General features: G+C 44.8%; 1 protein-coding gene across 1 annotated transcript; it reads left to right on the forward strand.

The window, feature by feature from the left end:
• Window positions 1-13,404: 13,404 nt before the first annotated feature.
• On the forward strand, window positions 13,405-58,218 carry arhgap22b (Rho GTPase activating protein 22b; the record flags this gene model as incomplete). The annotated part of the gene is made up of 10 exons (XM_079475936.1): window positions 13,405-13,447; window positions 17,163-17,362; window positions 19,632-19,719; window positions 50,184-50,306; window positions 50,870-51,077; window positions 51,162-51,294; window positions 55,968-56,041; window positions 56,127-56,248; window positions 56,346-57,261; window positions 57,996-58,218. The coding sequence occupies 10 exons, from the start codon at window positions 13,405-13,407 to the stop codon at window positions 58,216-58,218; spliced, it is 2,130 nt and encodes a 709-aa protein (XP_079332062.1).
• Between the last annotated feature and the right edge of the window lie 13,871 nt (window positions 58,219-72,089).

Genomic DNA, 72,089 nt, shown 5'->3' on the forward strand with positions numbered 1-72,089 from the left:
TTTTAAAAAAAGTTTTTCGTTTACCTTTAAATGTTGAAGTTTTCTTTATTTTGAAGTTCTTGGCATATCTGGTTGAGTCCCATCGGAATTCAAAAGTGTCTTATACTGTCATTTTGGTGCCAAGATGATTTCAGGGTTTTAACTACTGGATTCTAAAGCTTTTATTTGGAGAAAATCGGTGCCAAGATACAGCGGGGAAAATAAGTATTTGACACATCAGCATTTTTATCAGTAAGGGGATTTCTAAGTGGCCTATTGAAACAAAATTTCCACCAGATGTAGCCATCAAGCCAAATATTGAATTCATACAAAGAAATCTGACCATTTAAGTATACAAGTTGAGTAATAATAAATAAAGTGAAATGACACAGGTAATAAATATTGAATACACTTTACTGCAGAGCAATCAGAGGTAAGGTGCCTTGCTCAAGGGCCCTTCAGTCATGACCTGCTGGCACTGAGATTATAACTGGCAACCTTCTGATCACGAGCCCAACACTCTAACCACTTCCCTGGATGATCCCATGCTACGCGACATCTTTTGCAGCAGGATACATTACTAAGACACAATCCCGTTCCAATTTGCAGTTTATTACATATATGATAAGGCATTAAAGTGGGGAGTACATCGATCCTTTTAGCTAATATAGACCAACTTAGTCAAGTTACGATGGAGACGACAATTGGCTAGAAATAAAGTGGCCTACACATAAAGAATCAGAGAAGAATGTGCGTGCAAAGTCATGCTGTTTGGTCTTTTTTTATTTCTTGTATACACTTTAAAGTGTTTTATTGTGCTATTGTGTTGCTTTTTTTTTTGGTAATGTTAGCAGGTGTAGCCTAAACTTTATTTGCACCTATCACATTCGTTTAAAGACCTCGTCGAGAAGAAAAATTTGATGAATGCAGTTTGTTCGTGTCACAAGTGCTGTAATGATAGAGCTGGACAAAGGACGTGGCGACTCTACAAAATTATTAATGATAATCTTAAATCAAATTCTTTTTTGCCTTGTTGTGCAAGCACTGTCGAGTTTGTGCAGAGACTGTAGCTTTTGCCAGAGGGGAACTGCAACACCCTGGTTAGGCCTGGTTTCCCTCTGAGTTTTTTTTATCCTCCAATGGAGTTTTGGGAGTGTGCCTGGCCGGGGGGGCTGCTAGAATTTTATAGTTTTATTTAATTAACACTGCATATAGGAATTTATAGTTTATCTGATTTTGACCTGTGTTTTGACTTGCATAACCTTATATATTTTGCTTATAGTAAATTTTTTCTTGTACAGCTGCTTTGTAACAATGAAAATTGTCAAGAGCGCTATATAAAGCTGGCTTGACTTGGTGGTGGGCAGGGTGGCCTTCTGAACGGCCTTGTAAAAAAAGCTGAAATGCCAAAACAAAAAAGACAAATGTTTGTCTCCACCCATTTCCGTTTGCCAAATTGGAAAAAAGAAATGAGGTAATCGCATAAAAGGAGAGCTAATTTTGTAGCGGGGGCTTCGAGGTGGTGCTGGAGTGCGGGAGAGGTGAAAACTGTAAAGCCTCAATCCATGTGCTCTGAAAAGCCAACAACTCTGCGTTAAATGGGAGACCTGGGGCCTCATTTATAAACATTGCGTACGCACAAAAGAAGGCGTACGCCGCTCAATTACGCAATAATTGGTATTTATAAAAAGCAAACTTGTCGGGAAAATGTGCGGTCGGTTACGCAAGCTCTGACCCAGGCGTACGCACAAAATCGGGTGAAATGAGAAATGGCGACACCGTCGGCAGATGGAAGAAACACGTGAAAGTGTGTGAAACTGTAGACCGTTGTGTTAAAGAAATGGCAATACTGCCTCTCATAAATAACACGAAGACTTCACAAAGCAAGTCTTACAATTAACAGCCTACACGAACACCCGTTTCATCGATCTGCGGTGTAAAACAAACAAAATCAAACGAAAATGACAACAGAAATGCAAATTAACATATATTTGCAAAAAGAAAAGGGAAATATGTTCTGCAATAATCTTGGCATGTTATGCAATTCATCCTCATAAATAATATGATAAACATAACGAAATAATGTACAAAACTGATATTCTCGTCAATGTGTCCCGTCAGATATAGATGCAATTAGGGAGATTTATAGATCGATAGATCAATAAATAGATAGATGTATTAATTGTCCACTGGGGAAAGTTGTTTTCATAGTAAAAATTTCTTCATCTGCTCCAGTGCCCCCCCCACCTGTAGCAGACACACTCTGGCGATGGAGCGCTAGACGCTGGACTATTTATGGGCAACTATGGGCGTGACATGAAGCCGCAAAAGCTGCGCTACATTTAGAATTGATTGTGATTTATTAAGGGAAAACTGCGTAAGATGCACGTGCGCACGGTTTTATACATCCAAATATTTCTGTGCGTACGCACGTCCTATGTTTCATCCGTACACCACTTCTGACGCCAATCCTACGCAAAGTTTTATAAATGAGGACCCTGTTGCTGTGGTGTTAACAACATCGTAAAATAAATCTTAAGGTGGACGTTTTTCCACTTACCTGGCCGGCGGTGACTTTATCCCTCAGCTGATTGAATTCTGGGCCATTGCTGGAGTGGACGCGGGAGTGTAGTTAAAACACGAACACTCCCAAAGTCAAGATGTTTCCAGCGTATAGCGTTTTCAACAAGCTGGGTCATAAGCAGATTGTTCAGCGCACCAATCACGTGGATTTAAACACACCTAGTAAACCTAATAATAATAATATTATTTTGAAAAGTACATTAGTTTTGTCATGTTTTTTAGCCTACTCAGTCACATGTCTTCACCCCTGCGCAGCTGCATGCTGCAGTTGTTGCAAGGAAACACACAGACATGGATTTCATTTGTATTTTATTTAAATGCGATCATTTTCAAAGAGTTGCACTTTGAGACCCATTTTCAAAAGTTTCCCTTTTTTCTTCCCTCAAAAAACACTCTGTCTCTGGCAATATTTTTTATTACTCTGACAGAAGTGACAATGCCAGCAACAGCTCCTGCATCTGTCACCGTAGCTTTAGGTCCTCCAGTCTCCTACCCTGCCAGTACTGTAATGAATTCCTGATCGCCCTCGAGATGCGGCCGCAGTATTTTCCAACCGAAAGGGAGGGCGAAAGGGACCTCATTCATGTTGTCTTTGTTGACAGGTCGAACACTCCAGTGGGCTGAATCATTGTGCTGTCCAACAGGGATATATCTGCCCATCTGTGTCCCCTGCTGCATCCAGATTCTTATTTTTGGCCAAAAGGACGGAGGTTTGCGGCCCTGTATTGATTACTGCTCTCTCAACAAGATCACTATAAAAAAACGGTACTCCCTTCCTCTCGTCCTTGCGGCCCTGGAACAGCTTCGCAGAGCCCAGATATTCACAAAGTTGGACCTCAGGAGTGCATATAACCTCATTCTAATATGTGAGGGGAACATATGGAAGACGGCTTGTGTAACTCCAACAGGACTCTCTACAGAGTAGCCAACACCCCCTTTGTATTCCAAGGCTATATGAATGATGTTTTCCGGAATTTCCACCGATTTGTGCTAGTTTACATCAACCACATCTTGGTGTAGTCCCAGACGAGGCCGAACATCGCCAGCAAATCTCTGAGGTCCTCAGATTGCTCCACAAAAATCAACTATACCTGAAAGTAGAGAAATACATCTTCCATCAGTTCACCATACAGATACAATATCAGTCCCAAAGGTATCCAGATGGACGAGAGGAAGGTGGAAGCAATTCACTCCTGGCTCACTCCTACAATCATCAAAGATCTCCAAAGATTCCTTGGCATCTCAAATTTCTACAGACATTTCATTAAAGGTTATAGTTAAATTACAGCACCCCTCTCAGAACTCCTTAAGAAGAAACCCAAGACTCTGTCCTGGACCCCAGCAGCCTCCAACGATATGCGTTCACCTCGGCTCCACTCCTAGTTCATCCTGATCAACAAAAACCCTTCACTGTTGAAGTTGATGCGTCCATCACGGGAGTCGGGCCGTCCTATCCCAGCAGCAGGGGACACTACCCAGACAGCATCCATGTGCTCCCGGAAACTCTCCTCGGCAGAGTAGAACTATGACATCGGCAACAGGGAACTTTTAGCTATCAGGCTTGGCTTAGAGGAATGGAGACACTGGCTGGAGGGGCCCACCGTCCCTTCATCGTGCTGTGGCGAGTCGGGCTGTTCCCAATCAGCGTCGCCATGGAGACAGAGGCAATCAACGCCTCTGCCTGCCGATCGTCAGCACCGGCGACTAATCCCCAGCAGACATAAAAGCTGGACAGAGCAGAGAGATGGTGAGTTTCCGCTCCACAAATTGGATGATATTGACCCTGTCGCTCTCTGCTTTCTTTTTAAAGAGTCCAGCACCTGACGATCGAGGGCTCTACCAAAGACTGGAAGAAACGCCACCCACATCACCACCACAGAGCACGACTACGCACCTTCACGGAACCGGACTTCCCACCTGGCACCATTGTGGAGGAGCTTGTCACCGGTTAACGTTTTTTTGCACGTGTGTTTTGAATAAATCCACCCCTGGGGCTGTCTTCAACCACAAAGTTGACTGTCTGTGAAACCCCCTGTGAAACTGGTGATATGTTTTTTTTTTTTTTTCTGTGTTTTGGTTTACAGGGCTCCGTCATCTCTCTCTCCCGAACACTCTCTATATCCCTTTCGGGTCGGACAATATGGAAGAGATCATTCACCGCCTGACAGATCTGAACATCCGCCAGCAGTCCTTCAACGAGCAGCTTGCGGTCCGCCAGGAGAGACTGGAGCAAGCCTTCACTCACATGGCGGAATCTGCTGCCGCCGCTGCCAGGGTATCTCGCCCAGACCATAGCGCCACGGCCCACCGCCACCTTACCAAGCTCGGAGACCTAGACGACATCCAGGCTTTCTTACACACGTTCGAGGTAACAGCTCTCCGGGAAGCCTGGGATAAGTCAGAGTGGGTGAAAATTCTGACGCCATTCCTGTCCGGGGAAGCCCAACGGGCTTACTTCTCCATGCCGGCTCACATGACCGAGGACTATGACGCCTTCAAGAGGGAGATCTTGGCCCAAATAGGCATTTCCCCGACCACGGCAGCCCACGGCAGCCTTGCCCATCTCTGGTTGATCCAGGGAGGTTCCTCCGCCGCTGAGGTTGCCGAGAAGGTGATCATCCACCGTCTACTGCGGGCCCTTCCTAGATGGTTTAGTGGTTTGGTGAGCATGAGGGATCCAACTAGCTATCTGGAGGTGGTAGAAGCAGTGGAGCTAGCAGAGGAGGCGGCTGCCCGTGATGCGGGAGCGAGAGTGGCGGACCCACCCCGGAGGGTGACGACCCCGTGGCGGCGCCCGGAGGGTACCTCGCGACCAGTAGACAGACCAGCGGCCCCCTCCCCTCGCGATGAGCCCAAGCCAACAGAGACCGCCACCCCAGGACCCAGGGCATGGTTAGCTGGCTGCGTCGGACATCTGGACCTCCCCTGGAGTGCTCCGAAGAGGACTGTGCATCTAGATGGGAGAAGAGTAACTGCAACTCTAGATTCTGGGAGTCTGTGACCCTGGTCCAGCCCTCTGTGGTTCGTCCTCGGGGGAAAATGGCCATCCCGATTACGTGCGTTCATGGAGACACCCGCAGCGTCCCAGTGCGAAGAGTAACTATTGCCGCCAGACCCGGACCGTGGCCTCTGGAGGTCGGAATAGTGGCCGACCTACCTGTCCCCGTTCTCCTTGGGAGGGACTGGCCGGGCTTCGAGCAACTAATGGCTCAAGCGATGCAGCCGGCGAGGGAGGAGGGCCGCCGTCGACTTCAGATGGGCAAGTCCCAATCTGCAGCGACCGTGATGTTGGCCACAGACAGCGAGCGAGAAGGTGAGTCTGGGCCTCTGATTAACAACCTTTTCTCGGACCTATATCAACAGGTTTCTACCGGGGGATCGTTTGGACGGGAGCAAAGGGAAGATGATCGGCTGAGAAACTGCTGGTCCCAAGTTCGAGTGGTGGACGAGGAGATCCACCACCCTTCACCCCACCTGCTCCCTTACTTTGTGGTACGAAATGGTCTGCTCTACTGCGTTGCTCAGAGAAGGGGGGAGGAAAAACATCTGTTGGTGGTTCCGAAGTCTAAGGTGAACACCATTCTAGAGTTGGCCCACACCCACCCTTTAGCTGGACACCTGGGGGCAGCCAACACCGCCCAGCGTATACGGGACCGGTTCCACTGGCCTGGTTTGGACGGAGAAGTGAAAAGGTTCTGCCAGAGTTGTCCCACCTGTCAGGTGACTTCACCGAACCGACCTCCCCCCAGCCCTCTCATCCCTCTGCCCATCATAGAGGTACCCTTCGAAAGGATTGGGATGGACCTGGTGGGTCCACTGCCAAAATCAGCTCGGGGGCACGAACACATCCTCGTCATTGTGGACTACGCCACCCGGTGTCCCGAAGCCATACCCCTGTGGAAAGCCACTGCCAAGGCCATTTCCAAGGAGCTCTTTCTTTTCTTCAGCAGGGTGGGGATTCCACGAGAAGTCCTGACGGACCAGGGAACTCCGTTTATGTCCCGGCTGATGGCGGATCTCTGCCGTCTCCTCAAGGTGAAGCAGCTCCGGACGTCAATATACCACCCCCAAACAGATGGTCTGGTAGAACGTTTTAACCAGACACTGAACAGGATGCTCCGCCGGGTGGTGGCAGAGGACGGACGTGACTGGGATCTGATGCTATCCTACGTGCTCTTTGGCATCCGAGAGGTACCCCAGGCCTCCACGGGTTTTACTCCATTTGAGCTCCTTTTCGGGAGACAACCTCGGGGCCTTCTGGATGTTGCCCGTCAATCCTGGGAGCAAGAACCCACCCCCCACCGTAGTGTCATAGAGCACGTTCAGCAAATAAGGAGCCGTATCGAACGGGTAATGCCACTGGTAAGGGAGCACCTGGCTGAGGCCCAGCGCGCCCAAAGCCGTCTATATGACCGACCCGCTCAACCCAGGGACTTCGTACCAGGAGATAGAGTATTGGTACTCTTACCGTCAGCAGCCTCCAAGTTTCTGGCAGTCTGGAAGGGACCCTACACGGTGGTCGAAAGAGTTGGGACGGTCAACTATCGGATCCGTCAGCCGGGGCGACGGAACGAAGAACAGATGTATCATGTGAATCTTCTGAAGAAGTGGGTGGCACCCCCGGGACACAGATGGCCGCCTTCGCTGAAAAGGAGTCCCCTGTGGTGCAGATGGGAGAACAGCTGTCCCCAGTTCAGAAAGCCGATCTCGCCTCCCTGGTCCGTCAGTTTCAGGATGTGTTCTGTGAGAAGCCAGGACACACAAAAGTCGTGCAACATGAGATACGCACGCCCCCCGGAGTCGTGGTTCGGCAGCGACCCTACCGGGTCCCAGAGGCTCATCGGTTGGCTATTGAGGAAGAGATCAGCCGTATGAAGGAGCTCCGAGTCATCGAAAGAATCCCGCAGCCCCTGGTCCAGCCCCATCGTCATGGTCCCAAATCCTGACGGCAATCTCCACTTCTGTAATGACTTCAGGAGGCAGAACGAAGTGTCGATGTTCGACGGGTACCCTATGCCTAGGGTCGACGAACTCCTAGACCGCCTCGGAAAGGCCCGGTTCATCTCCACCCTAGACCTCACTTAGGGATATTGGCAGGTCCCGTTGTCTCGAGAAGCCAGAGAGAAGACTGCGTTTAGTACCCCCTCGGGACACTGGCAATACCGGGTCCTTCTGTTTGGTCTGCACGGAGCGCCAGCAACCTTTCAGAGGATGATGGACATCATCCTCCGACCCCACCACGAGTATGCTACGGCCTACATAGATGACGTGGTCGTCCATTCTGAGAGCTGGGAGGATCACCTTGACCAATTGCGGAGAGTGCTGCTCGAACTACGACGAGCGGGGTCGGCCGCGAATCCAAAGAAGTGCCATCTGGGACTTGCGGAGGCACAGTACCTGGGCTTCCGGCTCGGTCGGGGCCTGATTCAACCCCAGATCAAGAAGGTTGAAGCCGTCCGGAATGCCCCGAGGCCGGCCAACAAGACCCAGGTACGTGGTTTCCTGGGGTTAGCAGGTTACTATAGGTGTTTCATTCCTAATTTCTCTTCCCTAGCCAGCCCCCTGACCGACCTGACCAAAAAGGGGCAGCCGGAGAAGACAAAATGGAACATTGAGGCAGAGAAGGCTTTCCAGACACTGAAGGAGCAACTATCATCCTCTCCAGTGCTGCATGCCCCAGATTTCGGCTGCCCCTTCGTCCTCCAGACCGACGCTTCTGACACCAGCCTGGGGGCAGTCCTTTCCCAAACAAAGGACGGGGAAGAGCACCCGGTGGTGTTTATAAGTCTGAAGCTGACTCCAGCCGAGGCCCGCTATGCCACAGTAGAAAAAGAGGCCCTGGCCATTAAGTGGGCAGTCCTGGAGCTGAGGTACTACCTCCTAGGACGGAGTTTCTCCCTGGTCACTGACCACGCCCCGCTGCAGTGGATGGCCAAGGCCAAGGAGACTAATGCCAGGGTGACCAGGTGGTTCCTAGCGCTCCAGGACTTCCACTTCAGGGTGGAACATCGGGCCGGGGCCTTTCATGGCAATGCGGATGGTCTGTCGAGGATGTGGTCAGGATGGAGCACTTGGTCAGGGACATCACCCCCCTCTTCCCCACAGACATCCAGGACCCCAAGTAGAAGGATTCCCCTGACTAGGTCAACGCTAAGGGGGGGGGGGGGGTGACGAGTCGGGCTGTTCCCAATCAGCAACACCTCCACCTGCCGATCGTCAGCACCGGCGACTAATCCCCAGCAGACATATAAGCTGGACAGAGCAGAGAGAGGGTGAGTTTCCACTCCACAAATTGGATTGATATGGACCCTGTCGCTCTCTGCTTTCTTTTTAAAGAGTCCAGCACCTGACGATCGAGGGCTCTACCAAAGACTGGAAGAAACGCCACCCACATCACCACCACAGAGCACGACTACGCACCTTCACGGAACCGGACTTCCCACCATTGTGGAGGAGCTTGTCACCGGTTAAAGTTTTTTTGCACGTGTGTTTTGAATAAATCCCCCTCTGGGACTGTCTTCAACAACAAAGTTGACTGTCTCGTGTCTTGCCCACTACAGTGCTGATTGATTATCGCACCATCGAGTATCTCCACGAGACAAATAGACTCAACCGTTGTCAAGCCAGGTGGGCCTTCTTCTTCACCCGATTCAACTTCACCTTCGCTTATCGGTCCAAGGGCCATGCTGCTGAGGAATCCACAGAACAGAATGAGCCCATCATACCCACCAATCTGATTGTCAGCCCCATTCAATGGTCTCTGGACGAGATCGCGACCGCCAGTGTCTTCAAACCGCTCCGCCGGGGATGCCCACCTACTTAGGCCCCTTGTCAAGAAACCTCTGGATTGTCTGTAAGAAATTTGTAAATGTTAGGTTATTATAATATATTTCAAATATATTGATTAACTAGGCCCAGAGTTATGTTTAAACTTAAACTTAGATTAAAAATCCAATAGTCTGAAACCCTATATTTCAGAAAGTGCCCAACATTCTAAAGCAACTTTTAAGTTTGATAGTGTTGGGTGGGACAGCAAACTAAACTTGATCTTATTCGACATGGTGAATATATTTAATCTGCTTAAATCTTTCAATCCAACACTGTACCAAAGTTTAATTTTGCTTTTAAGTTAGACATGTGCCTAAAGCTTAAAACTACATTTTGGATGTAACTACCTTCATGAAATAAAAATATTGAGTATTGGTAGACCTGACAAAACCAAACTGAAAAAGAAAGGGACTTATTCAAAGAGATGAAGCGATGTATCTCAAAACATCAGATGTTCCTGTTGAAGGGAGAGAACAACAGTCAGTAACTAAGGCTGGACAGAACCTTAGTGTTCCACTCAGACGCTCTTATAGGCAGAGAGACTAAATTACTTTCAGCTTGGGAACCCCCTGTCTTATTTGATTTAGTCTTTGTTGCAGGGGTTATAAGCACTGTTACTAGCTCTCCCAACGGTGTTGATGATTCTGTCGCCTTGCCCATTCTGATTTTGATGGCCATTCCATTATACCTGATGTGTCACCACATGGAGTGACCAAACAGCCATTCAGAACATGCAAAGGGACTTGCATGAAGTCAAGGGGGGAAAGTGTTACCCTGAGTAAATAATTTGTTTGTGAACATAATTATTGCTGCTTATAAGATCGTTTCATAAAAAAGGTTATGACCAAATCTTGCATAAAGCTAAAATATGCATATATTTATATGTGCATAAACAATCCATGTCTGAAATGTAAGAAATGAGTAATAGCCAATCAGAGCCTTGTATTGTTTAGCTCCACTCTCCTTGCTCGCGTGTGAAAGGGAGAGTGCGGATGAAGAGCAACGGAGAAGTCTGATCTGATGATGAGTGTTAAAATGGATCTGATCTCTAAACTATTTAAAGTGCTTGCTAACTGGACTAAATTATATTGTATCCAATGATTTAGGGTGATTGTGTTGACATGGGCACAGCAGAACTTATTTTTTGACTATATTTTGTATATACTTTTATATTTTGAGTTTACAACTAATGTAATTTGTCTTAAATACGAATGATAACACATCAAATGTGATATAATTGTATTTTTTTTGTCCATTTGAGACCAAATGATATTATATTATCATGTTGTATCGGTTGGATTGTTCAGCACAGCGTGATATGGTGTGCTGAATGTTCACTGCAGTCGCTGTCGCCATTTTGGTTAAGTGTGCCTGAAAAAAAGGGAAATAGAGGAAAAGGATGGACAGGTAAATTAATATATGTTACTTGTTATAATAGGACATGCATGTTTATGTATTTTATTTGATTCTTGTGATGTCTATTTTCTTGTAAATGATTTATTGGTATACCAATCTGAATCTATTCTGATCTGTGATCAGGCCAGGTTTTTTGTCTGGATATTCTTCTCAAATGGACTTCCCTAACTGATGGCTAGCCTCTCATTTTGATGCTGGAAACACGGACCTGAAAAAAAGTCATTGAGATTTAAGGTGGACCAATCCTTTCATTGATGCAAACTTTGAATTTGAAGCTGAGCTCAGTATGTATTACATTTCATATTTTTGGGAGATTGTAACTCATTTGTGTCAATTGAATACATTGACTCTGATTGGGATTTTCTAAGTAATTTAGAGTGTGCACCCAGGGTATATTTTTGTGTTATTTGTTTCCTTATTCTGTTCTTATTGTAAATGTTTATATTTTCTTCAATCATAAGACACAAAAAAAAAGACATTTAACAACCACAGAAAAATACACAATTGTGGTTAAACCTACCTTATGCTCCTGTGTGTAGTTCAGCATCACCACTGCCTCCATTTGCTTACTGTGTAATCTTCCGATTTTGGTCCAATTTTTGATTTTTTTTCTCAGTATTATTTCACATGTACAGCACTTTGGTCGGCATGCTGGCCATCTTTAAATATGTTCTATAAATAAATGAACTTGAACAATGGACAAACTCTTAAGTGAGCTAACCTGCTACAATAGCAACCATAGCCATGACTTCAACTAAAACCATTTTCTTTTATCTGTAAATTTTCTGTCAAATGCATTACAAACCCTATCATTAAAATTACGAATAATTTCAATAAAAAAATCAGGTTGTGTGCAAGTGACGGTAATTTTAGGAATCCGAGCGTTCTGATGCTTTAAGGGAGAGGAGCTGAACGTTTCTAAGATTACAAGCACAAATTAATAAAAACAAAACATGTGGTGCACGGATAAATCATTTATATAATCACTGCAACACTGTGTAAAAAACATAGAATGTTCCTGTTTGATTGCATAGTGACTTTAAGGAGTGTAAAGAAGAGAAGAGAAGTTTGTTAAAAAAAGAGGACTGTAATCTGACTGCTCCCAAAAGAAGAACAAGTAAAAAGATATCAGCATGTTTATTTTGACTCAAGTAGATCAAAGACAATTCTAAAATTGATATGGAAAATAAAGCCTGTTTCTGGAAATGGTTTCTTATTTTGGTGGTCTGAGCAAGAGGTCTGCCTTATCATTGTTATCATTTTGAAAATATTACATATACAGTATATCCTGTTGGTATCACTGTATGATTCTCTCCTGGATGTGTCCCCTTGAATTATTAATTCACTGCAAAATCAATAAGTCATGTGATATTGCATCTCAGTTGGCCGAGCAACAGCAGCTGATCAGCATTCACCTCAACCCTTTAATCTTTATTATACACTCAGTGGAGTTTTCTTTGAACAGTACAAGATATGCATAAAACATACAGTATATAATGTATATGTATATCACCAATCATTAAATTGTTTAAAGAAATGTTTTATTTGAAACTAACATATTTATAAAAAGGGTAAAAACATGAAAGATATATAACAGAAACTGTCCATATAACAGAAACTGTCCATTTCAAAACATCACAAGATCAAATACTCCAGCCAAAGAGAAAAATAAAATCCTCAATTATCAAAATTGGTTGTCTGAGTATAAAATTACCTTTAATTACATTAAATCACCTCATGTAACAAAACTTTAACATAAGTTTAAAATGCATTTAAGCAATTTCAGCTAAATTGTCTTTATAATCTGTGATATATGTTGATATTTTGTATGTATATGTACATATAGTGATGGAGCCTCAAAGGGAATAAAAACGTGACATGCATAAACCATCCATTTGAGAATATATAATATATTTGGGAATTGGCCGGTCAGAGGTGGTTACACACTGCCTCGAGCAACAGCTCCCAGTCCTGAAAGCAGTACAAGTGAATTAGTTTTTTTGCCGTCTCACTTTGGCATTCATCCAGGAGCTGCGGGCTCCCTCCTGCCCCACCCTTCTGAGAAAAGACCAGCTGTGGTCTACAGGGCTGAGCTTTCAATTGCATTGCTGGAGCTATTATCTGCCATTCTGGGGTAGTGTTTTCAGGGCATGTTGTTGGGGGAAAATGGAGAGAAAGGAAAAGCAAACACAAAAGGGTTCATATGTGTGAAAGAGTGAGGCAAGCAGGGTGAGACGTCCCTAGAGATCAAGGGCCAGAGGCAAACATGCCTATGGCCAATTAGGAGGCGCACGGTTCTCTTCTGGACTGGCTGCTGTGATCACACGCACAAGGGCTGGTCATCATAGATGAGCAGATCATGAATTATGCAAAGCACAGTGGGTGTAAACTAGCGCGTAAGCTCTCATGTGTGCTTGTAAGAACCGGCATGTGCACACGTCAGTGTGTGTGAGGAATCCCTCCCCCAACCAGCCGGTGCCTGCAACATGAGGTCAGCGAGCTAGCGGGTAGGAGGAGAGACAGAAGAGGAGAGGAGAATGCGCTGAGAGAAGATCTCAGGAGGAGGAATATGCCGAGCAGAGGAAGTGCAGCCCATCGATGGCAGCCATGCTGAGCCCAAAGATCAGACAGACCAGAAGAGGTACAGTACACTTAATTTGTATTACATCTGTCACTGATTCCTCTCAGTCGCAGCGTCACACGCCATACATGTTCCATCTCTCAGCATCTCTGCTACAACTGGTTCATTCATCACTTTGGATCATCTCTGCTCCTGATGTTCGGATTTTAAAGCTGGAATTATGCCGTTTGATTGGGTCAATCAGTATAATATTACTGATCGCATAATTCCAGCTTTAAAAAATCACCAAAATGATTTTTTTTATGAAAAAAAACAAAATCATTTTGCTGATCTGAGTTAAACTAAAGATGATAAAGATTGGTATACACGTATGAATATTTTTCCACAATATCTTTCATTTCAGGTTCATAAAACAAATTAATTTTTATGATCAATTTATAATAAGAGAAAATTGTCCTAAATTATTCTGCTAAAGAAATGATAAATTAACAAATAAAAGTGCACTTACTGCTTTAGATTTTTTCCGTAAATGTCATCATAGATGACATCACCTCCTCTAAATCAATACACTGCATATTGCAAAACCTATGTCACACATCTTTATAAAAAATTATACAGCTTATAACAGCTGCGCAGCTGATCATTCCCAAAGCATGTGAACCCTCTTGCTCTGCTTTCATTGTACTGTGTGGCTTACCCTATGACAAACCACGACCAGCCAGCGACGCCTGTTACACATCACAACAGTTGAGCATCAAGGCACACATTCCACTATCATCCGCAGCACGCTGTACGCATCACCGGCACACGCCCACGATTGGCTCATGGTCATTAATCAACATCCTACACCACCGTGTTGTGTGAGATGTGAAACCTCAGGAAGGAGAAGATCTCAAGCACAGGGCTTCATTCATCATACATCAATTTGATGGCTGACACTAAAGTAATAACCAAAGCTCAATTTGTATAAAGGAGCTGTATACATTTTCTTCTTACTGTTATCTCAACAATGGTTGTAGCTCTTTTCATTCCCCATCCCCCCACAGGCTTCATGCTACCTGCAGAACATTAAGGCATCTACTGAAAGAAGGCATGAACCATAAACCAAATTGTTACTATTTAAACAGTGGTTACAATTTAGGTTTAACTTATTACACAGCTCTTTTGAATAATTTATTCAGATTGGTCGATTGTAGTATTCGGCAGTTAGATTTACTGTTGTTCTTACATGGCTCACAGTCTGTCTTATCATATTTTTTTTATATATTTCATATTTACTCAGATTAATATTATTTAACATTATTTTAATATTTTATACTATCCAATTGTTAAATTATTTCGTAGTACTCTAATGAGGGTGATGACGGTCACTATCGTAAGCACTATCTGCTTTACCTTACGGCCTTAATCACCCTGTGTAGGTTTATATAACCATACTAAACGGAACAAAAACCCCATACATTTTGCCTTACTATTAACCTAAAATTCACATATTTTGTGTTTTAGCCTCTAGCTAGTAGGTGAACACAAAGTCTCATTTTAATCTGTCAGCAAGAGGGAAAATTATGTTACAACAAGTGGAGCTGGTGATTTTTCATTTAACAAAAATCATCATCATGCACAACTTGAAAACATTCTTTCCACCATATTTTAGTTAATTTAGGGCAACTATTCTCAGAGTTGATCCCCTCCATGCCAAAACAGTTTTGATGACCACATCCTAGAAACGCCCATGGCAAAGGGGGAAGGTATGAATCATAGAGTAGAGAGATTTGAAAACTGCTGTCTCTGCACTTGGCTCCATTTGATTTAAAATTTAGTTAAACAATAGCTAAATCCTTTAACTAGTCCAATAAAACACTTGCAACCCAAGTCTAAGAGGTGATTTGTTAGAAATGCATTTTCATAGAAAATTACCATGCAGGTGTAATATCTAGATAACCATTGGGTGAACTGACTTTCATTAAAAGTGGACATTTATATCCAGTCCACTATTTTCCTCTGTTCTCTATTAGGCAGCTACTACATCCAACACACCCCAGGACATGGGTAATGTAATCAAAGTCTGCAGCTCTGATGAGGAGCTTTTTTAGGAAAAGGCCGAGGGGACTGAGCAGGCAGCCATCACATGTCTCTAATAGCCAGGCTGGCTCAATACCTCCACTTCTGAAGTGCCATTTTCATTGCAGTGGATACAGTGAAAAGTCATTTTTTTATTTGGTTAGAATGGTCAGAAATGTACCATTTCATGGTAAAGACCTTTTTACTTATGAAAAGGCTGTGGAAATGTTTAAAAAATATTAGAGGGAAAATGAATTTGGATGAGAAACTTTTGTGATAATGACTGGTCAACATCATCCTTCTCATTGACTATTCATCAAATAAAGAAATGTGTACATTTAAGTGTTTACAGTCCAATTATTTATTTAAATTACTTAATTTTACATGACAAAACTCTTATTTACGGGATTTTTCCAGCGCCCCAGCTATTTTACAGGATTTTTTACAGTATGTAAGCAATAGGACAATTGTCAGTTTTACGATTTAGCAATCAAATCATACAAAAAAATATTTCCCCTCAGTATAATGCGGTTGACCAACCATAATAATACATTACAAAGTACTGTTATAAAATCATTTAGACTTAAAGCCCCACTGCAATGCCTTGGAACACGCAGCATTATTTGATGTGTTGACGTAATTTCAACAGAAAAATGCAGAGAGAAGATTTATCGAGTGACCCCTCCCCCTTTTAAAATAACCAATAGCGCGTCATTAATGGCACACAATCAGCCTGGTAAAGCTGCATTTAACAGCATAATAGCCACAATGGTGTAAAAGCCTATAGAAAAGAATGGGAAAATCAGTAGCCAGGTTTACATTACCCTTCAACATTCCTAAATTGAAAAAGAAACGCGATTCGAATTTCGCAAAAACTCAACTACATGGTGTTCATGTGTGTGTCAGCTATAATGCACACCTTTTAGATTATTGATATGTATTGAAATAAACCGTCAAATCACATGCAACCATTATATTACAAATCACATGCAACCATACGTATGGAATATGTGCATATGATTTAAGTTGTGCATAATAGCTGACACACACATGAACATTGTACATTTCGTTTTGTGGCTCTAAGTCATTCCCTTTAAATGCTCTTGAAGTTGGAAAAGGTATTTTAATGTAGAAAGAGATGGCCCCTAAATTCACGAATATCGAAAGTTAAATGTCAAACCAACTTTATGCCAGTGAAACGCGGCAATGAACTCATGCATTATATGCACCATGTAAGTATGTGTTTAAACGCATTAAGACAATTTATAATATAATCTAAAATAGAACAGTATACAATATGAAAAAACAACATTTATCTTGTTTTTCTAAAAAGCACACAAGCATTGGTTTCGAATCTACAGCCCAAAGGCATTAAATGACTGTGTGTGTGGTGGACTAATTCCTATAAATAATGGCATAGATTTGGTCATACACCATCCTTGAGCCTGGAGGCACCACAGCTTGCCAGTTGCCTGTGTTGGAGAAGCTCTCCAAGTTGTAAATAAGGAAGTATTCAAAACGTTTGATCAAAGTTGATTTGTTTCTCAAAAGTGTAATCTACGGAAAAAGTTGTTTATAAGTATTTTGGATGGTTTTTGTACTTTTACTGATTATTTTTCTTCTCTGCTTTTTTAAGAAATTGTCATATTCGTTGGTTAAAAAAACTGATATTGTTAATATCACTGACATATATGTCTTGGCTTGTCACCTGCAGCCAGGTCCAAGAGTATGGTGATGGGTGAGGCAACCCGTGGCTCTTGTCGGCCCACTTCACCAGGCCTCCAAGATGGGGCACTGAAGGCTGGTTGGCTGAAAAAGCAAAGGAGCATCATGAAAAACTGGCAGCTACGCTGGTTTGTGTTGCGTGCTGACCACCTCTACTTCTACAAGGATGAGGAAGAGACTAAACCCCAGGTATATACAGCTATAGAGATGTAAATGCAGTTCTGTCTGGAAGAGGGGTGTGCAATTTTGATCCTTTGAAGCCCACTTTCCTGCAGAGTTTAGCTCCAGTTCTAAGATAAGATGAAGGCACTAAAGCCACAAGACAATTACTTCTACATCACACACCAGTAAAAAATATTAAAGAATAAATAATTGTACATTTGTACAAAGACTTAACTTTGTTAAGCTTTCTAAATATGAAGTGTTTTTTTATGGGACAGTATCTTTGGCCATATGTCACTGTAAGACAATAAGATGGAGCTTTTAAATTTTCACTTTGCCGCAACAATCGAAGCTTACACATCGTTTTTAACAGGTTTTAACAGGTTCTCTTATTAGAGAATAAACGTAGTAAGCCCATCGGTCGAGCTGATGTGTGTGATGGGCAGCGTTCCTCAGAAGAGACTGTCAATACTCAACAGTACCCAACACCATTAACCGATCCTTCCTATACGCAGACTACGCAGGGGGCCTCTAAAACACCAGTGGGCCCCTTAAGTTTCTGATCAAAAAAACTTTTGGAAACAAGAGACGCTATTTTTATGACTCGCGATTAAAGCTTTAGAGGCAAATTTGGAAATGTCCTTTTAGTACTTAATTTATTTAATGACTGTGACATTACACGAGTATTTGGACACTAAAGTTGCTTGACATTGGACGTTTGATATTTGTGAATTTAATTTTTCTTCAAAGTTATATACACATTAATACACGTTTCTTACCTCCGTAGCATTTAAAGGGAATAACTTAGACCACAAAACCAGCTCTACAGTGTTCATGTGGGTGTCTGCAATAATGCACACATTTAGAACTTTTTTTTATTACAGTTAACTGTCAAGTAAATGTAAATATTGCTATGTGTTTTGCTTTGTATATTATACCCATCTACAAAATGGGTTCCTTCAAATGATATATGATTATTTACAGCTCAATAACATTTAGAGGGAATGTCTCGCAGAACTAAAAAAACGAGATTGTCCATGTCAGTTTTAATTAAAATGCACACCTATGATAATATGCCATTTTTAGTTTGTTCAATTAAATTATTTTATGGAATTTTACTGTTTTAAATTACAGTGTTAATCTTTTTAGATGTGGAAAAAATGTCAAGTTAAAGAACTACAAATTTACATGGAGGGTTTAAAATAACATGATAAAACATGTACACTTTATTAAAAACATATGTTTAGTGTACTTTTTTTGCCAAATGCCGGAATATTAGGCTACCATTTTTTAACAGTGCAGAATGATGCACTAGTGTCCCCCCAGCAAGCAATAGGCGCCATTTCACCGTCAAGTGTTAATAACCCACTTCTAGTTAAAATAATCTTAAATTAGGTTACGTTTTGTTTTTGCCAAAATAACTTGTATGATGTATGATTTCATCATATAAGCAAAGTCATTAGTGAAATGTGCCATGACTCAGTTCGTATTCAGATCGGCTATTTGTAGCAGCTTATTGTCAAGACTGGTTCATTTTCGTTTTTGGCCAGTCAGTGCAGAGATTGTTGATATATCTCAATATTTAAATGTAATTTTATTACATGGTCGATCTGTTTTCATGAATTAGCTCTGAATTGGATGGGCTATGTGCAGTCTGCTTTTAGTCCACCCGGCGAAATCTGATTTATACTCCAATTTCAACTGTTTGGCTTTAGCCCAGATTCAGACCAGTAATGAGTGTAGCCAAAAAGTGTTAAAATAGCTTGTTATGACATCATCAAGTAAACATTTAAAACATTTGAATTATATATAACTTGAAAGTTAGTAGGCTCACTGTTGCCAGATCTCGCGATAATGAATCTTTTGAAAGGAGAGAGAGCATTTTGTGTTGGAGAGCATCAGAAAAAGTGCAAATGTGAAAGGATATTCGTGCTGTTGTAGTATCTGTGTTTTCGTTTTGCTATGTGTTCATTATTTATCTACAATAGGCTATTTGTTATAGTGTGTGTAGGAACTCTAACATTTTACCGGCTAACAGTATAGAGTCATGTTGTGGTTAGCTTAAAAAGTAAATATTACAATGTCCTTAAAATTACATTTCATGCTGTATGTAATGTTGCTGTGTGTGAATGTAAGCAGTCTGCCAAGTTGCGAAGCCGAAAGTGAACGAATAACAAAGTTATTGGCTTGGGAAAAATGGAGTAGACTCTTAACCTCACAAATGGAGTCGACTCTTAACCTCACTTAACATTCGCGTGATACAGTGATACTTTTCTGTAACTATTCATCTCTGTAGGGCTGCATCCCATTGAAAGGCAGCCAAGTGACTGAGCTGACAGCCAATCCAGAAGAGCCCGGTCGACACCTTTTTGAGATTGTGCCAGGTGAGCCGATCTTAGAATCATATCTGTACCCTTTTGATGTAAGAAAGACCAAAAGGTTTTAATAATCATAAAGAATGTTTTGACCCGTATTTCACATGTTCTTCTATCATTTTCTTACTAGAGTGGTCTTCCATGTAATCTTGTTCATTCAGATTTATTGAAGGTTTTTTGGGGGATTATTTATGTCAATATGACACAGGGGCGTGACACCACACAGAGCTCAATAGGGGGATGTGCACTTACAGAGATGCGCCAGAATCAGTGTGATTGACAGTTTTCTTTTTAATATAATATTACAAGGGAGTAAACAGGATATCAGATTACAGCTGTGCACTGTAAACCTGTAAGTAACTAAATTATTTCATTATCCAGCAGTAAGATATTTATTACTTTCAAAATGTTCTCTTTCAAAAAACATCTCCACATTCCCTTGTTCAACTTGCTCTGCCCATGTTTCCAGCTTTTTCATAAATGCACCAACTTGGTCATTCATTGTCAGTATATTTGTGTTGGGCCCTTGTAATGATAGATGAAGCATGTTATGTTTTCGAAACACATGCCAAATATGCAAGTTTTCACAACCAAGCTGGATCTGTCAGGCAGTGGCCGAATTCCAATTTCGAGTGTTTCACAATTGAGTGCACTTTTTTGCGCAATTCAAAAATATGTCTTCAGTTTGAAACAGCAATGCTTCGTGCTGTGAGCCCATCTCATTGCAAAGTGTGGTGTTTACTGGACGAGATTTTAATTGATTTACGAATTTAGTTCAGAATCAAGTGTTTTGCAAGCATGAGACTCGCGGTGTATGATGCAGTGTGTAGACTTCACTTGAGGTGCCACTTCTAAAACCAGTACATACTTCAAAATAAAAGGGATGGGATTTTCATGGGATAATTGTGTTGGTGTCCAGTTTGGTGAAAATGTCACTGCCTGTACAAGTCCTCTCGAGTGCCGAGCAGAAGAGCATATCCTCATGTCGTTTTTTTTCAAATGTGTATCTGATGAACGGCAGCAACTGAACAGAATTAGACACATCAGCAGATTCGTTGACCTGTTGCAATTTTTTTTTTCCATTTATACTTTCAATCAATTGACACTTACTGTCATTTGCGATATCATGTACACGGCGAGCGACTGTGTCATTCAACAATGGAACAGTCAGGAGCTCGTTTGCTATTTTCTCACCATTCATGGCCCGACACACAGGGTTTCCCTGATTGTGTGTGGCTTTTTGGTCTGCGTGATTAAGTACAACACCTCATATGAAGCCGCCAGAGCATTAGAATAAATTTTGGCTTGTTTGTGCCATTATATCTTTTTGAACCTTTTCTTTTTGGCGAAAAAAGTTTATAGGCTTTTCAGAAGGATGTTTTGTCTCCAAATGTCTTTGCATTTAGTTTGGCTTCATACTTTCATGGGCAAGCAGTTCTGAACAGATTACACATTGAGGATAATGTACATTGCTGACAGTAGAGCAAGTGAATCCATACTGTAGTTATATAACCAGCGGCTGCACAGTGATGTCATATCTTTGAGTCGCGAAAAATTATTTTACATTAATTTTTAAGCACGCTAATCCGTAATATCTCAAATATTTATTTGTGTATTTACTCTTAATATTGAAAAATATGTATTATTATAGGGCTGCACGATATGAGGAAAAGCTGCGATGTGCGATAACATTGCGATGACGATATGACTTGCAATAAATATTCAAATGTGAATGTTAACTTTACTGTTTTACCCATGTCTTAGTGCTTTAATAGGTTCTTTGCGAACCTAAACATTGAATAGCCTATTCCCACTGAATAAAGAAATCAAATAGATCATTTTTGACATGCGTTTATTGAACAAATTACACATGAGGCGTGTTTCCTTTTGAAGTTGCCACAACTGTTCAGCATGTTTTACACAGTACCTGTGTTTTAAACGCGTCATCTCTCCTAAATCCTAAATAATTCCATATAGCTGAAGTGTTGATCTTTTTCACCACAAGGTCTTCGTCAGCCACCACATTTACCTCACTCTTCTCTCCTTCCTCCGCCATCGTATAACGGCTCACGGTCGCAACTAAATTGACAGACACCTCACAAATAAATCTGAGCGTAGCTACCACTTCATGGGGCTTCACCTGATTGGCCAAATAGCATGAATGCGCCAACCATGTCTTCAGGGCTAACCGTGACAGGTCAAACATTTATTAAATGCGCTTAGGGCATGTCAGGCTGTCTGTTGCGATGTTTTCATCGTGCGAGTTAATTTCGCGATGACAGTAAAAAATTTGATGTATTTTTTTTTAAAACCCTCTCGCGACCCCTTGAAATTATTCCATGACCCCAGTTTGAGAACCACTGCAATTGAAGAACCATTTATGGTTCCACAAAGAACCAGTCGAAGGTTCCTTAGAGAACCATCTCTTACCTTTTCATAATCTGAAGATCTTTTTTTCACCACAAAGAACATTTTCTTCCCATTTTAAAGGTGCTTTATGGAACCATTTAGACAAAAAATGTTCTTCTATGGCAGGGGTCTCCAACGCGGTGCCCTTGGGCACCTGGTACCCTGCATTAACTCTGTAAGGTGCCAGCTAAACACAGGGCTGTAATGAGTTAAGTGCTCTGTAGTGTATGAAGTGGGTCTAGATTCCTGCTGAGAGCACAACTTAACTTAACTACCTCTAGACCACTGCTGACCCCATGCAGAGGAAGAAAGAACCAGGAGTCTGAAACTGTTCACACGCTTTACTTGGCATTACAAACAAACGGCAAAATCACAGAGCCACTAAAACAAAGATGTCAAACGCAAGAACTCAGGTACTCCATACAATGGGTAGGCTCAAAACTGAACAAGGAATAAAGCACTGGCCAAACTTAAATACACAAACATCAGGTGATGCAAATTATAACTAATGAGCCTCGCTAATAGTTCTTGGTTGGTGCAACCTAGTGGTTGGGAGAGTCGTGGTAGGGTAGAAGTCATGCAGCGCCACCTGGTGGTTGGGAGAGTCATTGCAGACAGATCCTTACAGGAGTCCCTCTCTCAGGGACGGCTCTTGATGTTCCTTTGATCATGGCTGGGGCCTAACACAGTGGAAGTCTCTTATAAGGTTCGTGTCAAGAATGTCTCCTGCTGGATCCAGCACCGCTCTTCTGGGGCATAACCCTCCCAGTCCACTAGGTATTGGACCTTGCCCCGGACTCGGCGTACATCAAGGAGTCGATACGCGGAGTTTGCTGGTTTCCCACCAATGAGCTGGGGTAGGGGGGGTTTCTTTGCTGTGGATGAAGGAGAGCAGACAAAAGGTGGGAGGTGGGGTGAATGTGCATGGACCTTGGTAGAAGTAGCCGATAGGATACAGGGTTGATTCTCTTAAGGATCTTGAAGGGCCCAATGAACCGAGGAGCCAGTTTCCAATATTCTTGGTGGAGTGGAAGGTCCTTAGTTGACAACCACACCCTCTGGCCCTGGCGTAGTGATGGCCCAAGTCAATTGTGCCTATTGGCCTGTTTCTGCTGCCGTTGAGATGCTGATACTAGGGATGTAGGTGCTCTCTTCCAGGCCTGATGGCACCTCTTGTCTAGTACAAGGTCTTCTCGATCTCCTGGTTGACCCGTTCTGTCTGACCGTTGGGCTGGGGGTGGAACCCAGAGGATAGACTGATGGATGCCCCAATTAGACGATCAAAAGCTCTCCAAAACCGAGACGTGAATTGCGGTCCCCGATCAGAGACCAAGTCAAGTCAGCTTTATTTATATAGCGCTTTTTACAATTTTCATTGTTACAAAGCAGCTGTACAAGAAAACATTGACTATAAGTAAAACATAAAAGGTTATGGAAGTCAAAACACAGTTCAAATATCAGACACACAATAAATTACTATATGCAGAGTTAATTAAATAAGACTATCAAATTCTAGCAGCCCCCCCGGCCAGGCAAACAGCGCAAAACAATGGAACAATGAGACAAGACTGGCTGAGAGTAGAGTACTGTTCTGCACTCTTTGATGCAACAAATGCATCAGTTGTTATTGGAAGTGTCCCTGGTTCCGGTTGATCTAACTAGTGCAGCCTAGATCTTTGAAATATATATATTATGATAGTGTAGTGTATGCAAGATTAAAAAGATGCGTCTTTAGTCTAGATTTAAACTGACAGAGTGTGTCTGCCTCCCGGACAGTGCAGGGAAGACTGTTCCAAAGTTTAGGTGCTATATAGGAAAAGGATCTGCCGCCTGCACTTGATTTTGAAATTCTAGGTATTACCAACTGACCTGACACCTGAGAGCGTAGTGCACGTGATGGACTATAATACGTTAGAAGTTCTCTCAAGTAGTGAGGAGCTAAACCATGCAAGGCTTTATAGGTAATAAGCAAGATTTTAAAGTTTATGCGATGCTTTACAGGTAACCAGTGCAAGGTTGACAGAACCGGGCTAATATGCTCATACTTTTTTGTACGCGTAAGAACTCGAGCTGCCGCATTTTGGACCAGTTGGAGTTTTTGTAATAGGCCTGCAGGGCAACCACCTAATAGTGCATTACAGTAATCTAGTCTTGATGTCATAAAGGCATGTATAAGCTTCTCTGCATCTGATGGTGACAGCATATGACGTAGTTTAGATATATTTTTAAGATGGAAAAACACAATTTTACAGGTGTTGGCGACCTGGTTCTCAAATGACAGAGTACTATCGAATATGAAGCCAAGATTCTTAGCTAAAGATGAGGGTTTTATGGAACATCCATCAATAGTTAAGCAGTATTCTTGGTTGTTACGTAGGGCGGTTTTCGGTCCGATAAGTAACACTTCAGTGTTGTCCGAGTTCAGTAATAAAAAATTGCTACTCATCCATTTTTTATATCGACTATGCATTCCACTATTCGATGGAATTGCTGTGTTTCATGAGGCTTCGAGGAAATATAAAGTTGCGTATCATCAGCATAACAGTGAAAGCTTACTCCGTGTCGCTTTATTATATCTCCTAGAGGTAGCATGTATAATGCGAAGAGCATAGGCCCTAAGACCGAGCCCTGTGGTACACCGTACTGGACTTTCGATTTGCGTGATACCTCATTGTTTATTGCTACATATTGAAAACTGTCGCATAAATAAGATCTAAGCCATTCCAAAGCTATTTCCTTAATACCGACATCATTTTCGAGTCTATGTAGGAGCATGCTGTGGTCAATGGTGTCGAATGCAGCACTAAGATCTAGCAGCACCAATAAGGAGATACAACCTCGGTCGGACGCCATAAACAGATCATTTGTAACTCTAATCAGAGCAGTCTCTGTACTGTGATGTGCTCTAAATCCAGACTGGAAATCTTCATTAATCTCATTCTTTTGGAGGAAGGAGCATATTTGAATTGAGACTGTAGGTCTGTAGTTAACTAGTTCTCCAGGGTCCAGATGGGGTTTTTTGACAAGGGGCCTTATAACAGCCACCTTATATGCTTTAGGCATATGTCCTAATGTCAGAGATGAGTTAATAATGCTAAGTAGAGAATCTATAATTTCTGGGAGCATCTCTTTCAGTAGATTTGTAGGTATAGGGTCTAACATGCATGAACTGTATTTTTTAATACTATCCTTCCAGGCAGTACGAAATACGGTCGTTTTCTTAAAGTTGCGCTCCATTTTTCGTGCCGCTTTCTTTAGAGTCTGAGTGAGTTCATTATTCCACGGTGTCGGTCTGTCATTTTTAATCTACTTTAAGCGCAGAGGAGCAACTATGTCTAGCGTTTCCGAGAAGGTGGCATTAATATTTTCAATGGTAAAGTCAAGATCGTCAACGTTATTACTAATGCTAGAGATTTGAGACAATTCAGGCAAATTATCAAGAAACGCATCTTTTGTAGTTGAAGTTATTGTTCTACAATATTTGTAACTTTGAGTTTGATTTGCCACCATTGGGTAGTGAAGCAAGCATGATACCAGATAATGATCCGAAATGTCTTCGCTCTGCTGAAGGATATTTACGTCGCCCACGTTTATACCGTAAGACAATAATAAATCTAAAGTATGATTATGAAGGTGAGTAGGTCCCGACACATGTTGACTAACGCCCATGGAGTTAAGAGTGTCTTTAAAAGCCATTCCTAAAGCATCTGTATCATTATCTAAATGAATGTTAAAGTCACCAACAACAAGGACTCTGTCTGCAGCCAGTACTAGTTCTGATAAGAACCCACCGAATTCTTTAATAAAATCTGTGTGGTGCCCTGGAGGCCTATATACAATAGCCAGAATAAATTTTAAAGATGTTTTGTCCTTAGTATTAGGTATTGATGCATCAAGTACCATGACTTCAAAATAATTCTATTTAGGATTAGACTTCTGAGAAATGCTAAAAGAGTTACGGTAAAGTGCAACAACACCTCCCCCTCTGCCTTTTAGGCGAGGCTCGTGTTTATAATAATAATCTTGGGGGACAGACTCATTTAAAGCAATATAATCATCTGGCTTCAGCCATGTTTCTGTCAGACAGATCATGTCTATTTTATGATCTGTTATCATATCGTTAATAAAAAGTGCTTTATTAGAGAGAGATCTAATATTTAGCAATCCGAGACGAAACAGTTGATTATCTGTATTATGTTCATGTTTAGTTAGTTTAACGTTAATTAAATTACCTTTGAGAGGTTTACGCATTATTTTATGTTTGCTAATCCGGGGGACAGACACAGTCTCTATTTTATGATGTTTGGGAGAAAGTATTATCGCATGTTGTGTATTTAGTGTGTTCTGCAACGTGAGACGGCAAGCAGACCGTTGGTTAAGCCATTCTGTCTGCTCCCTGATCTGGGCCCCAGTGAGTCAAGTTTTAGCATTAAGACTATGTGCCATATTTCTAGACAGAAGAAAAGCTCCAGCCCAGGAGGGGTGGAGACCATCACTTTTCAAGAGGTCAGGTCTGCCCTCAAAACTCTTCCAGTTATTTATAAAAACAATATCATTTTGCAGGCACCACTTACACAACCAGCCATTTAGATATGATAATCTGCTATGTATCTCATCACCACAATAAGCGGGGAGGGGGCCAGAGAATATTACAGTGTCTGACATAGTGCTTGCGAGCTCACACACCTCTTTAATATTATCTTTCGTGATCTCCGATTGACGGAGTCGAACATCATTTGTGCCGACGTGAATAACAATCTTACTGAATTTACGATTAGCCTTAGCCAGCACATTTAAATTTGACTTGATGTCAGGCGCTCTGGCTCCCGGTAAACATTTGACTATGGTGGCTGGTGCCTCTATGTTAACATTCCGAACAATAGAATCACCAATAACTAGGGCACTTTCAGCAGGTTTCTCAGTCGGTGCGTCACTGAGCGGGGCAAGCCTGTTCGAGACTGTAGTCAGAACGGTTGAGTGATGTTTTGACCTGCGACTACACCGTCTCACAGTCACAAAGCTTCCCAGCTGCGGGGGTTGTTCAACCGGAACCGAACTGTGCGCGCTAATATTGCTCGCATCCAAAGTGTTTTCTAAGCTCCTTACATTCTTACTATCCTCAGATAAAGATTGGATGCGAGACTCTAATTCTGAGATCCTCTCTGTCAGCCTAGCTATTTCCCTGCATTTATCGCATGTAAAGCCCTCGCCGCTGACAGAGAAGGCTAAGCTAAACATTTGACATGTGCAAGTGACAATAATAAGAGAAGAAGCCGTAACTCACCGGGTTTGAGGAGTAATTCCAACTTACCAAGGCTGCTCGGTGATTCTTAGTATATACGCTTAAGAGAGAAACCGTTAGCACACAAGAAAACTAGAAGGCGAGATGATATTTAGCAAAGTAAACAGAAAGCCCGCTAGCACGCTTGTGCTATGCTAACGGCGCTGAGTGTTTTGGTTTAAGATCTTCAAGTAAATAACCAGGAGATGGTCATTGAGATATCAGGATAAGTTTAGCAACAGCAGTGATAAGTACCAATGTATGCTATGAATAAAATACACTAATACGATAGAAAGTACAAGTGCAGTGATACAACAAACCGATTCCGCTGTCCTGAGGGAACCCGTGGATTCTGAAAACATGCTGCATCATGAGGTCTGCCGTTTGGCAGGCTGTAGGGATCTTGGGCAGAGGTATTAGATGACAAGCCTTTGGAAATCTGTCGACCACCACCAGAATGACTGTGTTACCTTGTGATTTGGGAAGTCCAGTAACAGAATCCAATGAAATGTGAGACCAAGGGCATTTAGGGATGGGTAATGAATGAAGAAGGCCATCATGGTGGGCATTAGGCTCCTTATTCTGAGCACAAACAGAGCAGGCTGCCACGAAGTTTCTAACATCCGATTGCATGCCCGGCCACCAGAATTGGTTCTGGATCTGCTTCAAAGTCCTTGTAGCCTCAGGGTGACACGAAAGGACAGATGCATGTCCCCACTGCAAAACATCAGATCGGACAACCTTCGGAACAAAGAGACGGCCTGGGGGGCCATTACCTGGGTCAGGCTGCCGTTGTTGGGCCTTTTTCACTGCCAACTTAATACTCCACTGGACTCCTGCCACCATCTTTGTACTGGGGATAATGGGCTCAGCTCTGTCCTCTCCCTCCAGCCTGTTGAATTGTCTCGAAATGGAATCTGGCTTTGAATTCTTGGAACCTGGTCTATAAGAGAGAAGAAATTCGAAACGATTAAAAAATAAAGCCCACCAGGCCTGGCGAGGACTCAACCTCTTAGCCTCTTGGATGTATCTAAGGTTCTCATGGTCTGTCCATATGACAAATGGATGCTTGGCCCCCTCCAGCCACGGTCTCCACTCCTCAAGTGCCAGTTTTATTGCCAACAGTTCTCGGTTACCTGTCATAATTGCTCTCTGCTGGTGTGAGTTGACGTGAAAAGAAGGCACACTTCTTGTTATCTTTATGAAAGTTTGGGACAAAACCGTCCCCACATCAGCGTCTGATGCATCCACCTCTACTACGAAGGGTAACTCGGGATCAGGGAGGGTTAAAATGGGTGCTGAGGTGAAGCGTTGCTTGAGCAGGCTAAATGTCTGCCTTGTCAGACCAACTGAACGGTTTCTGTGTCCCCTTGGTAAGGGCTGTGAGAGGTTCTGCAATGGAGCTGAAATCCCAAATAAACCTTCTGTAGAAGTGAGAAAAACTGAGAAAGCGTTGTACCTCCTTCACAGAGCAGGGTTGTGGCCAGTTCAGGACTGCGTGAGTCTTTCCAGGATCCATCTGAATGTTGCCCTCTGAGATTATAAAACCAAGGAAGGAGACAGTGGGTACATGAAACTCACTCTTCTCCAGCTTCACGAAGAGGTTGTTTCTTAAGAGCTGAGACAGAACCTGCCGAACGTGCTCTTGGTAACATTGGGAGAAGATTAAAATGTCATCAAGGTACACGAATACAAACTTGTTTAGCATATCTCGTAAGGCATCATTGATGAGGGCTTGGAAAACAGCTGGGGCATTGACAAGCCCGAAAGGCATTACCTGATATTCATATTGACCTGTCGGGGTATTGAAGGCCGTCTTCTACTCATCCCCGGCCCGGATCCTCACCAAGTGATAGGCATTCCGCAGATCCAGCTTTGTGAATATGGTTGCACCCTGCAGGAGCTCAAAGGCCGTGGTCATCGGCGGCAGTGGGTAACGGTTCTTCACTGTAATCCGATTGAGTCCCCGGTAGTCAATGCAGGGTTGAAGACTGCCATCCTTCTTCCCCACAAAGAACCCGGCCCCTGTCGGTGAGGTTGATGGACGAATAAATCCACTTTCGAGGGACTTGTTAATGTACTCCTCCATGGACGCTCTCTCGGGGGCTGACAGTGAGAAAAGCCTTCCTCGAGGAGGACAAGTGCCTGGGAACAATTCAATGGTACAATCATATGGTCTGTGGGGGGTGGAGAGCGGCTGCAAGTACCTTGCTGAACACTTCAGACAGGTCGGTATACTCCGTGGGTATGGCGGATACATCTGGGGATTCCCCAGGAGCACGGGGATCCACTTGTTTTAACCCGGAGACCGCCAACACCTCCATGGGTCGGACTGGCGGCGCAGGCAGACCTTGGAAATTCCTGTGACTCGAGAGGGTGACAAAGCGACAAGCCAGATATATCACAATTGGGACCCCACCCCCTTATATGGTTGAAGGACCAATTGATCTGGGGATTGTGGTGAACTAGCGAGGGGTAACCAAGTATCAAAGGGAATTCAGGAGAGTTAATTATGAAAAACTGTATCTCTTCTCTGTGAGAGTCCACTTGCAAACATAGAAGTGAGGTACACTGGCTTACCTGACCAGAGCCGAGGGGTCTACCATCCAATGTGGTGACGGAGAGTCGGTCGTGGAGGGTGATGGGTTGAATTCTTAACCTTATGGCCAAGTTTCGATCCATAAAATTTCCAGCGGCCCCAGAGTCTATAAAGGCCCTTAACTCGTGCACCTCCTCCTTCCAAGAAAGTGTAACGGAAATCAAAAAACCGGAGGCTGCTGGTTGGGGGTAAGTAATTACTCTCGTCCTAGGCCCCCTCTCCTCGGGCGAGAGTTGCCTTTTCCCACCAGCTGCGGGCAACTGATTCGGAAGTGTCCTGCCTCCCCACAGTATAAGCAACACCTCTCCCTCATCCGTCTGTCCCTCTCAGCTTGTGACAATCGGGTCCCGCCCAGCTGCATTGGCTCCTCAGCATTACCCATAGATGATGGGGCTGTTGGTGTATAGCTCCGGGGTAGCCAGGTCTCACAACAGCGCTTGCCTTGGCGAGCTCGAATACGATTGTCCAGTCTAATAGCGGTGTCGATTAGGGAGTACAGGTCTGGAGCTGGCTCTCTATAGGACAGTTCATCCTTTAGTTCAGGTAGTAAGGCTTGATAAACTGCCTTTAGAGCTTGTGACTCCCACTGACTCTCTGCAGCTAGGGTGCGTAACTCTATGGCAAACTCTGCCACACTACGTGCTCCTTGAGTGAGTTGAAGCAAACAATGATCAATGTCTCTTCCACGAACAGGGTGATGAAACACCTTCTTCATTTCCACCATAAAGAGCTTGCTGTTGGAGGAGACTCCTTCTCCCAGAGGGATGTAGCCCATTCCAATGCCTTTCCCGTGAGAAGAGTTGTCATATATGCCACTCTGCTGTTCTCTGTGGGGAAACTGTTAGCCTGCAGCTGAAAATCCAGAGTACACTGTGTGATGAACCTGCGGCACCTTTCCAGGTTTCCATCGTACCTCTCAGGAGCTGGAAGTCTGGGCTTGAGTTGAAGGCCTGCTGGTGGCCCTAGGAGTTGGGGGTGTAGGCTGGGTTGCTGTGGAAGGGGAAGTCTCAGATGGGGTTTGGTGCCTGAGGTGGTGAAGAATCTCTCATAACATCTGTTCATGCTTCTGAATGGCTCCAGCTTGACTCGAGAGTTGAGACAGGATACGATCCACGTTGGAGGAAGGAGTGGTTACATCTGCTGGGTCTACATTCATGGGTCAGTCTTGCTGTAATGAGTTAAGTGCTCAGAAGTGGGTCTGCTGACCCACGTGCAGAGAAAGAAAGAACCAGGAGTCTGAAACTGTTCACACTTTGGCACGCTTTACTTGGCATTACAAACAAACAGCAAAATCACAGCGCAACTAAAACAACGGTATCAACCGCAAGAACTCAAGACTGAACGAGGAATAAAGCACTGGCCAAACTTGAATAGACAAAAATCAGGTGATGCAAGTTATAACTAATGAGCCTCGCTAATAGTTTGTGGTTGGTGCAACCTAGTGGTTGGGAGAGTCGTTGTAGGGTAGAAGTCATGCAGCGCCACCTGGTGGTTGGGAGAGTCATTGCAGACAGATCCTTACAAGGGCTTACCAATAATGCTCAAAACAGTTGACAAATCTGTGACTATACCGCTCAGCCAAGTGCTACATCGTCATGAAAGTTTATTATTAGCAAGTGTTATAAGCTTTAATATATTCAAGTGCAAAAATATCTGAAAGAAAACTGAATTTGGTTCTGTGAGTGTAAAAATAAGGCATCACATGTTTAAAGTTTGAAAGTATGTTATCAACAAGTAGCCCTCTAGAGGATTTTCGATATTTTGGTAGCCCTCGCTTACAAAAAGGTTGGAGACCCCTGTTCTATGGCATGGAGTGTAAGTACTATCAGAAGTATGGAGTATTGTGATCCTAGAGCGAGGAACCCGTAGATGAGGAAGCTGCATTCATTCAGAGAGAGTTAAATTCACGTCGGTAGAGAATATATGGTGAAGCCCCGTTTGGATGTTTTTCCATATCCGGAGGATGTTTTATTTGAGCGATAACGTTTTTCTTTACAGTCCATTAAATATATTCACAATCTGCTTCATCCTCACATCACAAACCTCACTCGTCGGGGCCGCGCTCTTACATCTGAGCATATTCTCTGTATGGCCTTATGTTTCTTTGCTAACGGAAGCTTTCTATAGGCCTATAACACGGGGGATGCAGAACACGTTAGCAAGGCAACTGTATGCAGAGCAGTAAGAAAAGTGTGCATCGCTCTCAAGCACTTTTTATACATTTGTGTTAAGTTTCCTGTGAGAGCCTTCAAAGAGGAGGTTCATAGGATTACAGGTGAATGGTGAACGTCTTTCTGAATTAGGCTGAACAAATAAATGTGGTCTTGCTGCCACCTCTAATAATTCAAATACCCTTTAGGATTTCCCAATGTGATTGGGTGCACATTTAAAAGGTCCCACTCGCCCCGTTCTGCGCGTGCTTTGAACAGATGTCGGTCCGAATGAGAGACGGGCGCTCTAACGAGGAGCCTAAAGACCGCAGTCCCTATAGCGTCTGTCTGTTGGTCGGGGAGTGAGGCTCACACTGCACAGCTCTTCACTAGCTGGCCTCCGTTACACACTGGAGCAGGGGCGAGCATGGCCAGTTTTTTGTCTTCTATAGCCAGGTTATCTGTTCTCATGTCCTCATAACTTTCAAGGCCTGTTTATTAAATATATCAAACATTTCCCAGTCAGGCATCCTACTAGCAAGAACATTTAAACTCACCGGACTGAATGATGTTTATATATTTCATTTTCAGCTGCTGCCATGTTCTTTTTATTGCAGAAGGATTTAACTTACATGACAAAAATCGTAGGTATATATGTTTATATATATATATATAGTGCCTCCAATTCGACTGGCGAGAAATAAACGGAGTGCTTTTTGTCACGTGGTGTTGCCATGGTGAATCGTGTTATCTTCGCTCAATTGATGATGGCTTTTTAAAGCCGCGGTGAACGCGCGTAACCTAGAGTAAACTTACTCAGAGTGGATTGAACTCATTGAAACCAGCTGTTCTGAAACAGAAAACTCAGAGTAGCGATTATCTGAGTAAATCAACTCCGAGTTCATATTTTAACTCAGTGTTGCTTGAACCTCCTTATTGAAACGGGTCCCTGAACTCCCTCAAACTGGAAAACAAAATATTACCTGTTCCGTTATTAAATTCAACTTTAAAAATCAATACGACATGACAATCCCTAAGAACATATTATTCTATATAGAGTAACTGATGAGTAAATGATTATGAAGAAAAACTAAAATGATTGAGAACTATGGTTTGGAGTTCCAAGCTGATTTTTTTAAATAATAAAATTAGAAGAAAAAAAGCTTTGAATTCAGCATGGCTAAAAGCAAAAGACAACTTGTATTATTCTAGGTGTTTCTTGATTAGTTACAAAATACCAAAAGAGGTGTAAATTTTACATTTATTCATTTGGCAGACACTTTTATCCAAAGTTACTTACAAGTACTTTTATACAGTGGCACATTACTGCAGAGCAATCAGGGGTCAGGTGCCTTGCTCAAGGGCCCTTCAGTCATGACCTGCTGGCACTGAGATTAGAACCAGCAACCTTATGATCACAAGCCCAACGCTCTAATCATTAGGCCACAGCTGACCCCTGAAATGGTAAATACTACCACAGAAAGAGCAGTATGTGTTTGTTACCCACTTGGAGAACAGGTTTAAAATGTGGAAAGCATAACAACAATTCCTATTTAATCTGGCATCCACAAATAATTATTGAAGCAGAATATAGAAATATGGTGAGATATCCTCGAGTATTGGGTTTTGATGCATCAGGTGTGCTGTTTGTTTTTCTTAAGTGCACTGAGGTGTTTAGAAAGGGCTACAGAGAAGACTGTCTCCTTCTGTCAGTCTAGAAGTCAAAGGGAATTAGAGAAATAAAAGTGAAGTGGTTGCGCTCGAGCCTCTAGGTGACTGAAAGAGACTGAAATTGAAAACACTTTTTTTCTTGGACCTACTGTATTTGGCATTGTTTTGTCCTGTCTGTGGAAAGATGTAAATAAGAATGTTTCAGTGAGGAATAAACCTATTCCAAGTTTTTTAAAGTGATGGATGTTTTAAGAATTATGAACCTTTGAGGGATGTAAAAACAACCCGTGCTGTTTTTTGGCTGTCAGCCTAACTGTTGGTAAAAGAAACATGCCACAGCATTAGTACTTGGCTTTCTTAATCCCTTTGAGGGCATCATGGGACAGGGCTGTTGTAAGCGAGGGAAGCACAAACCACCACTTCCTCAAAGTATATTCTATGTTCATGAAACTGGATTATTTTACTAAAAAGTACTTTCAATAAAATTATCTGCACAGGATGGGAATAGCTGTCTTGCTTTGTTTTTTAAAGCTTGGTTATAATTATAGGTGTATAAGTGTTTAAATCTAAAATGCAAATGAATAATGCTTTAAACTTTTTTGATACTTAAACAATAACTATTTTATTATAAATTGCATCTATCTATACGTCACTATCATCATTTGCTGTTTAACATTTTTTTAATATATTTTCATGCAAATTTTAAATATTTTGAGAAAATATAAATTTACCCATATATAACTGGGTAAAAGTTTGCAAAAATATTGTATGTGTTAGCATTTAATGCATTATCTAGCACGAACCCACAATGAACAATACTTAGAATAGTTCAATACTTAGCTATAGTTCACCTTTAAAATGAACAGTCTGCTTTTATTTACACGCCCTCTTGTCATTTTAAACCTGTATCACTTACTTTCTTCTGCACAAAAGATATTTTGAATAATGTTGGTTACTGAAAATCATTAGTCCCCATTGACTTGCATTGGTTTTGTGCCATACAATAGACTTCAATGGGTACCAATGGTTTTTGGTTACAAAATTGTTCTAAATATCTTCTTTTTGTGTTTTGCAGAATAAAGAAAATCACACATTTAAAATAACAATAGGTTTGACAGAATTTATATTTTGAGAGTGAATACTACAAAATGTTAAATTTGATATGTACTTATAAATGAAATTAATAATAATAATACAATTTTATAGTAAAATTAATTACATTTTTAAAAACAAACTTTTAACAAAAAATGTACATTTAACTAATACTTTATTTATAATTAATTTACATTTACAAATCCTTAACCTTAGTTTGTGACCAAATAATAAGCCTTTTTAATAATATATAATTATTACGTTATTAACGGCCTGTAACAATAAATCAGATTACACGCAATGTCCAGTGGACCAATACTAATACTCACTTATTAAATTTGTATCCTGTCAATACATAGACATAAGCATAATGGTTTGTTGTAGCGTTTTCATTAGAGTCAGTCTGTTTATTTTGTTGTAAGTGTTTGCCTGCTATGTAGCATCTGTCAGTTGATGTTATTTATGGGTATAATCACTTCTGCTCATAATGTCTCTAAAGGTCAGCAGGAGATAATCTTCTCCAGTCCTGAATAATTGCATGAGAAGGGATGTAATCAACACTCACGGTGCAATTTATAAACAGGTGTACATAGTTTTGTGTTTCAAAGCCTGTGGTCAATTGAGCAAATGCTTCAGCAAATAATCTGTAGTTGTTTGAAATAAGAAAAAGAACCTCAGAATTCAATAATAAGATATAACTGCTTCTCAGAGGACATATTGACCGCTTCAAAATACGTGCGGACCAAGGCCTTTACCAAGGTCTACTTAAGTCTCTGTAGGAGATTGTAAGCTTCAGTCATGGTTAATTGTCTGATTTATCTTTTAATAGTGACTTCAGTCTGGATTGCTGTGAATGCTTTTCTTTTAATTACTTAATTGCTTTAGTCATTTATCTGGCCAGATGAATATTGGCTGTTCAATTACTACGTTTACATGCACATCAATAATTTGATCATTTCCAATAATCAGAGTAAGGACTTTATCGCAGTAACATGTTTACATGACATGAGAACACCTCTTTGCTCCTGTTTACATGGATGTTTTATTAGTCTGAATATTTGCTATAATACACAGCACAAACTATGATCAGATACAGTTACAGTGTTACTGGCTATCGTTTTAATATATGTGCATCAAATACAAAACACCATAATTTTCTAGTTATTTGGCGCAGTGATGATTATAGAAATATGATAAAATGTCTCCGCAACGGTGTTGTACGCTGTCATCGTGCTTGCACTGTTTCTGAATGAAGGAAAGGAGCAGAGACTGCTGACAGCAAGTTGTGTTCACGGTAAGACTTCAGAGTCATGTTTACCATGAATTTGCGCTTAAGGTGAGTGATAGAAGCACAGAAGCACATGCGCATCTTGATCAGATCAGCATAAATATGATTAAGGTGTTAACATGCATTCATATTGTGATAAAAAAACGGGTGTACACTACATTTGTTACTTTGATTATGCTTACTGCGATTATGACCTTAATCACATTATTTAAATCGAATGTATAACAATCCTGTCTGTGCCCAGCCAGTTTTCCACGTTTTTGCCCCTAGCACTTAATTTCCCACCCCTTCCTCACCTGTCACTCTTCCTTATCCCTGCACCTGCCCTTCATCAGATTCATTACCCGGACACTATTTATACTCTGCTCTTCCTTTGTTCTTTGTCTAGTCTAAAATGTAACGGACACTATTTATACTCTGCCTGTTCCTTTGTTCTTTGTCTAGTCTAAAATGTAACTGGTGTTTGTTTTGATCCTCCATGTTCTGTGTTTCTTCATGTAAATCCATCACAGAATGGTTGTGTTTACATGAGGTTAAGTGTAATCGCAGTATTGCGAAAATCCTATTATAATCAAATTATGTTGGTGCATGTAAACGTAGTAATTTTCTGGTTTGTGAATTTTAAAACTGAAGGAAATGTGGAGTTTTTTTTGTCCATACACTTAAAAAGTAGTTTGTTGTAAATTCGTTTTTTTTAAGTGCCTTTTTTCTTTACATTTTTAATGATTTGTAAGGTGGCAGTTTAATATTACCAACTAGAGAGGCAACAAAACCCTGTATTTAGTAATTAAAAAGTACAAATCATTAATATAGAGCCTTGTATATGAAATGATTGTGAATGGGAGATTACCACAAATATATGTTTTTGCATTGTCATTTGTTCAAATAGCAAAAGAAACTGAACTGAACGACAGTGTTTTCACTACTTTCAACTATTTGAAAAAATAGAGAGTCGGAAAACGGCAGTCAATAGAGAGAATTATGTCAAATTTACTATGACTTCCATGCTGTGTAAGAAACAACCTCGCATTATCATTAAGTATTTTTTGTAATTTGATGCAAAATAAATATAACACAAAGTATAGTGTTATAAACGGACATACATATAAAAAAAGAAAATATAGGATTTACAGTGCTGATGACCATTGAATGTGTCTTCACATGCTTCTGAAAAAAGTACATTAGTTAATGCATTAGCTAACATGAACTAACAATGAACAATACTTCTACTGCATTTCTCAATCTTAGATCATGTTAATTTAATCATTTACTTAAACTGTTTTAAAATCAAACGTTTTGTCTGTTAACATTAGTTAATGCACCGTGAACTAACATTAATAACTGTATTGACATTAACTAATATTAAAGGCTGGGTGTCCGATTTATCTTAGCCGTTGTTGATGTTCAAATCACATAAACAAACGCACCTGTTGACTATGTCTCCCTCAGGTAAGTCAAAACTTTAACCATAGTCTGTGCTCCTCAACTGCTATAAATGTTACTGTTTCCAAATATATAGAGACCGTATGTGTCCCCCGAATAATACTACAAAGTAAATATTTTGGCAAAAGTCAAAGAAGAAATCTGATCGTGATTAAACCTGAAGACAATGTAATAAACAACCAAAACCAATTCATAAAGTTCGGCCTACTTAATATTAGATCACTAAATTCAAAGGCAGTTATTGTAGCCTAAATGAAATGATCACGGACAACAGTTTTGATATACTCTGTCTTACCGAGACCTGGCTTAAACCAAATGATTATTTCGGTCTAAATGAGTGTACCCAACCAAGCTACTGTTATATGCATGAGCCACGTCCGGTTGGTCGGGGTGGCGGCGTCGCTACAATATTTAGAAACTTTCTTACTGTAACTAAGAGAACAGAGCATAAATTTAAATCATTCGAAGTGCTTGCCTTGAACATAAGTATTCCTACCAAAAGTAAAAAAACATTGCTTTCTTTTACATTGGCTACGGTGTATAGACCCCCTGGTCCCTATAATGATTTTCTGAAAGAGTTTGCGGACTTCCTATCGGACCTATTGGTTAACGTTGATAAAATACTAATTGTCGGAGATTTTAATATCCACGTAGATTGCGCTAAAAATGCATTATCACTGGCGTTTACAGAACTACTACAATCTTTTGGGGTAATACAACACATTAAAGGACCCACTCATCGATTTAATCATACACTAGACCTGATTATATCTCACGGAGCCGATCTAACCAATATAGATGTAGCTCCCTTCGGTTAACAGACACGGACACAAGGCGTTCTTGTTTACGGGCATTTATTAGTCATCATCGATGCCATCCAACATGCCGTGAGAACTAAATCAAACATAAAATCACATAAGTCACAGAAATAAGAATATTCTCACAGAGAATAGCATATTAAACAACAAACAACACAACGTTAGATTGGCTGCTAATAACAATCACACAGTTATGCGTTACATTGATAATTACACATGAACCTATGCATACCTCATTGGCAGCGTTAACTCCAAGGGAGTGAAAACACAGGTAACAGAGGCAACTTCTCTTCCGTGTGACTCTCGGTAAACTTACAAACATAATAACATCACCATATACTAAAATGAGCCGAAGTTAGCTCGGCATGCGATATCCATGTGCGCTACCGACTACCAGAGATGTCTATATCACGAAGCTGGTGTAACATTGAGAGACGTCTGAAACAACCGAAACTCTTAAAAAACAATAGTTCCGCTATAATAGCTTACATAAACCAGTCAGCCCATACATATATTTCAAAGTAAAATAAATGCAGATAAATACAAATATATTATGATATATTGAACGTGGAAACTTATTAAATAAAACTTATAAAATAAAATATTATTTTATGGAACTTAAATTATGCAACTGTTTCTGCAGGCAGCTACACTCCCACCAAATCACTGGTGATTTCTTATTAACTTAATAAACATAAGATTCCACTTAAAATTATGAGACTTTCTAAGTGAGCTAGCAACAACCAAGACTGCATTAATCAGCTTCAAGCAGTGTTACCGTCTTGTGAATAGGTCGTTCTAGGTAAGTCTGCTTTGTGAGCCGCTTTCCTTTGTCATCCAGTGCTGAGTCACTGATCAGCAATCGCAGCTTTCTCACATGTCCATCGTCACCAGGATACACTTCAGTGACCTTGGCAAGTTTCCACTCATTTCGTGGTGCATTGTCATCTTGCACAATCACGATGTCGTTGACCTGCGCATTTCTGCGGGTTTTGTGCCATTTTTGTCTCTCTTGAAGATTTAACAGGTACTCTTTTTTCCACCTAGACCAAAACTCATTGGCCAAGTGCTGAACTTTACGCCATCTTTTGCGAAGATAAAGGTCTTCTTTCACAAAGTCTCCAGGTGGCGGCAAGACTATGGAAGACTTCATCGTCAAAATGTGATTGGGCGTAAGAGGCTGTGGCCCAGCTGGATCACTCAGCAAATGTGCTGTTAAAGGTCGACTGTTTATAATTGCCATTACTTCATAAAGGCAAGTTCTCAAAGATGAACTGTCAAGTCTTCGTGATGCCTGATCTAGCACGGATGTCAACACGCTTCGTATTGTCCTGATCTGCCTTTCCCAGACTCCACCCATGTGGCTAGCAGACGGAGGGTTCATGACAAACTCACATCCCAAATTTTTGAGGCATTCTTGATCCATCTCTTTAATTGCGTCCAGGAACTCACGTCTTGCACCAACAAAGTTGGTGCCTTGGTCAGAACGAAGTTGTCGAACATTACCACGCAGAGCAATGAGAGCACGAAGAGCATTGATAAATGCATCGGTCGTCATATCATCAAGTACTTCTATGTGCACAGCACGAGAACACAGACAAGTGAATAGCAGGCCATATTTCTTCACTTCCCTCCTTCCATCTTTAACGTAGAATGGCCCGAAACAATCCATCCCACAATATGTGAAGGGGGGCGTTGTCTCCATACGTTCACGAGGTAAGTCTGCCATTCTTTGTTCTTCTGTACGCCTTCTGAGCTTTCGACACTTGACACACTTGTAGATGTAGGACGAAACCGCATGACTGCATCCAAGTATCCAGATCCCGTTAGCCCTCAGCTCATTCATTGTAATGCCACGTCCTTGGTGTTGCACTCGCAGATGGTAGTGTGTAACCAGTAACTTGGTAATGTGACTGGTCTTTGGTAAGACTGCCGGATGCCTTATGTGAGGGTGCAGAGCAGCATGCTCTAATCGACCTCCCACCCTGAGGATGCCTTGTCCATCCACAAAAGGATTTAACCTTTGCAGGCTGCTTTTGGTTATTTCCTCCTTGCACTGAAGACTTTGCATCTCCACAAAGAAGTTCTTCTTCTGGACGATACTTATGATGGCAAGTTCTGCCTCCTTTCTCTCTTCCAGGCTGCTGACTTCATTGGTTCTTGATGTCAACCCTTTGAACTCTCTGACACATCTCCTAAGTCGAGCGATGGCTTTAACTAACCTCGTCCAGCTGGAGAACTTGAGGAAGCGTTCAAGCAGTGACTCTTCTGTTGTCAATGTCTTATGCACAAAGACCTTACGAACTTCTGGGTCTTCCACTGCAACATCTTTCACCTTACTATCTTCACTGGGAAGCTCTTCACACCAAAGAAAATCTGGACCGTTAAACCAGTTAGAGGCGATAAGCTCTTTTGCCTTAAGGCCCCTTGACGCATGGTCAGCTGGATTTTCTTCCGAAGACACGTATCTCCATTGACTTGATTCGGTACTGTCCTTGATGCGCTGAATACGGTTCGCCACATAAACATGGAATCTTCTTGCATCGTTGTTGACGTATCCAAGGACAACTCTAGAATCAGTCCAGAAGAATTCCTGAATCTCTGATATATCCAACTCCTTTCTGAGCAGATCACTAATACGCACAGCAACAACAGCTGCAGAAAGCTCAAGTCTTGGAACAGTAGTGACTTTTGTAGGAGCCACTCTAGCTTTGCCCATCACCAAAGCACAGTGCGTTTGTCCTGATGTCCCGATCACTCTCAGGTAGCTGCACGCTCCATATCCCGTGACGCTAGCATCAGAGAAGTGATGGAGCTCATGTTTCCGGTCTTCTGAAAAACTTGTGGGAAGGTAACATCTGTTTATCTTGAGATCACATAGATTCTGTAGGTCCAAGAGCCAGGATTGCCATTGTGTTCGAAGATCGTGTGACAGTGGTTCATCCCATCCGACCTTGTCCCGGCACATTTGCTGAAGCATTTGCTTTCCGACTAGAACGAACGGCGCTACGAATCCAAGAGGGTCATAGACAGACGCAACGGTCGATAACACTCCTCTTCTAGAGAACGGTTGATCACTCACCACTATTCTGAATCTGAACTGATCTGAAGTAATGCACCAATTAACCCCTAGGGCTCTCTCCATTCGGTACTCTCCCAAGGCTAGGTCTTGATGTATTGCTGTTTGAGCACACTCTTTTTTGGGAATTGACTCTAGCACCTCCTTGCTGTTAGAAACAAATTTATGGATGCGTAGCCCACCATCGCTACAAAGTTGTCTTGCTTCACTGACTAACTGTTTCGCTTCTTCTTCTGTTGATACACTGATCAGCCCATCATCCACATAAAAGTTTCTTTCAATGAAGCGGATGGATGCTTCACTGAAGCGACCTTGCCCTTGTGCAGCAACGTGTTTGAGGCCATAGTTTGCACAGCCGGGTGATGAGGCTGCACCAAACAAATGCACTTTCATTCGATAGACGGATGGTTCGACGTGGTAGTCACCATTTTCCCACCAGAGAAACCTTAGATAGTCTTGGTCTTCTGCACTTACGTGAAACTGATGGAACATGCGTTCTATATCGCACATTATTGCTACTGGACCCTTGCGGAAACGACAGAGAACACCTACCAACGTATTGGTCAGCTCTGGCCCAGTAAGCAGATGATCGTTCAATGACACGCCTTGAAACTTTGCTGAGCAGTCAAACACAACGCGTATCTTGCCTGGTTTTTGAGGGTGATACACCCCGTGATGAGGGATATACCAAGCAGGGCTCTTGTTGATTTCTTCTTCAGGAACTTTCTCAGCATCTCCACGCGTAATAGTTTCGTTCATAAAGCTTAAGTAGTCCTTATGGTACGGTTTGTCTTTTTCAAATCTCTTCCTCAAACACGTAAGGCGATGAACGGCACATTTCCTGTTGTCTGGCAGATTTGGCTTGTCTTCTTTAAATGGCAAAGGCATTTCACAGTGACCATCAGGCTTGCTCTTAATTCCTTCCTCCATAATTGAAATAAAACGAAAATCCTCTTGTGAGAAGTGAGCATCCTCCACGCTTCTTTCATTAAAGTCGGACTCCAATATCTTCATGACATTTGGCGGAGTAACTAACTCCTTGACTTGTGTTCGACATATGTATCGGACTTCACTTGTCAGATTGGCAGACAACTGAATGCATGGCATTACTTGTTTGACAATAGTTCTGTGACTGCTTCCAATGGCATCTCCATAGTCGACACAGGAACCACTAGAGCCAACAATACTCCAGCCGAGGTCTGTTTTTTGAGCAAAAGGCTCCTCATCTCTGCCTGACACAACCTCTCTAGGTAACAGGGCTTGAGAGCAATTGTAACCTATAAGCAGACCAACGTCACAGTCAATTAAAGGAGCAATCTCATCTGCAAGATGCTCTAGATGAGGCCATGCTCTTGCTGTCTTGGGTGTGGGAATGTGGCTTACATTGACAGGAATGAAGTCTCTTGAATAGGTTACCGGAAGAGTGATTTTCTTCGCTGAATAAAACCCTCTGATCTGCAACCCAGTTACCTTCTGACTTGGAATGACTGTACTTCTCGATGACAAGGTTGAGAGTTTTAGTTGAACTGGCTCCTTCTGTGTGTCTAGAGTGTCTGCCTTTTCTTTCAGGATAAAGGTGGTGTCGCTTTGGTTATCCAGTAAAGCATATACAAGAACTTCATGCCCTGGGCTACTCGTTGTTGATAACCACACTGGAATAACGGTGGACGTGTATGTTCCATTCATGTTTTGCACCACACGGTTAGCAATGGCTTCCTTAGAAGCTTCATTAGACTGCTTAGAATCCATCCTTTCTTTCGGTTTGGCTTGGTTCCAACTCTCCTTTCTCTCGTCATCTCTGTAATCTTTCTTTCCATCTTCCTTGACACGATCTTCATGCAAACAGGTTGGGTGCTTCCTTTTACATGTATCGCAGACACTCCTCCTTTCACAGTTCCTAGAACGGTGTCCTGTCTTTAAGCATCCAAAACACAGTCCTTTAGTTTGCACAAACTTGACCCTTTCTGAAATTGACTTTTCTTTGAACTTTCTACACGTTTGAATGCCATGGTATAACTTCTCACAAAAGACACATGTTTTAGGGTCGGGGTTTTCTTCTGAGCTGCTTGCCAGCACCTTTGCACCAACATTTTGAGGCTTTGGTGTCTTAAACTTTTCACCATCACCAGACTTCAAAGCATGAAGAGATGTCACAGGGTTGCATGCTATCTTTGCTTCTCTTGCAACAAACTTGACAAATTCACCAAAACTTGGAAAATCATGTGTTGATTCTTCAACCGCCAGGACTTCTCTGTTCCATCTGGCTATCAGCCAATCAGGAAGCTTGTTCAGCATTCTTTGGTTTTCACTACAGTCATTTAGGACTGTAAGACTCTTGATCTGCAACATTGCTGCTTCACAGCTTCGTAGAAAATCTGATAATTCTCTTAGTTCAATGCTGTCCTTGGGTCCTATTTTTGGCCATGAAGTTATCTTATCCCTGAAGGCCTTAGCAATCACAAAGGGGCTTCCATACCTTTCTTCCATGATGTCTAATGCTGAATAGTAAGCTGCATCCGTGCCTAAAAGGAAGTAACCCTCAATAGCTTTCTTTGCAGGTCCTCCAACATACTTGCGGAGGTAGTAGACTTTCTCATTTACTGGAATATTCTTCCTACCGATCAATGTCTCAAAAGACGTTTTCCAGTCTTTGTACCTCAGTGGATCTCCATTGAAAACAGAAGGCTCTGGTATTGGGAGATGGCTTGCGTTGATCGACTCTGTTATTGCTTTGGCAAGTGCTGTGGTGCCATCTTGTTGATGAGCAATGGCAGCAGGTTGTACATATGTGGCGCTTTGTGGTGTTGCCACATGATGCACAGAAAGACTTCTTTGGGCAGTTTTAGTTTCGGTTTTCAAATGCTTACCGCAATGGAGCAGCTCCGATATCTCTTCGTCCGAACCCATTTCCTGTTCGTAGGCCTGTAGACGTGCCTTTGCAGCGTTCATTTTCTTAACTGTCTCCAAGCGCTCTAACTGCCTGCGCTTCTCTTCTAATACATTTTTCCTTGCAGCATTTTCTTCTTCTTGCAGTGCAAGCCTCTTTCTGTTCTCAACTTCGAGGTTCCCAAGCTCTTGTTCCTTAAGTTCCATGTCCTCTAATACTTTTAACGTGGCTTGAGTTGCAGCTATCTCTGCTGCAGCTTCCATTTTCTTTGAAGAGATCCGGCTTGATTGCTTTGAACTGATGCTTGTAAACTTTGAGCCTTGTGAACACATACTAGATCTTCTGGAGGTTGCATGTGTAAGCACTGAGCCGGTCTCCGTCCAGTATGCTCGTTCTTTGTGAGTAGATGGTACCTTTTCTCTTAATTCAAGAGAATCCTCTGCATGTTCCATTAGTTTGCCTGAGACAGTATTACACGTGTCTACTCGGCGGCGCGTCTTGCCATCCGGAGTAGTGTGTTGGCGTAAATCTTGATAAGCTTGTTTTACACTTGTTGAAGCGTTACTGATCTTGGTTATGTAGGTTTGCAGGGTTTCAGTGGAGAACGTTCCATCGATTGCCTTCCTAGTCTCTTTAGCAAGAACTTTCCATTTGTCATAAGAGGTAGTAAAGCGTTGTTGAAGCTTTTTAGTTTGGCTGTCATACAGTTCTTGACCCTTTTCAGTAAGCTCTCGTTTTCTTTGGCTTCTTCTTAGACTTTCCTCTACAGCAGCTTGGGTTTCTAAAGCTACTTCAGTCTCTTTTGATGAGTTTGCCTCTAAATCAAGGTCTTTAACCTGCTGCTGTAATTCTGTTGCTCTATTGTTAGCATCTATGCCCCTTTCACTTGTCTCACACTCGTGCTCAGACATTTTCAATATTTCCTGAAATTGTGCATTAACACCCTTTGTTTAGTAGCGAAAACTTAAAGCAAAAGAGAATAAATAAAGCAAGTGACAAACCTAGCTTAATGTTACCAGCGAGCCTTTGATTACATTGTAATAATGTACCTCAACTTTAACTTTAGATTTAACCCAGTATGTCTTACAGTGTACTCTGCTAGATACACTTTTCACAATGCAAATTAAGTTACTTTCACTTATCTTTAACACCAAAATAATACAAAAATTGGAAATATTATGATGGTCCCTTTAAATTATTTTTTACCCTTCAAACAGCTTAGCAGTTAATAACTTAAAAACATGCACATCACAAATTAACATATAACGTCTAGCACTTATAGAGCCCCTTTAGCAGTTGAATGCCATTCCACTTCTTAATATTTAACTTGTTTTAAATATTCGACTTCTTGTAGGTTTAACAATGCAATGCTCCCGGGTTCTGCTTGCTTCTTAATATGTTAACATTGTATGCACAGTCTTATCTTTTAACGCTCACATTCAATGTAAACGTGCGTGCAGCTCCGTCGACGAACAGCAGGCGTGAATTATCTTCTCCACCTCGTGTCGAGCAGGCTGAGTTCTCACTGTAACTCCCTTCGGTTAACAGACACGGACACAAGGCGTTCTTGTTTACGGGCATTTATTAGTCATCATCGATGCCATCCAACATGCCGTGAGAACTAAATCAAACATAAAATCACATAAGTCACAGAAATAAGAATATTCTCACAGAGAATAGCATATTAAACAACAAACAACACAACGTTAGATTGGCTGCTAATAACAATCACACAGTTATGCGTTAACGCATAACGCATTACATTGATAATTACACATGAACCTATGCATACCTCATTGGCAGCGTTAACTCCAAGGGAGTGAAAACACAGGTAACAGAGGCAACTTCTCTTCCGTGTGACTCTCGGTAAACTTACAAACATAATAACATCACCATATACTAAAATGAGCCGAAGTTAGCTCGGCATGCGATATCCATGTGCGCTACCGACTACCAGAGATGTCTATATCACGAAGCTGGTGTAACATTGAGAGACGTCTGAAACAACCGAAACTCTTAAAAAACAATAGTTCCGCTATAATAGCTTACATAAACCAGTCAGCCCATACATATATTTCAAAGTAAAATAAATGCAGATAAATACAAATATATTATGATATATTGAACGTGGAAACTTATTAAATAAAACTTATAAAATAAAATATTATTTTATGGAACTTAAATTATGCAACTGTTTCTGCAGGCAGCTACAATAGATATTATGCCTCAAAGCGACGATGTCACCGATCACTATCTTATAACGGGTACTTTGCGCACGGCAGGAATCAGCCCTTTAACTCGTTATCGACAGGGTAGAACAATCACCTCCGCTACTAAAGATAGTTTCGCAAAGAGCTTGCCAGATCTGACTCCTTTAATAACCATACCAATAAATAAAGAATCGCTCGATGACATGACCAGCAAATTGGGCACTGTTTTCTCTAATACATTAGAAGCTGTCGTACCTACGAAGTCAAAAAAGATTAATGAGAAAAATATTGCACCATGGTACAATAGCACCACTCTTTAAAATGGTCTTTAAAATGGCGTGGAAAGAGAGTGCAAATTGTTATAAAAAGGCACTAAAAGCAGCAAGGCTGAGCACCTCCGTAACCTCATAGAAACCAACAAAAACAACCCAAGGATTTTGTTTAGCACAGTCGCTAAATTTACAAATATACAGATTCCACCTGACCTGTCTATTCCGCCGCACCTCGGTAGCAATGAATTAATGATATTTTTACAGAGAAAATCGAAAACATTCATGACAAAATAGTAAAAACTCAACCTCCAAATCTGTCCTATGAATTAGCACCAACCACAATCAAAAGAAAGGCTACAGATTTTTTCACCTATAAAACAGGAAGATTTTATTAAACTTATTGCAACATCTAAACCTACAACTTGCTTATTAGACCCCATACCAACAAAATTATTAAAAGACGTACAACCTGTTGCAATTGAGCCCATTTATAACATTATCAACTCGTCAATTAATCTAGGCCATGTCCCAGGACCCTTTAAGATGGCCGTCATTAAGCCTCTAATCAAGAAACCAAACTTAGATCCAAATGAACTAGGAAACTATAGACCGATTTCAAATCTCCCATACCTGTCTAAAATTCTAGAAAAAGTAGTGTGCACTCAGTTGTGCTCTTTCTTACAAAATAACAACATACATGAAAAATTTCAGTCAGGCTTTAGAACGCATCATAGCACTGAAACTGCGCTCGTTAAAATTACAAACGACCTGCTTATATCATCAGATAAAGGTAACATCTCACTCCTGGTCCTGCTTGACCTAAGTGCTGCGTTCGATACCGTAGACCATAACATACTTCTAGATCGTTTATACAATTATACCTGTATTGAGGGACAGGCACTACAATGGATTACCTCAGGGATCGGTTCTGGGACCAGTGCTGTTCTCCATATACATGCTGCCCCTCGGAAACATTATTAAAAAACATGGAATTAGCTTCCATTGCTATGCAGATGATACTCGGCTATATATCTCATCAAGACCAGATGATTCCTCCCAGCTATCCAAATTGGCAGAGTGCATTGAAGATTTAAAACATTGGATGACCTTTAATTTCCTTCTTTTAAATTCTAATAAAACAGAAATATTACTTATCAGACCAAAGACACGCAAACCGAATATTTCTGATTATAAACTGCAAGTTGAAGGATGTACTGTTACTCCAACTAATACTGTAAAAGATTTAGGTGTTATATTAGACAGCAACCTGTCATTTCGAAATCACATCTCAAATGTCACAAAAACAGCCTTTTTCCACCTAAGAAATGTTGCCAAGTTACGAAATATTCTATGTGTTGCTGACGCGGAGAAGCTTATTCATGCATTTATGACCTCAAGACTTGACTACTGTAATGCGCTGGTTGTCCTGCATCATCAATAAACAAACTACAGTTAGTTCAGAATGCAGCTGCCAGAACTCTAACCAGGTCCAGAAAATACGATCACATAACGCCAATTTTATCAACCCTTCACTGGCTACCCATTAAGTATCGATTGACTTTAAAGTTCTTTTAATCACTTATAAAGCCTTAAAGGGTTTAGCCCCTACATACCTAACATACCTAAGAGCACACTACAAGCCATCACGCTCTCTAAGATCTCAAAACGCAGGACTTTTGATAATACCTAGAATAACTAAATCCACCAAAGGGGGTCGAGCTTTCTCATAAGTAGCACCTAAACTCTGGAATAGCCTTCCTGATATTATTCGAGAATCAGACACACTCGCCCAATTTAAATCTAGACTAAAGATGCATCTTTTCAGCCAAGCATTCACTTAATGCAACATATGCTAAATAAACCACCAGGAGATGCTGACATTAGATATTATTTACTAGAATAATTTAATTTACTATATAAAACACCATGTAGCGTGTTTTACCCTTTTTTGGGGTTTTTATTTTTAATTTTTCCCCTGTAAAGCTGCTTTGGAACAATGCAAATTGTAAAAAATGCTATATAAATAAAGTTGAATTGAATTGAATAAACAAACACACACCTACCCCATCTTTCGCTTTCTCGGATTGACTAATGTCCATCCTGTGCACTATGCACCTGACTGCCGATTGGCTGCAAGGTTGTTTTGGTACTCGACCTGACTTTGTTTTAACAAGCTTAATTCAGAAAACGGACACACCACCTTTAACAAGGATCAAGACATTGTGAAAAATGAAAATGTTAATTCCTAGAAAATACCTTTATTACTGTTAACAAATAGCATCTTATTGTAAAGTGTTACCTTAATGTTTAGACATATTTTAGAAAAATTTTATTCTTTAAAATGTATGCTTTTATAGAAGTTAGACTTATCTTACTTAGCATTTATTTATTATGGACCGCGGAACCCATCTGAACAAGGGGGGGGGGGCATAATTTCAAGTCACACGGAGGGGGTGGGGGCGCATATGCATTGAAACAGACAATATTACTGATGTATTAAATAACGTTGCGGAGCACTTTATTTTATTCCGACACCACACAGTCACATCTACAGTACACACATGATGAACACGCACACATGCTTGCTCAGATTAACCCCTCTGATCCCACTCTAACATTCACACACAACAGGCCAAGCCTATTTACACATAAACGCACAGATGAAACTATAGCAAACAACATAGTACATCAAGTCCAGTCCACAACCACAACTCATCTACAGTGGCTGTCGGTAGCTTGTCTTGAAGCTGGAGGAGAGGGCTCGTCGGAGTCCGTGGTTGAGATGGACCCTCGCTCCGGGTCTGTTGTTGAGGCCACAGTGGAAGCTAGAGTAGTTTGCTCATTTTGTTTTGCCAGTTAATTTGTTAAAAATCTGATTTTGACTTCTCTCTTCATTGTCACAGCCTGGTAATGCCGCCAGCTGTTAAACAGGTGCCCGCCGTTAGCTCGCAACGACACTCACACATGACAGACCTAGTAACTACGTTGAAGTAACGTCGTAGTTGATAAACAATGCACACTAGTTTCAAATCAAAATGCAGCATTCAGTGGGAGTTTTTTATCGGCAGCAGTTGGTGAGAGTGAGTGAAGCTGTGTGGTGACTAGTATTGTTTGGCTCGTAAAAACACAGATACAACTTAGGCTTTTAGACCGTTCCCGGTCTATGTATGCATGGACATAATAAACAGTGCTCTGCCTTTTGTGGTGTAGTGACAAAGAAATTAATAAAGAATGCCAGCACTTGACAGGTTGTCTCTCTCATTTTCTCTCTTAGCTGGTGAGAAAGACAAGGCTGCAATAAGCCATGAATCCTTTCTACTCATGGCAAACTCCCAAAGTGACATGGACGACTGGGTGAAGGCCATTAGGCGAGTCATATGGGCTCCGTTCGGAGGAGGTAATAACCAGGTGGAACACAAACACTGCTATAACGTTGAAAATTCAGTCAAACACAGTATGCCAGATTAACAAGATTAATTCACTAGCATGCAGGGGCAAATTTGTTTTATTTTCATATTTTTTTATATATTTATACATTTATATTTGAGCTTAAATAGCAATAATAAAAACACAAATGCATATCAGCTATGAATATAAATTGGCTGCACGGTACTAACATAAAACTCCCAACAGCGATGTATAATGCTGAATTTCAGTTTTCAAAGATTTGCAGTGAATCCGAAGTCAAGATTACTTCAAATAAAATTTAAAGATAAAAATAGGTACTATATACAGTACATTTCAGTTGCATAAATCTCACATCACAGAATTCATTTTGTCCATTAAACACAGTTTAGGTACAATCATCTACCATTAAAACTTAATATGAAGTATTAAGTAATATGAATATAAAACGTAATGACAAGGAAACATTATTTTGCCTTTTACTCGGATACAGTTGCTTATATTACTGTCCATGTGTTTAGCCAGTTACAAAAAAAGTTGTATTGATCTCTACAGGCATATTTGGGCAGCATTTGGAGGACACTGTCCAGTACGAGAGGAAGTTTGGTCCTCGTCTCGCGCCTCTTATAGTTCAGCAGTGTGCGGATTTCATCAGGGAACAGGGACTCGGTGAAGAAGGTCTTTTCCGGATGCCAGGTCAAGCCAACTTAGTGAAGGACCTTCAGGAGGCCTTTGATTGTGGCGATAAACCCCAGTTTGACAAGTACAAATAACTCTTAGCACAAACATAACTCTAATTAAATGTCTTTAACTCTTCGTGTACTAACACTATAATATTCATTCATAGCGACACTGATGTGCACACTGTGGCTTCCCTGCTAAAGCTGTACCTCAGAAAACTGCCCGAGCCGGTCATTCCTTTCTCTAAATATGAGGACTTCCTCACTTGTGCTCAGCTGCTGGCCAAAGATGAGGAGGAAGTTAGTGCCCTTATAACATCAATAGTGTGTGTTTGTCAGTGTACTGTATACAAGCATTCAGCCAGTGGGGTGTAGAACATTTACATATATGACTCGCAGATGTTTTTATTTTTGCTAGCGCAATTGATGGAGCAAGAATACTAAAATGACTAAAACTACAAAAAAGGCAGCGTTCGGGGATCATTCACTGACCATTCACACCCCATCTCGCTCGTCTGATCATTCCTCAAAAGACGGCCCATCCTGTCTTGCTCCTCAGCCACGTATTCGGAAACAGTCCGTAATGATAATGAGATGTCGCTTGCAGTCTCAGAGGGCAACCTCTTTGCGTTCGACCCCAACGATTCCATGGAGCACCCTCCCTTGGAAGGTCAAGCTCATGATGAAGCAGAGGTCGAGATGTCAACCATGCTCTCCCGGGCCACCACGAGTATTGGGCTGCAGTGCAGCGCCCCTCCCCCAATGCTCGCAGTTGGACACTTGGTTTCTCGGGACCGGTCACGAGCTTAGTAAGATATGGAATGCCCCCTTCTTGCCGCATTCCCATCAAACTAGTTTGGCCGCCCTCACTTCTCTCGAGGGCGGTGCATTTATGCCCTCAGGGAGCAGGCATGTTACCATCATGCCTTTCTGCCGACATACTCTAACCCCATGGTCTTCGATGACCTTTTTATGGACAATGAAGATGTTTCCCTGCTGGGTTGGGGTGCTGTGTGCAACGGGCATACGGTGTCGGGTCAGTGGACGGGCCCCCGCCTGCGCTGGCACATCAATTGCCTAGAGTTGTTGGCTGTGCTACTTGCACTGAAGAGGTTACAACCTCTCATGCCTAGACAGCACAACTGACGTGGCATATATCAACCGCCAGGGTGGTATCCGCTCACGGTTGCTATAAAAGGTAATACAATCAAATCCAAAGAACACAGCTGCTATGTTGGACAGAGCTCAATGAATTCCCAAATTGTGAAACTTCATATACTGTAAATATGGCTACTTGGTTGTTCCTTTTTTACTGATATTTTCTGTATTGATGAGAATGTAAACAAACATACTATGAGAGCAAAATATTTCAGAAGTTGTCCATCTATTTTCTACCGCTTATCCGGGGCCGGGTCGCGGGGGCAGCAGTCTAAGCAGAGATCCCCAGACATCCCTCACCCTAGACACTTCCTCCAGCTCTTCCGGGGGGACACCGAGGCGTTCCCAGGCCAGCCGGGAGACATAGTCCCACCAGCGTGTCCTAGGTCTTCCCCGGGGTCTCCTCCCGGTCGGACGGGCCCGGAGCACCTTCCGGGGAAGGCGTCCAGTAGACATCCGTAACAGATGCCCAAGCCACCTCAGCTGACCCCTCTCGATGTGGAGGAGCAGCGGCTCTACTCCGAGCTCCTCCCGGGTGACCGAGCTTCTCACCCTATCTCTAAGGGATCGCCCAGCCACTCTCCGGAGGAAGCTCATTTCAGCCGCCTGTATCCGGGATCTTGTCCTTTCGGTCATGACCCAAAGCTCATGACCATAGGTGAGAGAAGGAACGTAGATTGACCGGTAAATTGAGAGCTTCGCCTTGCGGCTCAGCTCTTTCTTCACCACGACGGACCGGTACATCGACCGTATTACTGCAGAAGCTGCACCGATCCGTCTGTCAATCTCCCGTTCCATCCTTCCCTCACGCGTGAACAAGACCCCGAGATACTTAAACTCCTCCACTTGAGGAAGGAACTCTCCACCAACCTGAAGTGGGCAAGCCACCCTTTTCCGACTGAGGACCATGGCCTCGGATTTGGAGGTACTGATTTTCATTCCAGCCGCTTCACACTCTGCTGTAAACCGTCCAAGTGCATGCTGAAGGTCCTGGTTTGAAGGGGCCAACACGACAACATCATCCGCAAATAGCAGAGACGAGATCGTGTCGTCCCCAAACCTGACACCCCCCGGCCCCTGGCTGCGCCTAGAAATTCTGTCCATAAAAATTACGAACAGAACCGGTGACAAAGGTCAGCCCTGCCGGAGTCCGACATGCACTGGGAACAAGTCCGACTTACTGCCGGCAATGCGAACCAAGCTCCTGCTTCGGCCGTACAGGGACCTGACAGCCCTTAGCAAAGGACCACAGACCCCATACTCCCGAAGCACCCTCCACAGGATGCCACGAGGGACACAGTCGAATGCCTTCTCCAAATACACAAAACACATGTGGATTGGTTGAGCAAACTCCCATGAACCCTCCAGCACCCTGCAGAGGGTGTAGAGCTGGTCCAGCGTTCCACGGCCTGGACGAAAACTACACTGTTCCTCCTGAATCCGAGGTTCTACTATCGGCCGTATTCTCCTCTCCAGTACCCTGGCATAGACTTTCCCGGGAAGGCTGAGAAGTGTGATCCCCCTGTAGTTGGAACACACCCTCCGGTCCCGGTTCTTAAAAAGAGGGACCACCACCCCGGTCTGCCATCCCAGAGGCACTGTCCCCGACCGCCACGCGATGCTGCAGAGGTGTGTCAGCCAAGACAGCCCCACAACATCCAGAGACTTGAGGTACTCAGGGCGAATCTCATCCACCCCCGGTGCCTTGCCACTGAGGAGTTTCTTAACTACCTCAGTGACTTCGGCTTGGGTGATGGACGAGTCCACCTCTGAGCCCTCAGCTTCTGCTTCCTCAATGGAGGACGTGATGGTGGGATTGAGGAGATCCTCGAAGTACTCCTTCCACCGTCCGACGACATCCCCAGTTGAGGTCAACAGCCTCCCACCTCCACTGTAAACAGCATTGGTAGGGCACTGTTTCCCTCTCCTGAGGCGCCGGACGGTTTGCCAGAATCTCTTCGAGGCCAGTCGATAGTCCTTCTCCATGGCCTCACCAAACTTCTCCCAGGCCCGAGTTTTTGCCTCCACAACCACCCGGGCAGCAGTCCGCTTGGCCTGCCGGTACCTGTCAGCTGCCTCAGTAGTCCCACAAGCCAACCAGGCCCGATAAGACTCCTTCTTCAGCTTGACGGTTTCCCTTACTTCCGGTGTCCACCACCGGGTTCGGGGATTCCCGCCTCGACAGGCACCGGAGACTTTACGGCCACAGCTCCGAGTGGCCGCTTCGACAATGGAGGCGGAGAACATGGTCCACTCGGACTCAATGTCTCCAGCCTCCCTCGGGATCTGGTTGAAGCTCTGCCGGAGGTGGGAGTTAAAGATCTCTCTGACAGGAGACTCGGCCAGGCGTTCCCAGCAGACCCTTACAGTACATTTGGGTCTGCCGAGTCTGTCCAGCTTCCTCTCCTGCCATCGGATCCAACTCACCACCAGGTGGTGATCAGTTGACAGCTCCGCCCCTCTCTTAACCCGAGTGTCCAAAACATATGGTCGCAGGTCAGATGAAAGGACCACAAAGTCGATCATCGACCTGCGGCCTAGGGTGTCCTGGTGCCACGTGCACTGATGGACACCCTTATGCTTGAACATGGTGTTCGTTATAGACAAACTGTGACTAGCACAGAAGTCCAATCACTGAACACCGCTCGGGTTCAGATCAGGGGGGCCGTTCCTCCCAATCACGCCCCTCCAGGTGTCACTGTCGTTGCCGACATGGGCGTTGAAGTCCCCCAGTAGGACGACGGAGTCCCCAGTCGGAGTACTTTCCAGCACCCCTCCCAGAGACTCCAAGAAGGTCGGGTACTCTGCACTGCCGTTTGGCCCGTAGGCACAAACAACAGTGAGAGACCTAATCCCGACCCGTAGGCGCAGGGAAACAACCCTCTCGTTCACCTGGGTAAACTCCAATACATGGCGGGAGAATTGGGGGGCTATAAGCAGACCCACACCAGCCCGCCGCCTCTCCCCATGGGCAACTCCAGAGTGATGAAGTGTCCATCCTCTCTCGAGGAGTGTGGTTCCAGAGCCCAAGCCATGCGTAGAGGTGATCCCGACTATCTCTAGTCGGAACCTCTCAACCTCACGCACCATCTCAGGCTCCTTCCCCGCCAGCGAGGTGACGTTCCACGTCCCTAGAGCTAGCTTCCGTGTCCAGGGATCGGGCTGTCGAGGCACTCTCCTCCGACTGCCGCCCGTTCCACTACGCACCGACCCCCTATGGTCCCTCCCGCACGTGGTGAGCCCACGGGAAGGCGGCCCCACGTTGCTCCTTCGGGCTGAGCCCGGCCGGACCCCGTGGGGAAAGGCCCGGCCACCAGGCGCTCGCTTACGAGCACCGACCCCGGGCCTGGCTCCAGGGTGGTGCCCCGGTTGCGCCATACCGGGCGACGTCACGGTCCTTGTTATATTCAACATCATAAGGGGTTTTTGAACCACTCTTAGTCTGACCCGTCGCCTAGGACCTGTTTGCCTTGGGAGACCCTACCAGGGGCATATAGCCCCCGACAACATAGCTCCTAGGGTCACTCGGGTACTCAAACCCCTCCACCACGTTAAGGTGGCGGTTCAAGGAATGTGCTCATATGAAGCAGTTTATCAGTGTAGGTTTTTAGCCAATATTCCACCCACATATTTTGCAACTGACAAAATGAGATACAAAGGCAGATGATGCATAAAGCTAAAGGCAAAACCGGGGCTAGGAAATTGTGATTCTATGGTTTTGCACTCATTACATGCATTATTGGTCTTATTCTGTAAAATAACTTCTTTTAGCCAAAAGAATCCGTGGTTGTGTAAATTATTTCGTGTTAACACAGGGAATACAAGAATTGGGAAGGCTAGTGAAGACCCTTCCAGTTGCAAATTACAACCTCCTGAAATACGTATGCAAGTAGGTGTGACAGGTTCATTGTCAGACACATATTCGTCAGTTGTTGTCATGGTTCAGTGCTCAAGAATCAACTTCTTTTTTGTAGATTTCTGGATGAAGTGCAATCTCACTCGTATGAAAACAAAATGGGTGTGCAGAACTTGGCCACAGTGTTCGGACCAAATATCCTTCGTCCTAAAATGGAGGACCCGGTAACAATTATGGAAGGTAATTAAATTAATTTAAAAATTTAACTTTAGTGTATGTATATCCCTCATGGATAAGACTAATGGATTAGACAAATTATATTGTATGTATTTTACAGGGACCACCCTTGTTCAGCATCTCATGACAGTACTTATTAGTAAACATGATCACCTCTATATTGAAAAAGACTCTGAATTGTCTCAGTCCATGGTGGAAGTAAGATACCAAGGCCAACCACATCAGCAAACCAACCTGGTTGACTGGATCTCTGAGGAGGACCTCCATCCCTGCCCACCCACAGGGATAATTGCTAACCCAAATGACAGCCCTTCTAATAACAGTGCCTCATCTGTAGATGCCTCCCAGGTGTCTTACTACTCAACGTCTGTTCCTCAGGGAAAGGGGGACACCGCTGTCAGTCCTAGTAAGCAGGCTAAGACCCTACCTGGGTGGAAGTACTCTTTCAAAGGTTCCTCTCCCCGTCCACAGTCCGCCAAAGTGGGTGGTTCTACGGTAGATGTGTCCACCGCTTCTAGTGGGAACTGGCTCATGAATGGGCTGTCCTCACTTCGGGGACACAGACGTACCTCCTCTGGAGAACGCTCTAAAGATTCTGGTTCCTCTCAGAGACTGTCTACTTATGACAACGTTACATCTTCATCAAGTTTGGGTAGCGTGTTGAGTATAGACAGCACACCATGGACCACCTCTTCTTGTGAGATATCCGTTCCAGATTCAGGGAGTGACCCAATGGGGACAGACTTGAGGACAGAGGACAGGCTGCAGTCAGAAATAAGTGGTCAAGAAACACCACAATCTGAAGAAGACATGAAAATCATTGAGAAAGAGGACAGCAGCATCAGTGTAGAGAACGTTGCAGGCAGTCTGCCCTTCAGTGACAATGGAAACGTAGCACCCGTCATTAGAGTTGTGGATGAAGACACAGAGGAAAGCTCATGTCTTTCAGCCGAGGTGGCAGGGCTGAAAGAAGAACTGAGAAAGCAGAAAAAAGCATATGAATCTAGAATTCAAAAGTAAGGCTATAGTTTATATTAAATGACTTCCTTATTGTATAATTTAAAGGGAAAATAAAAAATGAGTTTTTTTAATCCTTTGATGTTTCTTTTTTTAAGAATCTGTAAAAATCTAAAATGATTGTTTTCTATTAAAATTGCAAAGAGGATGTTTCTTAAAGTGATAGTTCAACCAAAAGTTTTTATTAATTTCCTCACTCCTGTCATTTCAAACCTGTATGACTTTCTTCCGCTGAACAGAAAAGAAGATATTTAAAATAATTTTATTAACTGAACAACAACGGCACCCATTCATTTGCACTAGTTTTGTGTATATAAGATAGAAGTGAAATAAGTGCTGCCAATTTTCGGTGGCAAATATTTTTTGTGTTCTGCGGAAGAAAGAAAGTCAATTGAAATGATAAGAGCGTGACTCAATGATGACAGAATTAAATTTTTGGATCAACTATCACTTTAAAGGCACAACACAAAAGAACAGCGTGTTGGTGGTGCTATTTATATAATAACTAACTATACTTTAGCAGAATATTTAATTTAAACAATTAAAAAAACATGCTTATACTGTGTGAAAAATCTTTATTGTCACAATTAATATTCCAATTTAAAAGTGTGCTATTTAAAAATGCTTAACAATACACACTCGCAAATTCGGGTGGTGATGCTCTTCACATAATGTTTATTTTTGCCATATTTGTAACACATATTTACAAACCTATATTTGCTGACCCCTGCAGGTTGGAAGAGTCAAGTGCAGCCATGTGTGCACAGATGGAGAGACTTGAGCAAGAGATGCAACAGGAAAGGAAAATAAAAAAAATGCTTGAGATCAAACTCCGGAACTCTGAACGGGCCCGTGAGGACGCAGAAAATCGCAATCGCCTCCTTGAAAAAGAAATGGAAGATTTATTTTCCACACTTGGGGACCTGGCTCTTGGAAGCCGTACCAGTGACATTTAACACAAGAATAAACACTCAAAACAAAGATTTGCAAGATGTGTATCAAAATGGTTGTATCAGTGAACCTCAGGCCTCTCAGCAAATTATTTTAAAAGAATCCAAAATTAGTTGGTAACTAGAGAAAAGAAGTTATAGGGGAAGTTAAAGCAAAATCAACTTTGTGTGATTTTTTACTCACCCACATGATGTTAAACATGTTAAGAGAACGTTCGGCAACTTCGGAGCACAAATTAAGATATTTATGTGACATCCGAGAGATTTCCAGGCCTCCTCATAGACATCATGGTGTCAGTTTTTGCCGGCGTCTAATTGGGGCAAGCCCTATGCAGCCCAAAGTGGCGTTTGGTGCACAAACCTAATACGCATGCGTCAAACTGCTTTTGTCCAAGAAGAAGACAAAGTGCTCCTGTGAACGCTCGCCATACACTGACAAGACACAAGAGAATATATCAATTAAAGTTGTATTTGGGTTTGTTTTTCACACAAAAGGCATTCTCGCCGCTTCAAAAAAATTCAAACGAACCACTATGCCCAGATGGACCAATTTAACGATTTCTTTAGTACTTTTCTGGACCTTGGCAAAAAATATAACACCATGATGTCTTTGAGTAGGCCTGGAAATCTCTGAAGATGCCGGAAGTTCTCTAAACATGTTTAACATCACGTGGGTGAGTAAAAAAATCGATTTTTGGGGGAATTTCCCCTTTAAGGGCATTGTGCAATGTCCCTATATTCCAACAATGTACCATATTTTATTGTCAAAATTAGATCTGCATAAAGAATTGTTTGTTTAAAAGACAGATGGACAAGGAAATGGTTAATGGTCATCTCAATCCAGCTCTAAATCATAGAAATCTGCATTCTCATTTTTTGAAAATGTAATGTTGCTAACGTGCCTAAAAACGTTCAGGATCTCAACATTGAATACTATTTATACAATATTGGGTAGGCTAATATAAGACTGCCAAAGTGGCCATTTGTGTCACTTTCCGAAATTTTGTTAGAAATGTTACTTGTCAGTTTAAGTATTTTGTTTTATTTATTTAGTTTTACACTATTGTATAGAAAGTGTAAAATGCAGATGTCTCTTAAATGTACATCAACATCAAGCCATAGATTTGTACCTTCAGCTCATTTTTAAATAGCATTTCTGATTGAATACTTAATAATATAAAATAGCGTGACGGTTGTAGCCTAAGGGTTAACTTTCCAGGCTGCTAATACAAAGGTTTCAGGTTTTATCTTAAGAATAGGAGAGACTAGATATCACCACTGTGCCATCTTCAAAAAACATTTGCTGCTCAAGTTTCAGTTGTCAGTCCATTATATATATATATATATATATATATATATATATATATATGTTTATTTGTAGAATAACTGCTTTTACAAAAGACGTTATGCCTATTTAAATGATGTTAAGATGTTATACATTTACATTTATTCATTTGGCAGACGCTTTTATCCAAAGCGACTTACAATAAGTTTTTATACAGTGGCACATTACTGCAGAGCAATCAGGGGTAAGGTGGCGTGCTCAAGGGCACTTCAGTCATTACCTGCTGGCACTGAGATTAGAACCGGCAACCTTCTGATCACAAGCCCAACGCTCTAACCATTAGGCCACAGATTTCTGTTCTGAAATCTTACCAAAATTGTCACGGTGGTGCTTTGTAATTATAAATAAAAACCTAAATTTGTCTAGACCTGCCACTGAATTGTGTGTCTGGTTTAAATTAAATAACACTTGCAATGAGACAACTGGAGAAAGTTCAGATTCAAACCTTTTTAGTTGCAGTACATGTACACATTGGCATCGTAAGATCCCGGTGCAATTTTTGTAGTGCACTTATTGTCTGTATGCTGTTCACTGCACACCGAGCTAGGATTTTATAACTAACTGTAGAGCTGGCTATTCTGCCCCTGCTTCTGTGTGTGAGTGGCGTGGTCTAGCCTGTTACATTAGTTCGGCAGATAGATAACAGTCTCCCAAGACAAAGAATGAAGCTTGTGTATCCTTTCAAACTTTACTCAAGAAGCACTGTAAAACTACAAAGATACAAAAATACATCTCAGTATACAGACTCAGTATTGATGGATTTTTATTGTGGTTTAAACATGCTTTTATATTTAATATGCTTTATGATTTCATTATTGATCACTAACTGTACATAATATGTTGAAAATATAACCAGTGTGTGAGTTGAGTGAAGGGCTGATTTTGAGTGAACTTTCTGTACCAGAATAATATGTGTGTGTGTAAAGATCAGAATACGCAGAGCTCGTCGGAATTTGGTGAAGGTGTGGGGTTTCATGCGATGCTCCACAGATGGTCGGGAAAAGCAGTGTGAGCTAGTTGGCTGAGCAGAACAAAGGAGAGAAAGCGGATTGGACGTGTTCCCAGGCTTTCACGTCCAAGAAAGGACACCAACTTCCCCAGCTAATAAAAGACACCAGAAGGATTATAAATACCATGTAAAATTGTTCTTCTGGGTGGGTCCTTTGTAAGACGTTGGTTCTTTGTGTGAGACGTGTGCGTCTGAGGCAACCCACCCAGCAGCTGTTGTATTTTTGAATCTTCTGATCAATAAACTTCAAGATTTTACTTTGACTGGCCTCTCTCCAATTCTGAACGCGCAGAACATTGAAGAAATGTTCAACAGTATACAGACAATGTAAGATACAGACGTACTTGAAATATTGTCTGATAAAAGCATTCAGAAACACATGCATTAGCTTAAGGCTAACTTCTATGAGAAATTCCATTACGATGCTCACGTGTAGCATACGCGATCAAAATACATATTTAGAATGAACTTAAACTCAATAACAGAGGATTACTTGCATTACTAGTATTCAATAACAAGATAACTCCGAGTTTGTACTTAAAGGCAAACGTTTTTCAGGCCAACTTAAGTCGAGAGAGAAAAAATGCGTAACCGTTTACTTCACCATAAATATTCGAACTACGGCAAGACTGATAGTACAAAAATAAACATAACGTTACGTAAGAGTCACCACTAGAGGTCCCCCTTTTTCGAGATAAACAACAGGACATCACACTCCCCGCTTGTTATAATGTATTATAACACTACTCCCCTTTTACAAGTAGAACAACTTCTGAGACTGGTCTAGAATACACCCGCTGAGTACCCTGTCTAACCACCCTCACGTCCACTTTGCGAACTTTAAAGTCTTTGCTGGGAATGGCGTTCACCACCACTCCGACAGGCCATTCATTCCGCTTGACCTGAGCATCCTTGAACAGCACGACATCTCCTTCGCTCAGGTTTGGCTTGTCGACGTGCCACTTTATCCTTGGTTGCCAGAATGCGTCGGCCAACGCCTGTACTTGCTTCCACTGCTCGCGGTGCACCTGTGCCCGCAGACAGCTGCCACCTGGAGAGATCGACCAAGGCTCCCTTCCAAGGCTTGTAAGTTTTCGGCATCGCTGGTGTCGAGGGCTTACAACGCGGCGGGTCAAGCTGCCTCGGCTCTTCACGCCATGGCCAGTCTGCAGGCAGGCCGAGGCGTTGAAGGAGTTGCACGAGGGAAAGTCCGACCCAGGGAGCTCCGCACTGCTACTGACATCGCTCTTCGGGCGACGAAGGTGACGGCGTGAGCCCTGGGTCGTACGATGTCCACACTGGTGGTCCAGGAGGGACACCTTTGGCTGAACCTTGCGCAGATGCGGGACGCTGAGAAGGTTCGCTTTCTCGACGCTCCCATCGCGCAGGGTGGGCTGTTTGGTGATACGGTCGAGGACTTCTCAGTTCTCGACTGTAAAGAAGCAGACGGAGGCGATCCTGCCCCGCCGCGACCCGGCCGCCTATCGTCCGTCGAGGTCCCGCACGGCGTCTGCTTCCCAGCAGCCCCGCCCCTCTCCGACTCAGACTCCGGCGCCAGCGCCCCCTGCACAGGCGGCCTCCCGGAGAAGGATGTCGAAGAGGCGAGCACCATCCCGTCACCAACCTCCGCGGAAGCAGAAGTGTTCTGACGGGGTGAACCCAGGGAGATCGAGTTCACCGGGCCCGACCCAAGCAACTACATCGCTAGAGGGTCGGTGCCTGCCCCGTCCCAACAACACCAGCCGGGCCCCTCTCAGGGCCTGGTGCCCACATTCTCACAGAAAGAGCTTTCTCTCTCCCTGGGTCTTTCTCAAAGCCGCTCTCACCCTCCACAGGACGGTGCTCGGCAACCCCACGTTGTGTTCCGGCGAGACACACGGTTGGGTATACTCTCAGTGGCCACCAGCACCCTCAGTCAGACGGTGCGGTATGCCGCGATATCGCCCGACAGGCACCTCGGCAGAGCCGCTCTCCTCCCCGGGGTCCCCCCCGCGTTGAGGGAGCCGTACTGCCAGCCATCGAACCACCCCCCACGGGGGCAATGAATCAGATCGAACCTCTGGTCCCCCTGTCTCGGTACCTGGGAGCCTGGTTGGCTCTTCCCAGACCAGCACGGTGGCTAGAGCGAACGATCCGTCTCGGCTATGCGATTCAGTTCGCCAAGCAAGTTTCGGGGCATCCTCTTCACCTCAGTGGGAGGGGTAGATGCTCCCGTGCTTCGGGCCGAGGTCGCTACCCTTCTGGCGAAGGGGGCGATCGAGCTCGTCCCTCTGGCCGAGATGTACTCCGGGTTTTACAGCCCGTATTTCATTGTCCCCAAGAAAAGTGGCGGGCTGCGCCCCATCTTGGACCTGCGTACCCTGAACAAGCACCTACACAAGCTGCCGTTCAGGATGCTAACGCAGAAGCGCATCCTGACGTCCGTCAGGCGTCAGGATTGGTTCATGGCGATTGACCTGAAGGACGCGTACTTCCATGTGTCCATCCTCCCTCGTCACTGGCCGTTCCTACGGTTCGCTTTCGAGGGACAGGCATATCAGTACCGCGTCCTCCCATTTGGTCTGTCCCTGTCTCCTCGAGTCTTTACGAAGGTCGTGGAGGCCGCCCTCACTCCCCTCAGGGAGCAGGGGGTGCGCATACTCAACTATCTCGACGACTGGCATCTTGGCGCACTCGCGAGATCTGTTGTGTACACACAGGGACCTGGTGCTCCGGCACCTAGACCATTTGGGGTTACAGGTCAACCGAGAGAAGAGCAAGCTCTCCCCTGGGCAGAGCATCCTCTTCCTCGGTATGGAACTCGACTCTGTCTCCATGACTGCACGTCTTTCTTCCGAGCGTGCCCAGTCAGTGCTGACCTGCCTGAGGAACTTCAGGCAGCAGCCAGCGGTCCCGCTGAAACTTTTTTCAGAGGCTCCTGGGACACATGGCGTCCTCGGCGGGGGTGGTCCCCCTCTGGTTGATGCACATGAGACCGCTACAGCACTGGCTACAGAGCAGAGTTCCTTGGAGTGCGTGGCACACCGGCAACAGGCGCGTCGCGATCACGCCCTTCTGCCGGCGCACCCTAACCCAATGGTCTTCAATGACCTTTCTGCGGACTGGGGTCCCTCTTGGGCAGGTTTCGAGGCGCGTCGTGGTGACGACAGACGCCTCCCTGCAGGGTTGGGGTGCTGTGTGCAACGGGCATGCAGTGTCGGGTCTCTGGACGGGCCCCCGCCTGCGCTGGCATATCAATCGCCTAGAGTTGTTGGCGGTGCTGCTTGCACTGAGGAGGTTCCTTCCCCTCGTGCAGGACAAGCACGTGCTGGTCCGGTCGGACAGCACGACTGCCGTGGCATATATCAACCGACAGGGTGGTATTCGTTCACGGCAGCTATCGCAACTCGCCCGACGCCTCCTCCTGTGGAGCTAGCAGGTGACGAAGTCTCTGTTAGCCACGCACATCCCGGGCGACCTGAACCAGACAGCCGATGCGCTCTCTCGTCAGTCGACGCCCCGCGGAGAGTGGCGGCGCCACCCCCGCGCAGTCCAGCTCATTTGGGTGCAGTTCGGGCAGGCACAGGTGGACCTGTTCGCCTCCCTGGACACCACCCATTGCCCGCTTTGGTACTCCCTGACCGAGGGCCCCCTAGGCACGGATGCCCTGGCGCACAGCTGGCCGCGGGACAAGCGGAAGTACGCCTTCCCCCCAGTGAGCCTCATTGCACACGTCTTGTGCAAAGTCAGGGAAGAGGAGCATCAAGTCCTACTAGTTGTGCCTTACTGGCCCAACCGGACTTGGTTTCTTGGAGCTAATGCTCCTGGCGACAACTCCCCGTGGCGAAGGACCTTCTTTCTCAGGGGAAGGGCACGTTGTGGCATCCGAGACCAGACCTCTGGAACCTCCATGTCTGGCTCCTGGACGGGACGAGTAGATCCTGAGTGGTCTACCCCCAGCGGTGGTGGAAACCATTACTCAGGCTAGGGCCCTGGCCACGAGGCGGTTATACGCATTGAAGTGGCGCCTCTTCTCGTCCTGGTGTTCTTCTCGTGGAGAAGACCCACGGATATGCTCGATCGGGAGCGTGCTGTCCTTCCTGCAGTCGAGACTCGAGAGCAATCTCTCCCCTTCCACGCTGAAGGTGTATGTAGCCGCTATTGCCGCTCATCACGGACCAGTTAGTGGGAAGTCTCTGCGACAGCACGACCTGGTCATTAGGTTCCTGAGGGGCGCGAGGAGGCTGAATTCAGCCCGTCCGCGCTCCGTTCCCTCTTGGGACCTCAATGTGGTCCTGGCGGGCCTCCAGAGGCCCCCCGTCGAGCCCCTCGGAGATGCCGCTCTTTCTCATCTCTCGATGAAGACGGCTCTCCTAGTGGCGCTCGCCAAGAGGGTAGGGGACCTACATGCATTTTTCGTGGCCACGGATTGCCTAGAGTTGCCAGAATGCGTCGGCCAACGCCTGTACTTGCTTCCACTGCTCGCGGTGCACCTGTGCCCGCAGACAGCTGCCACCTGGAGAGATCGACCAAGGCTCCCTTCCAAGGCTTGTAAGTTTTCGGCATCGCTGGTGTCGAGGGCTTACAACGCGGCGGGTCAAGCTGCCTCGGCTCTTCACGCCATGGCCAGTCTGCAGGCAGGCCGAGGCGTTGAAGGAGTTGCACGAGGGAAAGTCCGACCCAGGGAGCTCCGCACTGCTACTGACATCGCTCTTCGGGCGACGAAGGTGACGGCGTGAGCCCTGGGTCGTACGATGTCCACACTGGTGGTCCAGGAGGGACACCTTTGGCTGAACCTTGCGCAGATGCGGGACGCTGAGAAGGTTCGCTTTCTCGACGCTCCCATCGCGCAGGGTGGGCTGTTTGGTGATACGGTCGAGGACTTCTCAGTTCTCGACTGTAAAGAAGCAGACGGAGGCGATCCTGCCCCGCCGCGACCCGGCCGCCTATCGTCCGTCGAGGTCCCGCACGGCGTCTGCTTCCCAGCAGCCCCGCCCCTCTCCGACTCAGACTCCGGCGCCAGCGCCCCCTGCACAGGCGGCCTCCCGGAGAAGGATGTCGAAGAGGCGAGCACCATCCCGTCACCAACCTCCGCGGAAGCAGAAGTGTTCTGACGGGGTGAACCCAGGGAGATCGAGTTCACCGGGCCCGACCCAAGCAACTACATCGCTAGAGGGTCGGTGCCTGCCCCGTCCCAACAACACCAGCCGGGCCCCTCTCAGGGCCTGGTGCCCACATTCTCACAGAAAGAGCTTTCTCTCTCCCTGGGTCTTTCTCAAAGCCGCTCTCACCCTCCACAGGACGGTGCTCGGCAACCCCACGTTGTGTTCCGGCGAGACACACGGTTGGGTATACTCTCAGTGGCCACCAGCACCCTCAGTCAGACGGTGCGGTATGCCGCGATATCGCCCGACAGGCACCTCGGCAGAGCCGCTCTCCTCCCCGGGGTCCCCCCCGCGTTGAGGGAGCCGTACTGCCAGCCATCGAACCACCCCCCACGGGGGCAATGAATCAGATCGAACCTCTGGTCCCCCTGTCTCGGTACCTGGGAGCCTGGTTGGCTCTTCCCAGACCAGCACGGTGGCTAGAGCGAACGATCCGTCTCGGCTATGCGATTCAGTTCGCCAAGCAAGTTTCGGGGCATCCTCTTCACCTCAGTGGGAGGGGTAGATGCTCCCGTGCTTCGGGCCGAGGTCGCTACCCTTCTGGCGAAGGGGGCGATCGAGCTCGTCCCTCTGGCCGAGATGTACTCCGGGTTTTACAGCCCGTATTTCATTGTCCCCAAGAAAAGTGGCGGGCTGCGCCCCATCTTGGACCTGCGTACCCTGAACAAGCACCTACACAAGCTGCCGTTCAGGATGCTAACGCAGAAGCGCATCCTGACGTCCGTCAGGCGTCAGGATTGGTTCATGGCGATTGACCTGAAGGACGCGTACTTCCATGTGTCCATCCTCCCTCGTCACTGGCCGTTCCTACGGTTCGCTTTCGAGGGACAGGCATATCAGTACCGCGTCCTCCCATTTGGTCTGTCCCTGTCTCCTCGAGTCTTTACGAAGGTCGTGGAGGCCGCCCTCACTCCCCTCAGGGAGCAGGGGGTGCGCATACTCAACTATCTCGACGACTGGCATCTTGGCGCACTCGCGAGATCTGTTGTGTACACACAGGGACCTGGTGCTCCGGCACCTAGACCATTTGGGGTTACAGGTCAACCGAGAGAAGAGCAAGCTCTCCCCTGGGCAGAGCATCCTCTTCCTCGGTATGGAACTCGACTCTGTCTCCATGACTGCACGTCTTTCTTCCGAGCGTGCCCAGTCAGTGCTGACCTGCCTGAGGAACTTCAGGCAGCAGCCAGCGGTCCCGCTGAAACTTTTTTCAGAGGCTCCTGGGACACATGGCGTCCTCGGCGGGGGTGGTCCCCCTCTGGTTGATGCACATGAGACCGCTACAGCACTGGCTACAGAGCAGAGTTCCTTGGAGTGCGTGGCACACCGGCAACAGGCGCGTCGCGATCACGCCCTTCTGCCGGCGCACCCTAACCCAATGGTCTTCAATGACCTTTCTGCGGACTGGGGTCCCTCTTGGGCAGGTTTCGAGGCGCGTCGTGGTGACGACAGACGCCTCCCTGCAGGGTTGGGGTGCTGTGTGCAACGGGCATGCAGTGTCGGGTCTCTGGACGGGCCCCCGCCTGCGCTGGCATATCAATCGCCTAGAGTTGTTGGCGGTGCTGCTTGCACTGAGGAGGTTCCTTCCCCTCGTGCAGGACAAGCACGTGCTGGTCCGGTCGGACAGCACGACTGCCGTGGCATATATCAACCGACAGGGTGGTATTCGTTCACGGCAGCTATCGCAACTCGCCCGACGCCTCCTCCTGTGGAGCTAGCAGGTGACGAAGTCTCTGTTAGCCACGCACATCCCGGGCGACCTGAACCAGACAGCCGATGCGCTCTCTCGTCAGTCGACGCCCCGCGGAGAGTGGCGGCGCCACCCCCGCGCAGTCCAGCTCATTTGGGTGCAGTTCGGGCAGGCACAGGTGGACCTGTTCGCCTCCCTGGACACCACCCATTGCCCGCTTTGGTACTCCCTGACCGAGGGCCCCCTAGGCACGGATGCCCTGGCGCACAGCTGGCCGCGGGACAAGCGGAAGTACGCCTTCCCCCCAGTGAGCCTCATTGCACACGTCTTGTGCAAAGTCAGGGAAGAGGAGCATCAAGTCCTACTAGTTGTGCCTTACTGGCCCAACCGGACTTGGTTTCTTGGAGCTAATGCTCCTGGCGACAACTCCCCGTGGCGAAGGACCTTCTTTCTCAGGGGAAGGGCACGTTGTGGCATCCGAGACCAGACCTCTGGAACCTCCATGTCTGGCTCCTGGACGGGACGAGTAGATCCTGAGTGGTCTACCCCCAGCGGTGGTGGAAACCATTACTCAGGCTAGGGCCCTGGCCACGAGGCGGTTATACGCATTGAAGTGGCGCCTCTTCTCGTCCTGGTGTTCTTCTCGTGGAGAAGACCCACGGATATGCTCGATCGGGAGCGTGCTGTCCTTCCTGCAGTCGAGACTCGAGAGCAATCTCTCCCCTTCCACGCTGAAGGTGTATGTAGCCGCTATTGCCGCTCATCACGGACCAGTTAGTGGGAAGTCTCTGCGACAGCACGACCTGGTCATTAGGTTCCTGAGGGGCGCGAGGAGGCTGAATTCAGCCCGTCCGCGCTCCGTTCCCTCTTGGGACCTCAATGTGGTCCTGGCGGGCCTCCAGAGGCCCCCCGTCGAGCCCCTCGGAGATGCCGCTCTTTCTCATCTCTCGATGAAGACGGCTCTCCTAGTGGCGCTCGCCAAGAGGGTAGGGGACCTACATGCATTTTTCGTGGCCACGGATTGCCTAGAGTTCGGGCCTGGTCAATCTCACGTTATCCTGAGACCCCGGCCTGGCTACGTGCCCAAATTTCCCACCACTCCCTTTCGGGACCAGGTGGTGAACCTGCAGGCGCTCCCTTCTGGGGAGGAAGACCCAACCCCTTCCGTGTTGTGTCCAGTGCGCGCGCTGCGCCTCTGCCTGGACCGCACGCAGAGCTTCTGGAGCTCTGAGCAGCTTTTTTGTCTGTTTTGGGAGGTCAGCACAAGGTGAGGGCTGTCTCCAAACAGAGGTTGGCGCACTGGATCGTGGACGCCATCAATGGCTTACCGATCACAGGATCTCCCGTGCCTGCTTGCAGTGAGGGCACACTCCACCAGGGGTGTGGCCTCCTCGTGGGCACTGGCTCAGAGCGCCCCTCTGGCAGACGTATGTAGAGCTGCGGGTTGGGCTACGCCCAGCACCTTCGCGAGGTTCTACAGCCTCCGCGTGGAACCGGTATCAGCCAGAGTCTTACGAAGCACCGCCAGGTAAGTCCGGCAGCCGGTGGGCGTACGCCTGCTATAGCGCCCCTCCATAGGTGAGACGTGGTGCTATCCAGCCTCCCCTCTTCCCCCCACGTGGGCGAAGAGTAGGCATTCCATCCATCACTAAGCACTCCTCGGCGGCGGGCTCGGCGGAGCGGCCCTGCCTCCCTTGGCCTGTTTCTGAGCTCTAGCAGTGACTCAAACGAGGCCTAGTGCTCCACACGTAGTAACCCCCCCACAGGGCGGTTCCGTCTGTTGTCTTCTCATGAATGGCTCTCAATCGATGGCCCATGACCTCTCCCAGGTGTACTTCACCTGCTCGCGACACCATCTCGTGTCTGCATGTCTCCCACGTGCTCTCCCCTATCCGGTGAGACCGTGTGTGAATCTCCACTAAAGCTCCTCCCTGCGGTAGGAAGTGGTCTCCGTAGCGCGTTCCCTCAGGGGGGAATGACGCTTCCCAGTGGCCTTACGGTGCCGGGCGGCTTCTCGCTGTTAAGAGAACTAGGGCGCCGTCCGTGACGGCCGGTGGAAGGGGCTCCCATCTTTTTTGAAAGCTCTGGACTCCTTCCCTTCCGCTGGAAGGTTTCAATTCATGCTAAGCGCTCACGTCTGACACGCCCAGGCCAGTCAGCGTCGCTTCGCGAGGAATTGTGACGCGGCACAGCGCTGTGGCGTTTTCCGAGGAACCCCATTCTGTCGACACAACGTCGAGAGACCGACAGAAAGGGAACGTCTCGGTTACGTATGTAACCTCCGTTCCCTGATGGAGGGAACGAGACGTTGTGTCCTTCATGCCACAACGCTGGCCGCCCGCTGCAGCAGTCGGGGCAAGATCCTCAGGCTCCTCAGCACAAAAGGTGAATGAATGCAGCACGCCGGCTCCCTTTTATACCCGGATATCCGGGGGCGGAGTCCGGCATGCAAATTTCATTCGCCAATTTTCATTGGCCTGTTCAAGTCAGTCAGAGAAGGTAGGTTCTCAAGTCAAACCCCATTCTGTCGACACAACGTCTCGTTCCCTCCATTAGGGAACGGAGGTTACATACGTAACCGAGACGTTTTCTGGGTACAGTGATTGGGTGTTTCTCTTCCCAGGGTATGTCAGCTAAAGGAATGCGTCCTCCAACTCTCAGCAGGCCGTCCATATCCACACTTGGATTCAGTTTCCTGAGAGGACTTGACTTTGGAATGACTTCACCTCTGGAAAGGCATTTAATCTCCTCAGCAAATGCATCGTGTTGAGCATTTCTGATGACTATTACTTTTGCTTGAGCCGACTCGTCTGTATTACTGTTTGAGCCCTTTGCGCAGGACCTGGCCTTGTGTATGAGCTTAGTAACGGCTCGAATGAGTGCTTTCCAGCTGGAGAAGCGTTCAAATCGATTTGACTCCAGCTTGTTTTCGAAGGCCTTGGTTATGAAGGCTTGTACCTGTGGGCGAATGTCTGCGTCTGCTTCAGGGTCGACGAGCTCAAACTCCTCTGGTTGTGAGGCATCTTTAGCCAAGAAGGCGGGGCCTTTGAACCAGTTGGTGTCTTTCAACATGGCTGCTGGCACTGAGCGAGTCCCATGGTCTGCAGGGTTGTGGTCTGCATATGTCTCGCCCAAGGAGAAGAAGGATGGAGGCGTCATGATCCAGGGCTGGGATTTTGTCTGACAAGTGTTTGAGGTGAGGGCTACCTCTGGTGATGGTTTTTCAGACCTGTCGTCTGGCAGCATGTCACACTCAATCAGAGTAGGCAAGGGAATGTGGAAGTTGCCATCCACTGACTCCACTATGAAGTTACTGGTGCGTCGCCCCGCTGTATCCATCACCCCTGAGCATGTCTTCAGAGTGTACCTTGATCCTGCGCCTTGAATTCTGAAATGTTCAAAGAATTCTGTTCTTCCAAGGGACTTGTTGCTCTGCTCGTCAAGAACAATGTAGGTCTTCATAGCTCGGTCTCTTTGGCCAGCAGGATACACTAATGCTAGACAGATTTTGGAGCAGGATTTTGACGTGTTCACACTCCCACAGATTTCCGTGCATTTGGATGTCACTGACGGAATGGCCTCCGACGGCTGTCGCTCACCGCTGTGATCCACGGTACTCCCATAGACATCAGTTTTCCATGGGGCGGGTCCAGGATGTAGCACTGACAGGTGTTTGTCACTGTTGCACTCCTGACACAGCAGAGGCCTGTTACAGTCCTTAGCGATATGAGTGGATGAAGCACAGCACTTGAAGCAGATGTGTTTTTCCTTCATATATGCTTTCCTTTCATCCAGAGTTTTGTTTCTGAAGCCACGACATTTTCTCAATGGATGAGGCTTGTTATGTAGTGGGCATTGTTTGTCGGGATCCTCATGTTTCCTGACTACTGTTGTATTATCGCTATCGCTGCCGCTGGTAGAGATTTCAGTCCTTCTCACAGCAACTGATGTTCTCACGCGATGACTGGCTGGCTGGAAAACACTCTTTTCTGTCTTTGATGAATACCATGCTCCTGTTATGCTGGCAAAGCTGGGATCGTTGCGTGTTTTTGCCTGTTCACAGACAAAGTTGACGAAGACTGCAAAAGGAGGATATGGCACTCTGTGTTGGTCTTTGTAATGAGATCCTACAGTAATCCACCTCTCTTGTAGGTTGGGAGGGAGTTTCTGGACTATTGGGCTTACTCCACGGGAGGTGCTGAGGTACGAGAGACCAGGTAAGTATCCATCTGCTCTGGCTGCTTCAAGTTCCATGAGAATGTCTCCCAATTCTCTTAGCTTGTGGTTTTCTTTAGCTGAGATCTTAGGAAAATCTTCAACCTTTTGCAGAAGAGCGTTTTCAATCACCTCAGGTGAGCCGTGAACATCTTCCAGTCTTTGCCATAACATCCTGAGGCCTGTGAGCGCATTGTGAATGTGTACTGCTCGGATCCTTTTAGCTTGCTCAGATGACAAAGGTCCAAGCCATTTGCATAGCAAATCAAGTTCCTCTCTGGCGGTGAGTTTCAGATTATCAGTAGAGCTGATAAATGATGCCTTCCAGGCCCAGTAGTTCTCTGGTTTGTCATCAAACTTCAGTAGGCCTGAACTCACCAGCTCTCGTCGCATCAGGTACCTTCCTAGGTCTGTTGCGGCCACTGTACTGGGTGGTCTTGTGTCGTACGTAGGGAATGACTGAGCATTGGGCTCTCC

Source organism: Barbatula barbatula (assembly GCF_947034865.1).
Source record: "Barbatula barbatula genome assembly, chromosome: 16".
NCBI classification, from domain to species: Eukaryota; Metazoa; Chordata; class Actinopteri; order Cypriniformes; family Nemacheilidae; genus Barbatula; species Barbatula barbatula.